Genomic DNA, 66,685 nt, shown 5'->3' on the forward strand with positions numbered 1-66,685 from the left:
GCTTCCTTTGGCTTGTGAAACAAGATGGGATGACAAGCCAAGTGTCCCCCTGGGCTTTTGGAACAGAATGACAAAGTCCGGAAGGATCTGGGGTTTTATTAATGCCTTTTGCTTCTTTTGTGATTATTCTCTGATTTCTTGAATGGACCAAGCTTGACTGAAATCTCCTCATTGGCATGGAAAGAGCACCACGGACTATTGGTCTCATTAGGAAGGGGATTTATTCAGCTCCTCTTGGAGATCAAGATTGGTTCTTAGGAACTAAGGGCTCTCTCAGTGAAAACTGGGCTCTGCATTTTTAAGAACTAATCAAATGTCTCACTGAGGGCAACCAAGGAGAGGATTCTGCACCTGTGTGTAAACACAGCTGCACAGTTCTGGTAGCATTAGAGTACAAGGAATAGAAATCCTTCAGAAAAAAAATCAATAAAAAGGGGTCATACTTGTGGAACTAATAACTACTTAACGGGTCATTCTCGTAGGACTCTTGAGCCACAATCGGAAGGGAATGGATGACATCTCCCACCATACATACAACTTTTGGTAATTTATTGCTTTCAGCAGATCAGGTTTTTGTTTCATTTTGTTTTTTTATTACTGAGTCAATGGGCAAGGACATGATCAATGGCTTGTGAGAGGGCAGAATGCTAAATCAAAAGGAGATGGAAAAAGGGAGAGCAGAAAATGAGACAGCAATGGACCTGGCTTGACCTCTGATTGACACTATCATTTAGATAAAGCATCTGGCCAGACAAATTTTTATCAACTACAGTGTGCCAGAGACTCATGTCCTGCCAGCAACCTAGAATTCTTTCCATGTAAGTTTCAATATATTCTTCTAAAGATAGAATGAAGTATCCACTGTATCACGAAGCCCAATGTCTGGTTTCCATATTCTGTTTGTCAACTCACAGACCCTACAGTAGCCCAGTTTAACCCTGTATCCCTTACTCCCAGAACTTAGTCCCCGTGTCTAAGATGCTGAGGTATGCTGTCCCATGTCCTCCTTGCTTCTGTGACCTGCTCTACAGGCCCTTTCTCTTGTTTACAACTCAATATCTATTTTCTGGCTGATATAGCTCCCTTTTTTCAAATCTTGGGACTATCCCGAAGTCCTCATCTTAGGGTCTTTAATAGACCCAGGGAAAAAAAGAAAAGAAACATTACAACTTTTTCTTGGTTACTTTACAGGTAGAGCTGAGAGAAGAGGCAGACTGATCAGCCTTTCCAATTTTCTAGTTATGTACCTTGCTTTTTTTCCCCCCTCGATGTTGGCACTGTGGGATAGAAAGAAACATTCCTCTTCCCTTTAAAGTTCTTTCAGCTGGTCTAATAATTAAATCTATATAAAACACATTAACAAAGAGAATGATCAAATGTAATTATGTATATATGCATGGGAACCCCACATACATGAGCGTCAGAGACCTCCATGTACATGAGAGACTCAGAGATAGAAAAGGAAATGAGGTGTAAATGACATTCTGAGCTAAGAATGAGGTAGGTGCCTTAGGGCTTCAGAGGCAGGAAGGTCATTGCAGGACAATAAGAACAGAGGTTTAATAATTAGTAGTTTGCCCTTCCCTGTAGGTAGGTCATAAAAAGTTATTTCTGGTGATAACTTTTATTATGGGCAAGGCCCCTACTTTAAATTCTGTAAGGATGAGGTAAAAGATGTTGGGGAGCCTGCAGGAACTCCACTGCTTTCAGCTCAAAATAATTCACATGCCAAAATGGCTCATTTTGGTGAGGCCTGTTCTCAGCCCCTATACCACTCAAGATTGTGCGAGGAGAGCCTTACAATAATGATGAAATTAACAGTCTGCCTTTGGTGATACTGCAGTAATGGTGAGATTAAAATAAAACAAATAAACCATCAATGGTAAATGGTACATAGAATCTTTTGGTTCAGGTGTAATTGAAAGAATGCTCTATCAAATGGTTGACAATTCACAGTTCAACATTAAGTACTGACGACAAAAAGAAGTAAACCACACTAGTTATGTGACTTGAAAGAAGGGACACCATCAAGAATTCAAACCTTACCTTCTTAAAATTTGACAATATTTATAACTCAAGGAAAATTGATTATGGCATATTATAATGTCTACTACTATGTGCAGGGACTTCTGCTAATGTCTGCCCCTAAAAGAAAATTTTATATTGGAAAGAGGTCATGCATCTCTGGAAGGAGCTGGGAATTGTGCCTCAGCTTTATCTCTTACAGATGGCTGGTGGAAGGGAGCAGAATTTTCCACCCCAAAATATGTCTCTTTGGCATAAGGATTATTTTAAGCTGATTATTTTTATGAAATTGCCATATAGAAAAGCTTCAAAACCGAGAAGTTATTATTTTGTAAAAGACATCTACATGTCTAAGGGCAATCCCCATTTGTAAGGATCTATCCTTAGCTATACCAAAAAGAGAAGGATGGCCTTACCTCTAGAAACTCTTATCTAATACAGAAGGCAATAACTTAAATCTGCATAACAGCCTTATCCTTGTTTACTGAGCTTTTCCTGTAAACTGCCATAACTAGCTCCTCACCCCCAACATCTTCTTTTGTCTTTAGTTGAAGATGGTATTTTAGGTGGTGTCTTCAGCCTATTTTGGGGAGTTACTCAGTTTTCCTAGGTCTTACCTATGTATACATATTAAAATTTTGTGTGTTTATCTCCTATTAATCTGTTTTATATGAATTTAATTATTAGGCCAACCACAGAACCTAAAAGGGTAATAGAAGTTTCTTCCTCCATTACAGTAATCTAGTCTTCCTTCACAGTTTGGGACTGGGATGGGGGGCAGGGGTGTAGAGCATGGTGTTGCATGAAGGCCACAGGTCAGGTGACCATATCATTCGTATGCCAAATTGGGGTACCTGTGAGAGTGAAAATGCATGCTAGCCATGAGGACACCAGGACAACAGGTCTATTAGGACATGGTTATCAGTTCATACAAAAAATGGGACTGGGATCAGAACTCACACAATAAGAAGAAATAGGAAGATGTCTTTGGGTGACAAGGTTATCTAACAGCCTACTAACTCCTCAGGGTGCTGGGAGAAATCTGTCAGGCACTTTTTGAGGCTGTGAAAGAGACTGTGATGATAACTCCAATACCTATCCCTTATTCTTGTACGGTAATGGAACTTTCAATTAGACCCATGTCAGTCCAGCTGAAGTTTGCGTTTTTCATTTGTTTGTTTTCCCTACCAGCTCTCTTGTAGCTCTCTTTGGCTAAATGACTAGGTTTTGCCCAAAGAGAAGTTAGTGAAATTTATGTGTGTGTCTGAGCCCAGGGAAGGCTGCCCCAAGATATCCCGCAGTGGGGTATTGATTATTTTAAATTAAAATCACTTGAGAAACAGCAGGAGTGGAAGGAGCTCTCTGACTCTGCTCCGTGCACCTAAAAGCTGGGGATACATCTCCCAAGTGATAGGTGTCCTCTCTGCTCCCAGGGGCTGAAAGACAACCTTCTCACAAGATTCATAAAATCCAGTGTTGAAAAAGCCTGTGTGAACAAACCTTGTAATGGCTTTCCTAGTTTACTGCCTAAGTCCAAACCTTATTTAGATTCCTTTCTCATGAGCACTAACTTTCTTTGTCCTGTCAATTCTCACAAATTTATTGTTTGTCCATAAAGTATAAAAAGGTGCCTAGTGAGATCATTTCACTGAGCCCCATTTTATGATCTGAGCATCATAATGTGATTCCCCCATGCACACGTATTAAATTGTTTTTTCTCCTATTAATCTAGCACTGTATCCATTTTATTATTTTATTATTAGTCCAGTTGTAACAACTAAAGCAGGGTAGAGGGGGGAATTATCCCCCTCCCCGACATATGCTACATCTGGTTGGTGTACTTAAAATAAATGAAATATACTCTCCCTTTTCTCTTGCTCTGTTCCATCAGAATGGAATGAAGGCAAATTGACATAAGCTGAAGCAGTCATCTTCAACCACGACAAGATGGTATAAGCCTGGATCCTCAGCACCACACAGATCAGCCTGGGACACTTATTCTCAGACTACTCAGACTGTTCATTGATAGAGAAATAAAATTCTATTTTGTTGAAGACACTGATATGTGAACTTTGTCCAGCAGCTGAAGGTGTATCCTAATACAGGGTGGTTTCCCTCTGGTCCTCTTGTCAGAGATGGGCAGAACTGTGACCTAGCTGCTTCCTTTCCATACTTATTGGACTAAGTGAGAAGCATACTTCGTTAGAGACTGTTACATTCTGATCATTTTCTGAATTGTACTCTAGGCTTTTATAATCCAAAATAATAATAATAATAATAAAGAGTCATTTGTGGCCATTAAATTCAAGTTCAAATAATTTAAGAACTATTTCCTCAATGACTTTGAGATTTAATTTACATCTCAGGGCTGAGTTTGAAGTGGGAAAACCACATAACTGTCACAACTCGAACATTGTCACCGAGAACTAAGGTTCCGTCACATCAAAGACTAGCACCTCCAGTACTTTTCTTGTTCTCAGAGTCCCAAGCAGAGAAGGGATCATGATGAATTTGTCCACTCTCACTTTTCCTTGACAAATAATGGTGCTTTAACAAGAAAATTCTTTTAAACCTGTCGCTCTTTATTATAGTAATATGCCTGAGGTAAATGCCTGAGGTAAAAAAGGGGCAGGATGCTGAGAGCTTTTTCAGTGAAGCCATGGGATCATGGAAAGACTACTGGGACAGGAGTCAGATAACCAACAATTGTTTCTACTTTCATGTTCACGTCTTACTCACCGTGTGACCCTGCACACATGGGGTTGCTTAACCCAAAGAATATTTAAGGAGAAGCTAGTTACCTGAAATATTTGAAGCGTTCCTTACAGATGACACATACATGCTATTGGGTGAATTAGGATGTCCAAAATATTTACAAAACATGAAAATTACTGGAAAGCAGTTTTAGTTATATGTACGGTAAAGGACATTTCTCACAATTAGACTTAACGAATTGTTCTACTTCAGAAGCTTTAAGGTTCCTGACATAAGAAGCGTCCAAAACAGAGGATCTTCCTGGTATTCTTCTCAGAGTGTACTTATCTAAATAGAATCTAGTTATAAAAATACTTAGGTAATTTATCTAAATGGGCTCATTGTGAATACCTAGCTTTCAGTATGCATTGGAATGCTCTTTGCAATTTTCAGACAATAGTACACTAATAGACAAGAAACAAGAATGCCTGAATTCCATCAAAGATACTGAAATGCCTCCCTCCTGTGAGATTGTCAAAAGAGATACACATGGAGGCAACAGCAAAGACAAGAAAAGCACTTGCTGGTTCTCAAACCAAACTTTCTTCTGGAGGAAAAAGCAGAACCAAGGTCAGGTGGCCCGTAACAATCGCTCTGTCCCTAGCTCTCCAGTAGAGCCTGTCTCCCTACACAGGCTTACATTATTCCCTCAACAAAAGCGTCTATTTATCCGTTTAATGTCTTCCCACAAGGTAATGTAAGCTTGAGTAGAAAAAGGCAGTGGTAACAAGCATTCAGCTGTCCTCTCGCCTCTTGACAGGACGCTTAGAGGATACTGTCATGCGAAAGTCCATAAGCTCCAAGGGGCCAGATAAAGCTTCACACAGATGTACTGCATCAGACCTGCTCTGTGTAGCCCTCTGACTTCCAATAAGTCCTGACCCAATTCATGGGCCTCATATCGAGTGCCTGTGTTTGGAATCTCTCCACTAATCTGTTCTCTCAGTCTATGATGCCATAGGTTTCCTTAGCAATTAAGAAGGATGCCATACCCCCCCAATACAGATTCATTTTGGAAAGGATGTTAGAAGTTAGTGAAAGAGTGTGCTGTTAGAGAGAAACCTGAGAAACTGAGAGCTGTTTCTGAAGGAATTTACCAACCTATCAGCAAAATTTGACCACTGCTCACCTATCTCCCCACCTTCATAAATGAGAAAGGCCAAGCCAAGAGAAGGGAGACCAAGCATGATTCCTTGACTTCTAATTTTGTTAGCACAGTGAGGATTGGGGAACCTGATGTTCTCTAAAGGGATTTGAAAAGGGAAGGTCTAAGGTTTGGCCGAGGCCTGAATATCTCAAATGACGCAATGGATATTGCAGTATAGATACCTATATACAGAGGGTGCCAAAAAAATGTATACACATTTTAAGAAAGGAAGAAAACTATTAAATTTGTAATACTCAATATATACCAATAACAAAAGATGAATACAAGTCATGTTTGACTTCTGCATATACAAAAGGTGCTCAAAGTGGTTACCATCAGCATCCAGATACTTCTGATTATGGTGAACTACTGCTTGAGTGACGTTGACCAAAGTGTCCACATGTATGCATTTTTGGCATCCCCAGTAGATGTTTATATCTGTATCTATATCTTCATATCTATCTATCTATCTATCTATCTATCTATCTATCTATCTATCCATTCATCTATCTATCATCTACATTTCTAAAGTACTGAAATTATATAATGTAGTATGAAGGCTTTTGGCATTGGGAAATAAACAGGACAGGTGATAGAGTCAAGGTGTTCAAGCTCTTAGGCTAAACTCTGCACAGCGACAGCCCAGACACAACCAAACTAAAAGAAGATATTCACGAGTTGGATTAAGCATCAGCTACAACCCACAGAAATAGAAATTGTACTGTTGAGTCCTAGAATGAAAAGGAAACCTGAGTCCGAGGAGGGTTAGCAGGTTGTAGGACCAGATGAGAAATATTTTCAAATGCTTTGTCCCTAGTTAAGGAGAGGAGCTGATCATTGCCCTAACACAGACCTCATCAGCATGTGTCATAATCCATGTGCAATGCTGTCTGTCAGGAGTTGAACCTTGCAGAATATTGAGACCACAAAATAACCCTTCTTAATATTTTTAAATAAAGTTTGAAACTACTTGGATAATTCTTCTTATTATTATTGGTTTTATATTATGTCATTCTTAATTAGATTTTAAAATGTTGTGCTGTTACAATACAACACAAACAAATACCAACATTTACCTAATTGTCTATAATGGAGTGAAATATTCAGCCTAACTAGCCAGAAAGGCAATGTGTGATTGACACTCATGCCGATGAAAATATTTAAAGGACTATTTTCAACAAAACTCTCAAAGCATGTATTTGACTATTTCATCAAATTCATTGTTTTGGCCTAACCATGTGGTATTTACTGTGGTATTTTAAGTTGCTTCTGTTTGTGGATTTTTTTTTTTTAAGCTTTAAGGGAGGTTAAAATTTATTTTCATTTTTAAGCAATTAGTATTTAAGTGATCATAAGGGGAGAAGATCACCTGGACCTACACAATGGGACATTTCCTGAAATGCTTGAGTAGATATAAAACAATAAAAAAAGGAAATAAATGAATAAGTAAATGAATAAACACTCTTAAGTTGGGGACAGGAGGACCAGTATAAACATATGGCTTGATATGTACTTGACAGTATGTAACTTGATATGTCAAAGAGAGCAAACAAAGAGGAAATTCTCTCGCATATTAAACCAAGATAAAAAGAAATAGAATTAAATTGGAAATAAATTAGAAGTTTTGTTAAACCGGCTCTTTCCAGCCCTTTTGGAGAAAAAGAAAATTTCATCTTGGGGATAGCTAATACACCCTGCTTCACTTTACTTTACCCTGAATACTCATGCAAAACATTAAAAATGTGTCTGTACAGGCATCTCAACAGCAAATATGTAGCTCCAAAATTTCTGTCATTAAGACAATTCCCCATTAAAAGAATTCAGTCTCCTTGCAAGACGGCTACTTCTATTTTCGGGGCAGGGGAAATCAATATAACCCAGAAATTTATTTTTTAAATTTTTGTCCCCAAAACTAAAAGCTTTTTTCAGAGTTATTTCTGGGAACTTAAAAAGAAAAAAAGAAGTACGGGCTCGGGGAATATTAGGTTGCTAATTGCCAGAGTGTATTAAGACACACACATACACATGCACACAGACATAAACACTCAATAGCAATAATTACAGTTATTCAAATTTAAATCCTCAAGGTATACAAATGTCTGGAAACCCATAAAGGTTTTCAAAACAGATAGATATAAAGTATGCTGAAAAACATTTATGCCTGCTAATGTTAATAAGTTGATGCTGTCTCTAATTGCATGAGCCATTAAGGGGTAGATTATAAGGGAAAATAAATTTAAACTGTGGTTCTCAGACCAAAGTCAGTATGAGACTTTCTTAGGTAAAGGGTATAAAATCAATGATGCTTTGAGAGAGGGGATAGTTGAAGCAAGCCAGTTATGTGAGATAATGTAAATTCCCTTCATTGTTTCCAACACTGACTAAGAGTATGCCCCTCACAAAAAAGGTTAAAAAAGTCAGAATTGGGGTGGAATTTGAAATAAAGATCTTATTCTGAGATGTGATATTAAGAAAGCTGAATCTGATTTATGAAACAAAAAATCCTGACGTTTGTAAACATATCTTTAAATGACAATGCATTGATGTTTAGTGTATTTTCTTCCAATATTCATCTATCTCTATTTTAAAATACAGTGTCTAGCAAGAAATTGGAATCTTCTTTAGGTCTGGTAGTACCCCACCTTTGAGGGGCAAGGTAGACTCTCCATAGATGCTCACAACTGCTTCTCTTTGTATAGCCACTAACATATATAAAATTCCATATACTTAACCAAATAAATTGGGAACTTATAATGAATGAATGGGGGTTTGAGTTTGTGTGGGTGTTTTATTTCTTCTTATCCATATATTAGTCCATCTGCAATTCAGTGCTTTCATACAGTGGGCTAAAATACAATGTTAAGGCCTAACAAAGAGATATCTTCCTTTTCTTACTGGTCTACAGAGACTGAAGGTGTAAGAATGTGTCCAAACAGGAAAATCAGTACATTAGTTAAACTGCCTTCCAAAAAATGGTGGACACTTAGTCCATTTATAACTCCAGAGATGTGGAATGAGACAAAGAGGAACATACATGTGGGAAGAAAACAAGTCAGCTATGTCTTCTGACCTCAGCACCTTCCTTGCACCTCTAGCCTCACTGAAAAAGGGTGCAGAAGGGAGCTCCACCCTCAAACGGAATCATTTTCCTAAACCACTAGAACATGTGACCAAATTAATGTCCTATGTCAGATTAGTAATTCCTCTTATTTGAGAGGGGTAGTGGAAAAAAAGAAAAAGAAAAAGAAAAAGACAAAGGGAGGGGAGAGAGAGAAACTAGAGAAGATTTATCAGGGCTGGGAAATAAACAGAACCTTACCTCTCTATCTCCTACTCCCAAACACACACACACACACACACACACACACACACACACACACACTCATCCCCATAGTTCTCCACTTTGTTTTCCTTCCTTTTGATTCTTGGACATAGTAGCTAGGAGAAGTATCCTGGGAAAAGATCAGCAGAACTCAGAGGCCAATTATCATTTCTACCAAGTTACTTTATTGGTCTATTCTGTATTTCTACATATCCACTTAGAATCTCTATTGAGATCTTTCAAATCTTTATTAAGATATTGTTTTCAGAATTTCCCAAATTTTTTTCAGGGTCAATATGTAATTAAGTCAATGTGAAGTTCTCCCTATGTGAGTAATCACCTTCCTGTCTATTTTCCCTATTGATGTATGAGGTCAGACAATTAAGTTCATGGACTCATCCTAGAAAAAGTGCTACATAGCACATTGCTGAATGTCACTACAGTTACCTTTGAAGTCTCCCCTTGAGAAGCTATGCACCGACACCAGCTCCTACTCCACGCTTCGAAGCAATTTTGGAACTCTTTTTCTGGAATGGCCATCAGAGCAGTCATTGTATCACCCTTGATGTCCTGAATGTCATCAAAATGTCTTCCTTTCAGCATTTCCTTTATCTTCGTGTAAAGAAAAAAGTCATTGGGGGCCAGATCAGGTAAGTAGGGAGGGTGTTCTAATACTGTTATTTGTTTACTGGCTAAAAACTCCCTCACAGATGGTGCCTTGTGAGCTGGTGCATTGTCGTGATGCAAGAGCCATGGATTGTTGGTGAAAAATTCAGGTCATCTTAACTTTTTCACACAGCCTTTTCAGTAGTTCCAAATAGTAAACTTGGTTAACTGTCCAATTGGTACAAATTCATAATGAACGATCCATCTGATATCAAAAAAGGTTAGCAACATTGTTGCAACAAGTTTGCAAACTTATTTGTCAGAACTTTTCTGCATGTTTCTCACTGTGTTAGCCTAAAGGATCACAGAAAAGTCAGTGCCACACGTAAAAGGTGTAGTACCTACCGTACTGTAGTACCTACCATAGTAAAAATGCCTGAAATTTGGAAGCTATTAACCACCTGTTACCATGTTTTTATGGATGTAGTTAGTATATTAATATCACCTTACCATTAGGAAATTAATGTACTTAACATAAATTTTCTCAATTTAGACTCCAAATAGCTGGAGCCAAGACCTTTAAAACTAGGCTTACATCTTTCTAAAGCGAAAGACTAGAGTCAGAGTTTTTTCTTTTTTTATCAGCAGCTTCATTTAGGGCCATTTTCTAGTATAATTTTTGTAGTTTTTTCATCATCTGGAACTAATCAAACCATAAATTCTTTTATTTTATTTTATTTTATTAAATTTATTGGGGTGACAATTGTTAGTAAAATTACGTAGATTTCAGGTGTACAATTCTGTATTACATCATCTATAAATCCCATTGTGTGTTCATCACCCAGAGTCAGTTCTCCTTCCATCACCATATATTCGATCTCCCTTACCCTCATCTCCCACCCCCCACCCCCCACCCCCTTACCCTCTGGCAACCACTAAACTATTATCTGTGTCTATAAGTTTCTGTTTCTCATTTGTTTGTCTTGTTCTTTTGTTGTTTTTGGTTTATATACCACATATCAGTGAAATCACATGGTTCTCTGCTTTTTCTGTCTGACTTATTTCGCTCAGCATTACTCTCTCAAGATCCATCCATGTTGTCACAAATGTTCCTATATCATCTTTTCTTACCGCCGAATAGTATTCCATTGTGTATATGTACCACAACTTCTTTATCCATTCATCTATCGAAGGACATTTTGGTTGTTTCCATGTCTTGGCCACCGTAAACAAAGCTGCAATGAACATTGGAGCACACGTGTCTTTATCTCTAAATGTTTTCAGAGTTTTTGGGTAGATACCCAGGAGAGGGATTGCTGGGTCATATGGCAATTCTATTCGTACAAACCATATATTCTTGATAGCCACTAATCTAAAATTGTAAATATAAATGATTATAGTGCCTGCCTCAATTAATCTAATTTAGGGGGACAATAAGATACCCAGCCACTATGGTAGATTATGATTTAAGAACTGTGACCTTTATCTGAGTAGGAATAACCCTAAACTCCATTTCATATTTTAGTACAAATCAATAGGAAAGAATTAGACAGAGAATGACAAAAACAAAAATTTGAACAAAAAATTAAATTGATTTTTATAAACTTGACACTTTAAAAAAGTTATTGTGTAGAATGTCCTTCTTTGAGGTCTGTCTAATGTCTTTATATGATTAAACTATAGTAGACATGATTAGACTTTTTTGGAGGAAGATAACAAAGATAAACACATATCGAAGGCCAATTGATATCAACATAACTGCCATGGGTAATATTAACCTTGATCACTTGGTTAAAGTGACATATTGTATGTATGTCTGTGTATTATCCACACATATGCATGCATGTGGACATGTATATATCACACATGCATATTGATAAACACGTATATACATGTATATGTGTATAGGTATGTATGAGTGTATAGTGGTATATGCTGGATGTCTCTACTGTAAAGTTTGTATTTTCCATACCATCTGCCTCCTTGAAAAAGTATCTACATATAGTATTTTGGGTTTCCTATAAGGAAGGTTTTTTCTTTCCCTCTCATTTATTTATTTATCTAATCATTCATTTATACCATTACTAGTTCTTAGATATTTATTTAGTTTTTTGGGTTATGATGTAGCTCATTATTTATTTTGAAAAAATACATTTTTATAATTGGTTTGTCTAACTTAGAATCCAAATCAGGTATATCCTTTGTATTCGGTTATATCTAAATCTCTTATGTGTATGTGTGTGTGTGTGTGTGTGTGTGTGTGTATACATACATACATATATATATATATAAGAGATTTATATATATGAGATTTATATATATATATATATATATGTATTTGGTTATATCTAAATCTCATACATATATGAGATTTATATATAGCTGAGATTTAAATATACATATATGTGTGTGTGTGTATATATATATATATATATATATATATATATATATTATCTAGAACGACTCCTCCCCTTTTAAAGTGAGGTGAACTTTTGAAGAAATTGGGTAAATTGTCCTGTGGAATATCCTATATTCTGGATTTTATTGTTTGCCTGTGGTGGTCTTTAACAAGTTCATCTATGCCCCAGATTTCCTGTAGACTGGAATTTAATTCTAAAATCTTGTTTTAGACTCAGGTTAATTTTATTTTGCAAGAATACTTTTGTGTTTCACTGAGTGCTTCATATTGCATAATATCAGAAGGTAAATAATGTCTGGGATGTCTCAGGTTTATTTTTTTTTCCAATTTATTTATCAAACCTTGGTATGAATAAAATGCTGAATATCATACTTGGATTCAAATAAGTCCAAACAGTTAAGCTTTTAATAAGGTTGAGAAACATTTCATAAAATTTAACTTAATGTGCCCAACACATCTATGAGGTAGTTAAGCAAACAGTACTATCCATTTTAATACATAGTAAACAGAAGCATGGGTAAATAACATACTTGTACTTTAAACAATAGGAACTGGAATTAACTATAGAGGCCTGGGTCCTTCATTGTAACCAAAGGAAATAAAACAACTTTTAAATCTTTCTTTTTTTAAAAAAATTACATCATTTAAGATTTCCTCTCTCTCTCTGTCTCTCTCACTCTGTCTCTCTGTCTCTCTCTGTCTCTCTCTGTCTCTCTCTGTCTCTCTCTCTCTCTTTCTCTCGTTTAATTTCCTATTATGAGATGCAATACAAATCTTCCAAAGCTGGCACCCTTTTATTCAATATGGTAAACTGGGTACAATGCTTAATTCAAGCTAGGATTCTGCTTCTACTTGAATTAGTACAAAATTAAGAATTCTTGTGAGAACTAAAATTATATTTGATGTTTTTATTTTAGGCTGCAAAAACAAAAATAAACAACAAAATACTTGAAACAGGCTTGTCAAATGATGAGAATTCATCCTTTCCTGGGAAGCAGAAGGTAAGCCATCCTGCTGTGTGCATTCTGCTGGATTTTGATTCTGCTTTGAGTCATTGGCTGGATCATTTTCCTCATTTTCTCCTTCCCTTTCCTCATCCACTTTTTCACCTTCATCATCGTCATCATCACCATCATCTTCAACAGCTTCTCCAGTAAAATATAACACTGATCTTGGGACAATATGCTCACATAAAAAGTGACCTATTTCAAAGTCTGCAGCAAGGATGGCTTCAGCATCAGCAGATCTCCACTTGCTGGACATTTAGGAGGGGCAAAAAAATTAAAGAAAGAATCATTGGAACCTGTTTTGGTCACAGTATGAACTGTCCCATGTCTCTTGTGTTTCTGCTTCTTTTTAATAGGTTTCAAAGTTAAATTCTTCCCTTTTTTCCCCCAATCTATCTGGCATGCTGAACAACCCATACTGTCGCCTCCCGTGTGACGAGGGTTGTGGGGAGCTAGGAGGGCGGCACAGGGTTAAAAAATACAGTAGCCATGAATAGAGTGCAAGGGGAGCCAAGGGACTCCAGCCTCAAGGACTGAGCCCTGAATCATGCCTATGCATGGCTTTTATTAGTTAGGTGGGGAAGTAAAGGAGATAAAGCTTGTCAATCTCAAGATCTGTGAATCCCATACATTATAATAGGAAACTGATTCAAGCCAATCACCCTTGCCTGCAGGCAGTTGAACAGTAAGTCTCAGGATGTATGTACTTCCCCAAGGGACAAAACCTTTATGCATATTAATAGATGGAGTGCACATCACTGAGTTACTTACCCTGCAGGTTGTGGGAAGGAATGCAGCCACAGAAGCAGAGGCTCTCCTTAGAAAGGGGAATATGGGGGACTGTACCCACCTCTATGAACCCCGTGGATTCTCCTGTTGGTCCCCACGCGGCTCCACCTGGTTTAGGTTGCCCCCCACGGGGGGAGTCGTACCTGTCTTTGGCTGACCATCCATCTTTTTGGGGCCAAGCAGGAAGACATAAGGTGTAAGCACAAAGGTGAAGCAAAGTCCCTGAAAGGATCCGTCTCACAGACTCTCCTTGCTTTAGGGGCAGGTACGAGGAGACAGACGGGTAGGATGCTAGCATGCGTGGCAACACCATACATTCAGGTTCATTGAAAGAAAAGGGATCAGAATCATCTGGTCCTGACTCATCCTACATGTCTTTGTCAGCACCTCATTTGTGAAATATTCATTGGGTTCAAAGTGAAATTTTAAAACAAAACTCACAGGCTGGCCAGCATCTGAGAACTTCACTTTAATATCTTCACCGTGCTTCAGAATAGGTTCATCATGTTGCTGAACTGTATCACTGAGCAAGTCAACATTCTTAAAAACAGTCAACCAAAATTCAGGAATTCCCTTGGGGTCTTCTTTTTCTTCATCCTCTTTCTCATCTCCAATCTTGGCCTTTTCTTTCAGCGCCTGCGAAATTTCATCTTCCTCATCTGGTTTCCATCTTCTTCTGTAGGTGTATACATTGCATTAATGATCTCAAATCGCTCATCAAATACAGGCTGGTAGAGAAGAGCACACTTTCTTTGAAGATAACGAACTTCCTCATAGAACTTGGCTTCGATCTGTGCACATTTAACTTCAAGGTTTTTGTGAGCATTCACTCATCTTTTAACTACCCTAGGCAAGCTTTCAGTGTATCCTGTTGGTGTTTCCACCAGACCATCAGGTCTTTCTTGGGAGGGCTGCAAGAATCTGAGGATTTTGCATCATCGGAACAGTCAGCTGAGGTGCGTTGATTGTTGTTTCTTCACCAGTTTCTTTTTCTTCTCCTTCATCAACCTCATCCAAATCTTGCTCAAGTGAACCATTTTTAGTTGTCGATGACTGCCATATTGTAAGAATGCCAAGTATCAGTGGCTAGCACGGGGAGCCAGCGGCCAGACTCAGGGAAACTGCTGGAGGAGCAGGAGGGGGCGCCACAAGCAGATGTTGCTAAATAAGAGGGACTCTCAGCTTTAACAATGCTAAATATGACCCATGGGTTCAGGTGATGGCAGTTTGATCCTTTCTTTACCTATAAAGAAAGACACCTGTTAATCTTTTAGTAATGATTTTGCCTTCCCTGATTGCCACTGTCATGACATATTTTTCATTAGCAGGTATGAAATGTTGGTTTTCCATCATTTTTATTCCATTGATCAGCTGAATTCTTCATAATATAAGACTTTCCCATCAAGTGCCAGGTCTATTTTGGTTACCCTTAAATACAATGTCAATGGGAAAAAGAAGATAAAAGGTTAATTCATGTCTCTTTAGTTATCAAATTTCAGAGTACTGGGTACTCTAGCAACTTCAACCAGTGATTCAGTTTTGTGGGTTTTGTTTGTTTGTTTGTTTGTTTTTCCCTGCTCCTTAATAAAATTAGTGCATACTGTTTTTTAAAATATATTTATGATTTTTAATAATTTGAAGATATCATTTTTTGAAGCAAAAATTTCATCATCATTAATTAGCGAGTAGGAGTACCTCAAGTTTATTCTTTATGTCTCTTTAGCATGACCCCACAAGAGCTTTTTTGCTTCCTGGTTCAAGAAGACATTCCACACTTATTTTGCACATTACCTGCTCCTTACCTGGGATCAGCTATTCTCCAAGGAATCCTTATCCCTTTTAGTGGCAAAAAATATTTAGAAAGTATATCTGGACACTAGAGGTGATTATTTCTACTAGACTGTCATGGCTTCTAGGCCTTTTAAACAGAGCTAGAAAATACATATTTTTGTTAAAAGTGAAGATCAGTGAACTCACAGTGATATTTACAAGTCATATTTAAGATTGCAAAGTTTTTATTTAATGTATTTCATTTTATATTTGTAACTTTTTTTTGGCGCAAATATTGGTGGCAGCAATCATGATATAATCACACATTTTCTTTAACTTACAACATACTGTAAAATGGGCTCAAAATAACCAGACTGTCACTCTTTGCAGTTTCCTTATGCCCTCATCTTCCAGATTTAAAATACTGTATATTCTATAGCTTGTCAAAAATTCTTTTAAATTGTTGTTTAGAGATAAAGGAAATATTCTGGATCTGATTTAGATAGTTCAGGAATTAGTTCAGCTGTCTTTTCCCTTGAGTTGAAAGTGTTTTATTGAATATACAGCTTCATCTACTCAGTGAGAACTTCTGACCATCCTATTGAAGATCTGCTGCCTACGTTACCTTATTTTTGCAACATCTCTCTTGTGGTAGGCAACATAATGGATGCCCAAACAGGTCCATATCCTAATTCCTAGGACTTTCGAATATGTTACTTTAGCAAAAGGGACTTCACAGATATAATGAAGGCTCTTGAGATAGGGAGAATACGCTATATTATCCAGGTGGGCTTACATAATCATGAAGGTCTTTAAAAGGGGAAGAGAAAGTCAGGAGAGTCAGAGTCACAGAAGTACAGAAATAGATGTGATAACAGAAACAGTGGTCAGAGGGACAAGAGGCTGTAAGACAAAAAATGTGGACAGCTACTAGAAATTTGAAATGGCAAGAGAAAGAATTCCCCCTTGTGCCTCCAGAAGGAACACAGCCCAGCTAACACCTTGATTTCAGCACAGTGACACCCATTTCAGACTTCTGACCTCCAAAAGTGTAAAATAATAAATTTTTGTTGTTAAGTGACTAAATTTGTGGTAATTTGTTACAGAAGCCATACCAAACCAATTCACCCTGCCATTTTTGTGTGAATTAAGGTTACTACAACCTAACATTGTATTGAGTTGTCTTAGCACCCGTTGAATTTATGAGAACAAAATAGTCCAGGACTTCTTTTCTACCCAAAAGCTATTGCCAAACCCGTTTATCTAGCAGTGGAGCAATTGATTACATACATTATTTGCTGACCTTGTGCAGATTTTAATTCTGTAACACCAATAAGTAACTCACATGTCTGTATTCCCAGGTAGTCGGTAAAAATATTTAAGGACAAGGACAATAACTTAATTTGTTTTGAATCCCTAGATCTTAATGCAGTGCTTGACATTAATTAGACACCTTATAAATACGTATATACTGAATGAAAATAAGTGGGGGAACATATTATGATTAAACTCAATAATTCATATTTATCTTTCCTATCTTTATATTCATGGTTTAAGTTTTAATTTTAAATAAATTTCCCTATATTATCATACATTTTTCTAAATTATTTTTCATTCACAGATTTGCTATGTTTGACATTTACTCTTCTTTTACCTTAAAACATTTGTATCTTACAATATATACTGATTACCCTCTAGACAGCAATCATTGTTATAGAGGTTGTGGACATAGAAACCAGAGAGACCATAAAGGTCTCTCTTTTCTGGGCTCACATTTTGTAGTAGAGATAGATAATAATAAAAAACAAAACCAACAAACAACAACAACAAAAAAAAAACACAGAAAACATCAGTTAGTGATAACCTTCCTTGTCTTCTAGGACTTTGCACAATGCTCAAGACAGAAATGGCTTTGATACTAGAGAGAGCTGGCCCAGGGATGAGAACAACTGGGTTCTCACTCAAGCTCATCTCATCTATCTGGCATGTATGCAGGCTCATTATTATTCATCAGATGAAGTTGCTATTACTTGCCTGCCCTGTCTAGCTCACAGGTGGTTGCAAGGATGCGGTGTTAAAAAAGTATAAAAGGAAACATATGGGACAGCACCTGCTTTCGGGGCTGTGTAAAATAACAACACTAATCTAACTCTGACAATCAGTATAACCTATTAAACTCTTACTATGTGCCAGGCACTTGCCACATAATCTACACCCTGTTTCTGAGAGACAGCCTGGCGTAATGAAGAACCAGATTCTGTTGCCAGATAACCTAAGTTTGATTTTTGTTCTGCCATTTACTTGCTGTATGACCTACCGTAAATTGTTTAACCTTTCTGTGCCTCAGTTTTCTCATCTATAGAATGGACTCAAAATCACCCATAGGATCATAATTTATATTAAATTAATAAATAATTTAAATGTGCATGCACATAGCACTATATAAATATGTATTAAGTAAACTTTGTCATTTAATCTGTGCAATAATCAGAATATTATTATCCCCATTGTATAATTAAAGCAACTGAGGCTAAGACACAACTTGTGAGGGAGCAGGGACTTTACCCACTATAACTCAAAATCTAGAGAGGCTCATTGTAAAGTGAGGATGGGTGGCGGGGGGAATCATTTTGTAATATCTGGAAACATTTTTCATTGTCACAATTCAGGGAGTGTTACTGGCACCCAGTGGGAAGAAGTGAGCCATGCTGCTGAACACACAATACACAGGACAGCCCCTACAACAAAGTACTATTTGGCCTAAAATATTAATAGTTTTGCCAGATAAAACACTGGACATCAATAAATTTAAATGACATAATCTTTTAAGCATAAGTAAGTCCGAAATATTTAGATAAATATGCCCCATGAAATAATGAAGACATATTTAATTGGGAGTCATGTCTTTTTATTTGCTAAATCTTGCTAGCTATAAAATATCTCATCAGCTCTTCATGAAAACCTCCACGAATTAGTGGTACATGAAATACCCCTATTCGTAGTAAACAAAATGAGACTCAGATTAAATTACTTGTTCATGGCCATCGAACTAGAAAGTGGAAAAACAAGGGTTAGGATACAGGGATATCATAATTCACTGGCCAATGACCTTTTACTACACTTTTGCAGTCCTTAATATATTGATTCAGAAATTCGACATAAAAACATGAGCTGTGATTAAAGAGAAACCAGTGACTAATAAACAGACAGACAAATTATTAAACTTGATCTCGTGTTACAAGTGGCCTTTGAAGCCATCAAACCAATTAGAGGAAACTATACGAGTAACAGGCATTCCCTGTCCTCTAGGCTGCTGGGTACCAGGCCAGTCTAAAGAACTCATCTTATTGTTGCTTTCATAATTGTTTTCATGTTATACTGCTGAAATAAAGACTGAGGACAAGGACAAATATTATTTTAGAGGCTTTTTATACTCCTTTCCATTAAAGTTGCCAATGGAGTTAAAGGACATCATAGAACTTATTTCATATAATAAAAAGGACATGTGTATGAGTTGAGAAGATAAATAAATAAATAAACAGAAACTGTTTCACGAGCTCCCATGTGATACAATTTGTTAAAATTGGCTAGAAAAGTCACTTAAGTCTGTCTTCTTCTACGGTGGAAAGGAGCCTCTGGAGCAGACGGTGCCTTAGTTTTAGTGGGGCAGGGAGCAGAAAGCCTGTTTGCACATGTTGCTTGGAATCTGCACTCTGTCTGTGGTGGCCAGTTAACCAGCAGACCAAAGCTCAGAGGTGCCCATGGACTTGGGAGCTTGCAAGAAATTTCATTGATTTAATTTTCAGTTTAGCAGTCTCCCAGGTCAATGCTTAATTCTGCTACTTCATTCTTTTCCTCCCAGCTTTATTGAGATATAATTGACATAGAACACTGTGTAAGTTTAGGATGTGCACGTAATGATTTGATGTAAGTATATGTTGTGAAGTATTTACCACAATAAAGTTAGTTAACGTATCCATCACCTCACATAATTATCTTTATTTTTAGGTAGGAACATTTAAGATGAACTCCTTAGAAACTTTCAAGTATCTAGTACAGTACTGTTAACTGTAGTCACCATGCTGTACATTAAATCCCCAGAACTTATTCATCTTATAGGTTTGTACCATTTGACCAACATCTCATTTCACTCATCTCCTAAACCCTGGCAACCGACAATTGACTGTCTTTCTATGAGTTCAGTTTTTTTTAGATTTTACATATAAGTGAGATCATATAGTATTGTCTTTCTCTGTCTGATTTATTTTACTTAGAATAATGCCCTCAAGTTTCATCCATATTGTTACAAATGGTATAATTTCCTTCCTTTTCTTGGCTGAATAACATTCTAATATATGAATATATATCACATTTTCTTTATCCATTGAACCATCCGTGGATACTTAGGTTGTTTCCACTTCTTGGCTATTGTAAATAATACTGCAATGAACATGATGGTGGAGACATCTTTTTAAGATAGTGATTTCATTTCCTTCAGATATATACCTCGAAATGGGATTGTTGGGCCATGTAATGGTACTAGTTTTAATTTTTTGAGAAACCTCCATATTGTTTTCTATAATGGCTGTACCAAATTACATTCCCCTTAGTAGTGTGCATGGGTTCCCTTTCTCCACATGCTGGCCAATACTTGTTATCTCTTGTCATTTTGATAGTAGCCATTGTAATAAGGTGTGAAGTGATATCTCATTGTGGTTTTGATTTGCATTTCCCTGATTAGTGTTAAGTACCTTTTCATGTACCTGTTGGCCCTTTATATGACATCTTTGGAAAAACTGTTTATTCAGGTCCTTTAACAATTTGTAAATCATATTATTTGTGTTGTTGCTACTGAGTTGTATGTATTTCTTATATATTTTGTGTATTAACCCTGTTAATTCATATGGAACAACAAAAGATCCAAAGCAGCCAAAGTAATTTTGAGAAAGGACAAAGGTCAGACTTCCTTTGACCTTTGATCAGACTTCCTTATTTCAAACTATATTTCAAAGCTATAGTAATCAAAACTGTATGGCACTGGCATAAAAACAGATATAGATCAATGGGACAGAATCAAGAGCCCCAAAATAAACCTACTCGTGTTTGATCAACTAATATTTGAAAAGAGAGTCAAGAATATTCAATGGGATAGGATAGTCTCTTCAATAAATGGTATTGGAGAAACTAGATATTCACATGGAAAAGAATGAAATTGGACTCCTATCTTACACCACTTACAAAAATTAATTTAAAATGGATTATACTTATATGTAAGACCTGATACCATAAAACTCCTAGAAGACAACATAGGGAAACAGCTAATTGACATTGACCTTGGCAGTAACTTTCTTGATACGACACTGTGGGGGAGGGGGAGAATTCCTCCCCTTTACCCCCCTTTAGTTCTTATGACTAGATTAATAAAATTGACACTAGATTAAAAGACTAGATTAACAGGAGGAAACAGAAAAAACAAATATGGGTACATGTGTGAATCACAATATGATGCTCAGATAATAAAATGGGGCTCAAAGGAATGATAGAGCTAGGCACCATTTTATATTAATACTTTTTACACAAAGAATCAATAAATTTGTGAGAAATTGACAGGAAAGTTGGTGCTCATGAGAAAAAAATCTCAGCAAGGATTGGGTTTAGGTAGTAAATTAGTAAAATTGTTGCAAAGTTTGTTTATACAGGCCTTTTCGATTTTGAATTTTGTAACTCTTGCGATAAAGTTGTCTCTTGGTCCTCAGAAGCAGGGAAGCACCTATCACATGGAGAGTTATTTCCTATATTTAGAGAGACAGATGAGTTAGAGATCTCACCCCCCACTCCCCGACCCCCAATGCTTCTCAATTGATTTTAATTCAAAATTATTGATGACATTGTAAGATAGCGTGCGGTGGCCCCAACAACACCCTGGACCCCAAGAACACCCAAAGTACAAGCAACAAAGGCAAAAATAATTACATGGGACTAAAACAAACTAAAAAGCTTCTGAACAGCAAAGGAAAGAATCACAAAAAATAAAAAAGCAACCTACAGAATGCTACCTCATTCTTTCATAAGAAGAAATCCTGAGAGAGGAAAACAGTCTTATTAAAAATAAAAACAAATGCATGCATATTCATAGCCATCCACTTATGCAATGAAGTAGTTATTTTGCAAGATGTGAACATGCCTTGCCCAACAGGAAAATCCTGACTGCTCTGAGTATTCTTTTTATTTTTTCTTTGCTTTTGTCCTGCCTCATAAGAGAGCCACAGAAGCCATGGCTGGTAAGGTTTTGTTTTGTCTTCTTTTATAAGGTTGTTTCGTTAGGAGATATATTGGGGGGATAAAATTAACTCAAAATTTTTGAACTGTATTCTGTATAGTTTGTGTGAGCAACACTTAACTAGAAAAGAAGGATGGGACCTTCATCCTTGATCTATATTTTTTCAGGTTGTGAGGTATGGGGATCCATAAACCAGGTAGTCATCTGGGTTTTCCTGGTGTTTCAGAGGGAAAAGTAAGTGCCAGGAAAGTGTGTGACCTCATTTTCTGAGGTAACTTTGTGGATATTTCCTAAAGGCTTAAGTGTCCAAACATGACTGAAGTTCAGAATCAGTCAGGATCTGAACTTCAGTCGTGACAGGATCACCATGGGCTATTGTCCCTAAATAAGAAAAATGAAAATGACATGAAAGTGACCATTATTGATTCTGATTTCCACAGACATATTTATAAAAGCAATAATAGCACAGGTGAAGCGCCTTGGGCCCCTACCAAAGCAGATAAAGGAGAACAGTTTGGATAAGTACAGCCTTGTTTTGACTTACCTAGGTTAGAATTCTGTGAGTTGGCATCCATGGACTTAGAAAGAATGCAAGAGACCTTGGATGGAGTAAATAATCCATTCCTTAGGATACTTAATGAATAAAGAGGGGATACAGATAAAAGAGTACCCTGGTTATTAAGGTGACACAGTGATATTTCTTCAGTTGTTTTAAGTCTCAACATTTCTGTGTTTTCAACAGATAAGAGACTAAATGAAAAAAGGATAATATTTGTTAACTCAGTGTCTGAAGGCACACTGAATAACTTGCTGGATGACGTCTTAAGCAAAAAGGTGCTGAACCAAGAGGAGATCGAAATAATCAAAAAGAGAAATGTTACAACTATAGCCAAGGCCCGTGACTTGATTGACTTTGTGACTCGCAAAGGATCCCATGCCAGCAAATTATTTATTGACTATATTTGCAAGAGAAATTCCACGCTTGCATACAAGTTGGGATTTTCTTCAGGTGAGATTCCTTGATTCTGTTTAAGTTGATGTCTCAGCTTGCCCTTGTACCTTGGCACCTACTATTTGCTTTCTTTTTCACTTACCAGATAATAGATTACTCATCAGCTCTTAAACTTATATCTTCTCACCTTTACGCTCCTATTTGTTTGCCACAGATAAGGCTTACCTACTTCCTCTGTTCACCTTTGCTTTGTTCCTGCAAAATTATCCCTGTTCTCTGCTTCATGTTTAGACCTTACTCTTTGTTTGAAGTATCTTTCTACTACAGGATAGTATTTCATTCCTACAGAAATAATTTGGAGAATTTTGCTCTAATGTCCCCAGGTAAATAAAAGAAAAACCTTTACTTTAGTCACTGACAGTAGTCTCTTGTGGTTCATGAAGGCTCTTGAAGAGAAATTAAAAGCACTTTCCTTCTCCCCACCTCTCTACTTACTTGATTTAGATATATTTTTAAGCCATTTCTCTGGTCATATGCTTCACTCCTCCATTTAAAACATATAACTCAAGTTTTTCAATAATAATAGAACCAACATGCCATCTCTTTTACATAAGCAAAGTGTCATTGTTGTCCCTGACTTTTTTCTTCCTTTCTTCCTTCCTTCCTTCCTTTCCCTCCCCCCTCCCTCTTCCCTCCCTCTCCCTCCCTTTCTCTCTCTCTCTCTCTCTCTCGCTCTCTCTCTCTCTTTCTCTCTTTCTTTCTTATAATTAGAACTCTTGGTAATGTTTCTCATAGATTTCACTGTGCCAAATCCAAATAATTTTACTTCAGGAAAAACTCGCGTGGATTTAAGACTCTATTGGGGAGGGGTTGTCAATTAGAAGTGAAAAATAAATAACAAGTTTGCAAATATTGATAAGAGCAATAAAGAAAAACGAAAAGATGATAATGGGATAGGTTAGGATAGAAAGTGACTAAAACACAACCTGGGTTAGGTGGTCAGCTAAAGTCATGCTAATGATATGAATGACAAATGCCAGTCTTACATAGTTCTAGGGCCAGAAAACCACAAATAGAAAGGACAATAAGTGCAAAGTTCTCAAGGCAGCAACAGGCATAGAGTGTCTGAGAAACAGAAAAAATGTATATGTTGCTGAGCAAGAATGGAACGAGTTAAAGTTTAGGCAGGGTCTTAGTCATACAGGTCCTGAAATGGCATGTTAAAGCCACATGGATATTATTTTAACTGTGATGAGAAGTCACTGGAGTGACTCATTCAGTGCAAAAATAATTTCCCAGAAGGCAAAGTTCATTGTGAGGACAGAGAAATCTCTGACATCTCAAGTGTCTCCTCAGAGAAGGGGTTGTAAAGTTGTCTGATGGATATCTATGAGTATGTATATGATTTATTATTCTTGAGAATATTTACACTGATATTTTTTGCTCTCAAAGACATTGAATTGAGGGCAGAAAGCACAATGAATGAACTTAAGAACTGAAGGAAGAGGAAATCTTACGTACCTTTTAAACAGCCATTGTGGTCACTATTAAGGTGATGAAATGTAGTAGGATAAGAGTAGATGTACAGATAGACGTATTCAGGCTATTTGAGTGATCCATATGCGAGAATATTGATGCTGGGAATGGGAGGACATCGATGGGAACTGATATATAGGATACATTTTAGGTTTAGTTAACAGGATATGCTGATAAAATGGATCTGGGCTTCTAGGTTTTCAGCTGAGGCACTATTAAGACGCAGAACGATGAGAGAAAATCAATTAGGAGAATCTCTGTCCTACTCTTCCCTAGAAAGTCACACGCATGCATTTCTGCATCTTGAGTAGATCTCACAATCAGACAACCTTCCCCACAAAGGAGTTGTCTCTTTTGCCTGACCTCAATTCATCTCTATTAAGAAATTGTTGGACAAAATTATAACTTTTACAAGCTAAGATGTCTTCTTATAAAGTTTTATTTTATCTTTTAAGAGAATGATGGTTCTCTATAATGGTTTCTAGGGTGAGATGGATAGGGGGCCCAATAAGAGAGCCGGTAAACCAGATATCACAATTCTAATTACGCAATGTGTTTTAAAACTCTTGCAGAAACTTCTGTTGGCGGAAAAGCGCAAACATCCACAGAACCCATAGGCAAATTCAAGCTTTGCCCTCGTGAAAAATTCCTGGAATTATGCAAAAATGAGGCTGGAAGGGTGAGATAATCAATGGATGGAATGTGGCTTAAAATGAAGTGGAAAGTTTCACTAGATAATCTTTTTTAGTGATGTCCTAAGGCACTATAAGTGTTAATAATTATAAGTACATAATTTCATTTTATGGAGAAAATTAGATATGCAATAATGAAACAATAATGCTGCAATGCATTGCATACAGACACTAAAACGTGTATTTATACATAGATGCTATCAAAACAATGCCTGTGTAAGGGGCAGGAAAGTTTTGTTATGATCAACATAGACTGATGTAGGTGGTGTAATCTTTAGTGTTCCAAAAATCTGAGATGGATCTTAAATATTAGATAAGTTTTGGTTAAATGGAAGGGAGGAGAGAAGGAAAGAGAGAAAATATTCTAGTGCATTCCATAAAACCATTGAATCAAAAGTCCACATCAGTTCCTGTTCAACATTCTGGGGTTTTGCTTTTTTAATCATACCTTGGGTTAGAGTCCTTTGACCATTCTCTCTATCTCCCATCCATTAGTGGTAAAGAGTAAAGAAATAGTTCTGGCAAAACTTAAAAGACAAACTGTTGGGGAGATCCAAGATGGCAGAGTAGATAAACACTGTGACTACTACCTTATGTGAACACATTAAAATTACAACTAAATTATAGAGCGATCAACCTGCAGAACCACCTGAAATCTAGCTGAACAGAAGTTTTATAACTAGGGATATAGAGAAGCCACATTGAGAGTAGTAGGAGGGGCAGAGATGGGATATAGGCTGGCCAAAAACTTCCATGTTGTGGTTGAGAATCAGGAGGGATATCTTGGCTGTGGAGATTCTGCCCTGGATAAGTGAGGGACCCCAGATCCACACGAGGCTCCCCAGTCTGGAGTACTCGTGCTGGGAAGAACCCCCACAACATCTGCCTGAGAGAAATAGTGGGGATTTGACCACCCGGGTGGGACAGAAGGCTGCGAGAAACCCAGATATCCTCTTAAAGGGGATGTGCACAGACTCACTACTCACAGGCACTCACCTGGGCTCCAGTGGAGGGATGGTGAGTAGGTGGGGGCTCACAGGTATGCGGGGGTAGACTAAGGTGTGTGGCTGTGGGGTGAGGGCTGGAGGAGAGTCTTCATTTTCCCTGTGTGGGGTTTTTCTCCCATGCAGCTGGCAGGTAGGTGCCATCTTCCCTATGTTGAGCTCTTCCCCCCGCTCATGGCCAAATCTGAATTTTTTTTTTTTTGGGGGGGAGGTGGGGATGCAGAATGTATTTTTATCCTTGCAGTTTTATACTATAAAGTCAACAATTAATAACTCGTTGTTCACAATTGATTTCTATAAAAAAAAGTTTTAAATTGTACACCAATATCCTATGGCTCTAAATTTTATTTATCACTCTCTTTCAAGTCTGAAAAAAATGATTAATTTATTAAGTTTCACAGACAGCACAGTCCCACTGACATAATACTTAGTCTTAAGTCCTATGTTCATATGAGAATTAAGAGTAGCCAGTATCAAACTGGCCTGAAACTTGATTGTGTTCCTGGCTCAGGATACCTGTTAAAAAAATTGTAAATCCACACTAAGACACAAAAATAAACTAAGATGTGTACGTTATATAAAACTTCACAGTAGAGTCAAATTTAACATTAAAGTGTTACTAAATTTCAGCCGTTATGGTGTCTTATTCAATTATCCAATTTAAAAATGCCTGATTAATAGTGAATCAAATGCAAATAGTTTCATGTAAGATTTTTAAAAAAAGTTTGCCCAACATTTCAAAATGATTATAGAATTAATGTAAGATGTAAAATGTCAAAATATTCTATACATATTGCACTTTTCTGCTAGTCTGGGCTAGTATTTTCCAAGGCAAGATACTAAGACTATTGAATAAAATACACTTTTAAATCAATAGATACTTGATTGATTTTCCTGAAATTTTCAACATCATTACCAAAATCTTCCAGGATTTCCTAAGATTTGATTTCTTAAATACAGTTTTAAAGTTTAACTTAAGGAGGGGGAAAAAACACATATATTTGACTTTTTATGTCCTTTCTTGGTCTTTCAATGATGAAAGAGAATTTTAAACAAATTATGCTTCATATTTCATGGCTTTATAAAAGGGTACAAATTCTATTATACAAATTTTAAAAAAATTATACTAATCAAAAGCTATTAATTTTGAAATGTCTGTCTTTAGGTCCCCTTAGAACATTTCCAAACATGTATAACAAAGATCCTGTAATTGATTATATACTAGAATCAAATTAGGTAAGGAAAAACTTATTGTTTAAAACTAAAATCGCTTCCCAATATGCTTGACAGAAACAAGCTATTTCTTTTCATTTGTGTTCCATTGAAGACATTACTGAAATTTGTCCAGTGGTTTATTTCCAACTGGTCCATTACAGAATTCTTCAGAATGTTTTAAGATTGGCTGTAGTTAGATTTCTGACTTCCATCTGGACCCTGCTCTCCTTTATTGTTTGGAGGAGGTTTTGGTTTTGGCATCTTACTAAATATTGCCATCTCTTTTCTCTTATCAGAATTTTTTGCTACTCATATTATTTTAAAGTAACCATGATTATTTCCAAAATCTTCTCCATATCCACAGAAAGCTCAGCAAACTACCATCTGGCCATACAACACACCATCTTTCTGCTGTACAACACAGGTGACAAATAGGCAAGCTAAAACTATCATGAAAAGAGGATACAATAGGCAATGATCCATTCTATAGATATCATTCACTATTCTCCATGCAAGGGAAAGCAACATGTCTTCTTGGCTCATGTCCTGCACTAGAGCAAAGGTCTATAAGGATGATATACTGTGAAGCAACAATCCATTAGTTCTAAAAGATAGAATTCACATTCTAATATATGGTTCATTCTATAAGGAAGTTCCTTTGGAAAGGCATATGAAAATGTAGTTTTTAACACAGAAGTAGCCTCAGAAATCAACCTTGTATTTCAGACTACTCTAAATTTCTCAACTTTGGATGCCAAAAACACACATATAGGAGCCATTAATACAGGATCTATATTTTTATTTTTTTAATTTTTATTTATTTATTTATTTTTTTAATTAGTTTCAGGTGCACAAGACAAAGCAAAACTTAGACGTTTATCATTTATATCCCTCACACTGTGTGAACCCCCCTCCCCCATCCACTATCCCTCTGTACGTTCCCAAAACCTCTCACCTTCCCCTTATCCCCACCCACGTGGCCCTCTAGCAACCCTCTGTTTTTCCTCCATGTTTCCAAAACTGTTTCTGATTAGTTCATTCACTTATTCTTTTCTTTAGATTCCGCATATAAGTGAGATCATATGGTATTTGTCTTTCTCTTTCTGACTTATTTCACTTAACATAATGTTCTCTAGGTCCATCCATGTTGTTGCAAATGGTAAGATTTCTTTCTTCTTTATGGCTGCGTAATACTCCATTGTATAAATGTACCACAGTTTCTTAATCCAGTCATCTACTGATGGGCATTTCGGTTGTTTCCAGGTCTTGGCTATTGTATATAGTGCTGCAATAAACATAGGAGTGCATAAAGATTTTTGAATTGGAGTTTTGGATTTCTCCGGATAGATACCTAGGAGTGGGATTGCTGGATCATAAGGTAGTTCCATTTTCAGATTTTTGAGATATCTCCAAACTGTTTTCCATAGTGGCTGCACCAATCTGCATTCCCACCAACAGTGCACCAGCGTTCCCTTTTCTCCGCATCCACGCCAGCACTTGTTGTTTGTTGATTTATTGATGATAGCCATCCTGACTGGGGTGAGGTGGTATCTCATTGTGGTTTTTATTTGCATTTCTCTAATGGTTAGTGAGGTTGAACATTTCTTCATATGTCTGTTTGCCATCTGTGTGTCCTTTTTAGAAAAATGTCTCTTCATGTCCTCTGCCCATTTTTTAATTGGGTTGTTTGTTTTTTTGGAGTTGAGTTGAGTGAGTTTTTTATAAATTTGTGATATTAACCCCTTATCAGATATATCATTGGCAAATATCTTTTCCCAATCAGTAGGATCCCTTTTTGTTTTATTGATGGTTTCCTTTGCTGTGAAAAAGCTTTTTAGTTTGATGTAATCCCACATGTTTATTTTTCCTCTTACTTCCCTCGCGCGAGGGGATATATCAGTAAAAATCTTACTCCGGGTAATGTCTGTGAAGTTTCTTCCTATATTTTCTTCTAGGAATTTTATGGTTTCAGATCTTACATTTAAATCTTTAAGCCATTTTGAATTTATTTTTGTATGTGGTGTAAGGAGGTGATCCAGCTTCATCTTTTTGCATGTGTCTGTCCAAGTTTCCCAGCACCATTTATTGAATAGACTGTCTTTACCCCACCGTACATTCTTGCTTCCATTGTCATAGATTAAATGGCCATATAGGCATGGATTTATTTCTGGACTCTCTATTCTGTTCCATTGATCTATGGGTCTGTTTTTATGCCAGTACCATGCTGTTTTGATTACTGTAGCCTTGTAGTATAATTTGAAGTCAGGTATTGTTATACCTCCCACTTTGTTCTTATTTCTCAAGATTGTTGAAGATATCCGGGGTCTTTTGTTATCCCATATAAATTTTAGGATTATATGTTCTATTTCTGTGAAAAATGTCGTTGGTAGTTTGATAGGAATTGCGTTGAATATATATATTGCCTTAGGCAGTATGGACATTTTAACTATATTAATTCTTCCTATCCATGAACATGGTATGTGTTTCCATCTATTTGTATCTTCTTTCATTTCTTTCTTCAGTGTCTTATAATTTTCTGAGTACAGATCTTTTACTTCTTTGGTTAAATTTATTCCCAGGTATTTTATAGTCTTTGGAGCAATTGTAAATGGAATTGCTTTTTAATTTCTCCTTCTGATGTTTTATTATTGGTATATACAAATGCAACTGATTTCTGAATATTAATTTTGTATCCTGCTACTTTACTAAATTCATCTATCAGCTCTAATAGTTTCTTGGTGGAGTCTTTAGGGTTCTCTAAATATAGTATCATATCATCTGCATATAATGACAGTTTTACTTCCTCCTTACCGATTTGGATGCCTTTTATTTCTTTTTCTTGTCTGATTGCTGTGGCTAGAACTTCCAGCACTATGTTGAATAGAAGTGGAGAAAGTGGGCAGCCTTGCCTTGTTCCTGATTTTAAGGGGAATGGTTTTAGTTTTTCCCCATTGAGTATGATGTTAGCTGTGGGTCTATCATATATGGCCTTTATTATGTTGAGATATGATCCTCTATTCCCACTTTCTTAAGGGTTTTTATCATGAATGGCTGCTGAATTTTATCAAATGCTTTTCTCGTCAATTGATATGATCATATGATTTTTATTTTTCATTTTGTTAATGTGGTGTATCACATTAATTGATTTATGGATGTTGAACCACCCTTGCATACCAGGGATGAATCCCACTTGATCATGGTGTATAATCTTTTTAATATATTGCTGAATTCTGTTTGCTAGTATTTTGTTGAGGATTTTTGCATCTATGTTCATTAGCGATATCGGCCTGTAGTTTTCTTTTTTGTGGTGTCTTTGTCTGATTTTGGGATCAGGGTGATAGTGGCTTCATAAAAGTGTTTGGGAGTCTTCCTCCTCTGGATTTTTGGAAGAGTTTGAGGAGAATAGGTGACAATTCTTTTTGAACGTTCTGTAAAATTCACCTGTAAAGCCATCTGGTCCAGGGCTTTTGTTTGTTGGGAGATTGTTGATTACTGATTCAATTTCCTTGGTGGTAATCAGTCTATTCAGGTTTTCTGTCTCCTCTTGAGTTAGCCTTGGGAGGTTGTATGCATCTAGGAAATTGTCCATTTCTTCCAGGTTGTCAAATTTGTTGGCATACAGTTGCTCATAGTAATTTCTTAGGATTTTTGTATCTCTGCGGTGTCTGTTGTCACTTCTCCTCTTTCATTACTGATTTTATTAATTTGGGTCCTCTCTCTCTTTTTTTAATGAGTCTGGCTAAAGGTTTGTCAATTTTGTTTATCTTCTCTAAGAACCAACTCTTGGATTCATTGATCTTTTGTATTGTTTTTCTGGTTTCTATTTCATTTATTTCCGCTCTGATCTTTATTATCTCCTTCCTTGTACTCCCTTTGGGCTTATTTTGTTGTTCTTTTCCAGATCCCTTAAGTGTGAAGATAAACTGTTGATTAGTGATGTTTCTTGTTTCTTTAGGTAGGCCTGCAGTGCTATGAACTTCCCTCTTAGGACTGCTTTCATGCATCCCATAGATTTTGGGTCGTTGTATTTTCATTTTCGTTTGTCTCGAGATATCTTTTGATTTCTTCCTTGATCTCCTGTTTGACCCATTCATTGTTTAGTAACATATTATTCAGCCTCCATGAATTTGTGTGTCTTCCAGTCTTTTTCCTGTAGTTCATTTCTAATTTCATAGCACTGTGGTCAGAGAAGACAATTGGTATGATTTCAATTTTCTTAAATTTATCCAGACTTGCTTTGTGGCCTAACATATGGTCTATCTTGGAGAATGTTCCATGTGCGCTTGAGAAGAACGTGTATTCTGCAGCATTGGGGTGGAATGCTCTGAAAATATCGGTTAAATCCAAGTGGTCCAATGTGTCATTTAAGGCTGTTGTTTCCGTATTGATTTTCTGTCTGGAAGACCTGTCCCTTGTTGTCAGAGGTGTGTTGAAGTCCCCTACTATGATAGTGTTACTGTTGATCTCCATCTTTATGTCAGTCAATATCTGTTTTATATATTTAGGTGCTCCTATGTTGGGTGCATAGATGTTTACTAGGGTTATATCCTCTTGTCGAATTGATCCCTTTATTATTATATAGTGTCCATCTTTGTCTTTTAATATTTTCTTCATTTTAAAGTCTATTTTGTCAGAGATAAGTATTGCAACTCCAGCTTTTTCTCATTTCCATTTGCATGGAATATCTTACTCCAACCCTTCACTTTTAGCCTGTGTGTGTCTTTTGATCTGAGGTGAGTCTCTTGTATACAGCATATACAAGGGTCTTGCTTTCTTATCCATTCAGCCACCCTATGTCTCTTGATTGGAGCATTTAAACCATTTACATTTAAAGTGATTATTGATAAGTACATAGTTATTGCCATTTTTAAATTTGTGGATAGATTGTTTTCGTCTTTCTTCTATTTACAGAAGTCCTTTTAGTATTTCTTGCAATGCTGGCCTGGTGGTAATGAATTCCTTTAGCTTATTCTTTTCTGGGAAGCTCTTTATCTCCCCGTCAATTTTAAATGATAGCCTTGCTGGATAAAGCAACCTAGGTTGTAGGCCTTTGTTTTCCATCACTTTGAGTATCTCCTGCCACTCCCTCCTGGCCTTCAATGTTTCTGCAGAAAAGTCATTTGATAGTCTTATGGGAGTTCCTTGTATGTAACCCTCTGTCTTTCTCTTGCTGCTTTTAGGATTCTCTCTTTGTCTTTAATCTTTGCCATTTTAACTATAATGTGTCTTGGAGTGGACCTGTTTGGGTTTATCCTGGTTGGAACTCTCTGCACTTCCTGGACTTGTATGTTGGTTTCCTTCATCAGGTTAGGGAAATTTTCAGACATTATTACTTCAAATATGTTCTCAATCCCTTGTTTCTTCTCTTCACCTTCTGGTATTCCTATGATGCACATGTTGTTGCGCTTGATGTTATCCCATAGGTCTCTTAAACCATCTTCATTGTTTTTTATTCTTTTTCTTTCTGTTGTTCTGTTTGGGTGATCTCTGCTAACTTGTCTTCTAAGTCGCTGATTCGATCCTCTGCTTCATCTAACCTGCTGTTAATTCCTTCAAGTGAGTTCTTTATTTCGGTAACTGTGTTCTTTAGTTCTAACTGGTTGTTCGTTATGATTTCTACATCCTTCTTGATGTCCTCTCTAAGTTCCTTAAACATTCTTATCATCAGTATTCTGAACTCTGTCTCTGACAGTTTGGTTACCTCTGCTTCATTTAGTTCCATTTCTGAAGGTTTCTTCTGTTCTTTTATTTGGGATATGTTTCTTTGTTTCCTCATTCTGGCTGACTCTGTGTTTGCTTTGATGTATTAGGTAGATGCCCTGGAGTTCTTAGTTCTTGCTGGATTAGTATATAATAAATGTCCTTTATATTTGACTTGCACTACTGTTCTTCTCCCTCGTGTGCTCTAAAAGTGACTCTTGTGTTGTGTATATTGTCCTGTTAAAGAAGATCCTTAATTGCTTTTCGCTTGTGAGTAGGTGGAGTTAACTCCTAGGCTGACTAGTTGTGAGACTTGGCTTTGCCCACGCAGGGTATTCTGCTGCGTGAGGGTTGACCGCTTAGATGTGGTTTGCCCTTTGGCCTCTATGTGCCTGTAGAGAATCCCCTCTGAGTGTGTCACTTGTAGGTCAAACCCGGTAGTACTCTGGCTTGGTCTGGAGTTGGCCGCTGGGTATGTTGAATCTTGTGCCTCTTAAGCTGGGCACTGGTAGGGCAATTACAGAACAAAGCAAATCACCAAGCACAACAATAACAACAAGGAAAAAGTCAAATACATTCACATGTAAAAAAACAATCGACAACCCCCACTCGACACAAGCAAAGATGTCAGAAATATAAAGACAAATCAAAACAGAACAAAAACAAACAAACAAACAAAAAATAGCTCCAGTTGTAGCTTAAGCCCACCAAGTAATCTCCAGGTTGTTCTCTGCTATAGCACAGAGTCCCCACTCGACACAGGCAAAGATGTCAGAAATATAAAGACAAATCAAAACAGAACAAAAAAAAAACAGCGCCAGTTGTGGCTTAAGCCCACCAAGTAATCTCCAGGTTGTTCTCTGCTATAGCACAGAGTCCCCACTCGACACAGGCAAAGATGTCAAAAATATAAAGACAAATCAAAACAGAACAAAAACAATCAAACAAAAACAAACAAACAAAAAACAAACAAACAAACAAAAACCACAGCGCCAGTTGTGGCTTAAGCCCACCAAGTAATCTCCAGGTTGTTCTCTGCTATAGCACAGAGTCCCCACTCGACACAGGCAAAGATGTCAAAAATATAAAGACAAATCAAAACAGAACAAAAACAAACAAACAACAAACAAACAAACAAACAAAAAAACAACAACACAGTGCCAGTTGTGGCTTAAGCCCACCAAGTAATCTCCAGGTTGTTCTCTGCTGTAGCACAGAGTCCTCACTCGACAGAGGCAAAGATGTCAAAAATATAAAGACAAATCAACACAGAACAAAAAAAAAAAACAGCGCCAGTTGTGGCTTAAGCCCACCAAATAATCTCCAGGTTGTTCTCTGCTATAGCACAGAGTCCCCACTCGACACAGGCAAAGATGTCAAAAATATAAAGACAAATCAAAACAGAACAAAAACAAACAAACAAACAAAAAAAAAACAAGCAAAAAACAAACAAACAAACAAAACAAAAAAACACAGCGCCAGTTGTGGCTTAAGCCCACCAAGTAATCTCCAGGTTGTTCTCTGCTGTAGTACAGAGTCCTCACTCGACACAGGCAAAGATGTCAAAAATATAAAGACAAATCAAAACAGAAAAAAAAAAAAAAAAAAAAGACAGCGCCAATTGTGGCTTAAGCCCACCAAGTAATCCCCTGCGTATTGTGCAGGTAGAGCCGGTCACCTGATGCCCAGAGTGACTCTGAGGCTGCAGCTTTAGATGCGTGGGACTGAGGGGTCTGGACAGTAGGTTTTACAAAGTCAGTGCAGTTTCTGCCCTTGCCGGCACATATGCACACCGAGAATAGCACCACCAGCCCTGTGTCCAGCTCTCCTGAGTCTTAGGGCACCTCTTCCCTGTGTGTGTGTGTGTGTGGCCAGCAGGGAATTCCTCAGCTGCTGAAAGCTGAGTGCTGTATCTGCCACTTACTGCTGATCCCTGGGAGTGCCTCCGCCGATGTAATTGCCCCGCCCTAGGCAGGCCAGAAAGGGTGGGGGCTGGGGATGGAAAGAGGGGTCTTCTCTTTCCCAGCCCAGCTGTGTCACACCCCACCCACAGGCCAGAAACGGTGGTATCTGGGGGTGGATGAGTCTTCTGTCTCCTACTCCAGGGCAAACCGCACTCTTCTCAGCCTCTTCCCTGGGCCAGAGCCAGCGGCCAGTCTTCCCTTAGCCCAAACCCCAAGGCTCCTCTGTAATCTGACACTGCTCTTCAGATCAGGAGCCAGTTCAAGTCTCTGGAAGGGTGGGGTAGGATTGGAAGAGCGGGGAGGGGCCCAGGTATGGAGTTTAATAGCCTCAAATGCTAGATATCCTCCCTCTGCGGGGGAGAGGTCTGCTGTGGGACGCAAAGTAGAGTCCGCCACCTGGCTTTTGTGTTCTCTCTTTGTCCTGGGAACCCCTGCGTCTCTGCAGCTGGGGATGTGTTTGCCCGCTCTAGGCTGGCTAGAAAGGGTGGGGGCTGGGGATGGAAGGAGGGGTCTTCTCTTTCCCAGCCCTGCTGTCTTAACCCTCTTCCCGCAGGCCAGAAAAGGTGGTGGCTGGGGGCGGAAGATTCCCAGCTCCTAGCCTCCTCCCTGGGCCCGCCTGTCTCCCCGGAGCCGGGGCTCCAAGGCGCCTCTGTAATCTGCCGCTGCTCCTTAGTGCAGGGGCTAGATCAAGTCTCTAGGAAGGCGGGGGTAGGGTCGGAAGAGCGGGGGAAGGTGCCCAGGCACGGAGTCTGTGTTCCTTGTCCGGCCCAAGGACCAACTGAGGTTATTAGCTGAAGTTAATGCTGGATATGCTGCCCCTGCAGCGGGAGGGGTCCGCTGTGGGACGCAGGGCAAAACGCCCACCTCCTGGCTTCCGGGCTCTCCTCCGTCCTGGGATATCCTGCGTATCTGTAGCCGTGGGTGTGGGCTGGAATTTCACAGGCACAGGTGCGGAGCAGATTTCCACAACCCAAGGGTGGGGGCCGAATTTCTACCGCCACAGGTGTGGACCGCGATTCCAACCCGCGTCCCCACCGCCGCCGCAGGTGCGGTGTGTCTCCGCTCCGCTCCCTTCCTTCTTCCAGGATCTATATTTTTCTGAGAATATCTGGCATAGAAACTCCTGAAATAAACTGTAGCAGTGGCAGTAATGTGTTGTCTTAATTTAAGATGTTTACCTAATGCTGGGATACGTTTGTAAAAAATATTTGTAATTTCCAGTATTATTCTTCTGAGACAAACTTGAAGTCCTTTTGGCATTCCTTCAACATATCTTGTTTATCCAAAATTCTTTGCAAATAATAGCAGCTCTGCCAAAAATTCCCTGTCATGGAACAGTGGAGTGGCCTACACAGTGACTATAGACCCAGCCCACCTGGTAACCACACTCCTCAGTGTCCAAATCTGAATCTTAACTGGTCTGGTGAGCTTTGCTGCTCCACCCTGCTGACTCCCTGGGGCCCCATCCTACCCAACTCGCCCAACATTGGAGGTACTTTCTCAAAGAGCAGCCAGAACCATCCACACTGCACTCTGTCTTGGAAAAGTATCAGAGTCTGTGGGCTCCAAGTGGGGAGGCAAATGACCTCAGTGTGCTCTGAGACTTTTGCTGAGTAGCTCCAGGCTCAGCACTGAAACAAAACGAGAATCTACATTAACCTGGTGAACACTACTCTTCCCACTTTACTAACTCCCTGAAACACTGCCTCACCCAACTAGCATACCTCACAAGCCTGTGTCAGTGGGTGAACCTTAAGGGAGCCAGCAGATGGTAGCAGGCCTCTGAGTGTCCTGGTTTTTGAGAAGCTATTCCTATCCCAGTACTGGTGGCAGCCATCATTTCACAGTGTGGCTTCTCCCATGTACCTCCAGATTTAGCACAGGCTGTAAATCCTCCACACAGCAGCCTATAAATGGTGGATGTGGCCCCACCTCATACCAATCTACCAGAGAGCCAATCCAATTCACTGATTAATCAATAGCAATCAAGGCTCAACTATTACATGAGGGCACACACAACACACACAAGGGACACTTATGGAGCACCCAAGCAGGTGGCCAGAGAGACTGTTCCAGTGCCCCAGAGGACACCTACAACATAAGGCCACCTGGCCGAGACTGGGAGACATAGCAGGTCTCCCTACTACATAGGAGCAAACACAAAGAAGCAGACAAAATGAGGGAAAAAAAGATATGCATCCCAAATGAAAGAATGGGAGAAAACTCCAGAAAAAGATCTAAGCACAATGGAGGCAAGCAAGCTACCAGATACACAGTTCAACACAATGGTTATAATTATGCTCAAGGAACTTAATGAGAGCTTCACCAAAGAGATAGCAAGCATAATAAAATTGAAACCATAGAAACAATAAAAAAGAACCAGTCAGAAGTGAAAAATACAATAACTGAAATGAAGAATGCACTAGAAGAAATCAATAGTAGACTAGATAAAGCAGAGGATTCAAATCAGCAATTTGAAAGACATGGTAGCAGAAAACACCCAAGCAAAACAGAAAAAAGGAAAAGGAATTAAAAAAAATAATAATTTGAGAGACTTTGGGACAACATCAACCATAACAACATTTGCATCATAGGGGTACTGGACAAAGAAGAGAGAAAGCAAGGGATTGAGAACCTATTTGAATAAATAATGACTGAAAACTTTCTTAACCTGGTGAAGGCAATAGACATATAAGTCCAGGAAGCACAGAAAATCCAAAACAAGATGAACCCAAACAGGCCTACACCAAGACACATTATAATTAAAATGACAAAGTTTAAAGACAAAGAGAGAATCCTAAAAGTAGCAAGAGAAAGGCAACTAGCAACTTATAAGGGAGCTCCCATTCCACTGTCAGCTGATTTCTGGACAGAAATTTTGCAGGCCACAAAGGATTGCCACAAAATATTCAATATGATGAAAAGTCAGGACCTACAACCAAGGGTACTCTACCCAGCAAGGCTGCCATTTAAAATCAAAGGACAGATAAAGAGCTTCCCAGACAATAAAAAGCTAAAGGAGTTCATCACTACCAAACCAGTATTACAAGGAACATTAGAAGGATTTCTTCACAATGGAAAAAAACAACAAAATTATGAATAATAAAATGGCAATAGCTACAAATCTATCAACAGTTACTTTCAATGTAAATGGATTCCATGCTCCAATCAGAAGGCATAGGAGGGTTGAATAGATAAGGAAATAAAATGCTGCCCACAAGAGACTCACTTTAGATTAAAAGACACACACATATAGAAAGTAAAGGGAAGAAAATGTTATTTCCTGAAAATTAAAAATAATAATAATAATAATAGCTGGGTAGCAATAATTATACCAGACAAAATAGACTTTAAAACAAAAGTTATGACAAGAGACAAGAAAAGGACCCAGTATTCCCAATCCTTGGTATTTATCTGAAGAAACCCCAAATGCTACTTTGAGGCAGCATGTGTATCCATATGTTCATTGCAGCATTGTTTACAATGGCCAAGGTGTGGAGGCAGCGTGGGTGTCCATCAGTGGAAGAATAGATAAAGAGGAAGTGGTACATATATACAATGGAACATTGTTTGGCCATGGAAGGGAAGGGGTTATTGCCATCTTTGGTGGCATAGATGGACCTGGAGAGTTTGTGCTGAGTGGAGACATCAGACAAAGACAGATGCAATGTAATTTTGCTTATGTGTGGAATCTAAAGGACAAAATAAACATACAAAACAGAAAAATCTCATAGATACAGACAACATTTTGATGGTTGCCACAAGGGAGGGGGTTTGGGGGTGTGAGTGAAAAAGGGGAAGGGATTAAGAAGTACAAATTGGTTGTTACAAGTAGTTATGGGGATGTAGGTTATAGTATAAATTTATAATCGATATTATAACTATGTATGATGTCAGATGGGTACTAGATTTACTGGTATGATAGATGGGAGGGTGTTGGTGGACAGTGTAAAAAGATGAAGAGATTAAGAAGTACAAATTGGTAGTTACAAAATAGTCATGGGGATGTAAAGTAAAGCATAGGGAATATAGTCAATGATGTGGTAATAACTATGTATAATGCCAGGTGGGTACTAAAATAATTGGGGGATTACTTTTTAAATTATATAAATGTCTAACTACTATGCTATATACCTGAAATTAATATAAAATAATACTAAATGTCAACTGTAATTGAAATATCAAAAAGGGGGGGACATAAAGGAAAATAAGAGGTCCAAATTTCGAGGTATAAAATTTTAAAAAGTCATGGGGATGTAATGTATGGCATAGAGAATATAAGATGGTTGCTGGACTTACCATGGTGATCACTTCTTTAAGTATATAAACGTTGAATAACTATGGTGTACCCCTGAAACTATATAATATTGTACATTAACTGTATTTTAATAAAAATCTTAAAAAAGAAACTTAGAAGGTAAACAAATACCTGTCAGGTCCTTGAGGCTGTAAATCTGACTATGCTGGGGATATGTGAGAAAAAATGCGGTGCATCTAACTTGTCTTTGTTCTGTAGATTTATCCAATAAGAGAGAAGGGGGACCGCACTCGTCTAGCCCTCATCATCTGTAACACACAATTTGACCACCTCCCAAGACGTAATGGGTCCAACCATGACATCAGAGGAATGAAGGAGCTGCTTGAGGACCTGGATTATTGTGTGCAGGTGGAAGAGAATCTCACAGCTAGCGTAAGAATCTTTCCCCTGTGCGGGACATATAAACTGCATGCCAACATACCTCTAATAACTAACTAGCTTTCTACATTGGAACCATTCATTTAACTTCTCTGGAACTTGCTTTCTTAAACTTTAAAATGAAAGAAATTTAAAGGTGGTATATATAATTATTTTTACCGCCTTTGAGTGGTAGATAGATAGATAGATAGATAGATAGATAGATAGATAGATAGATAGATAGATAGGTATGTGTTTCTACATGTGCATATATATTTCAGCCACAATGTTGTTACTATTATTGTGAATAATTTATTGTTATTAAATCAAACACTGCTCACTTTATGTAGAAATTACACACACACACACACACACACACACACACACACTCTTCCAAAATGTGGTGATGTGACAGCTGGAGAAGTGGATCACCCAGAATGCTTGACTTGCAACCACAAAGGACACAACCACTGATAGAACTGTGGTAACACGGGGCATGTGGGTATGTGGAGGGCTAGAATATCCTAACCCCTCTCTTCTACTGCTCTCCAGTTTCTTCATATCTTCTGCTAGTGCCTCCTTTGGCCAAACAATTGGAAGCTTGTTGACAAGAGAGCTCAACAGGTATGATCCAGAGAGCCACAAAACAGGAAAGATAAGAGTAGAAAATGGATCCAGAGATTGCCAAGTGAAAACTAACTAGCATAGAAGAGTGACATCAGGAAAGACAGAAGAGTAGGAAGTGCCAGGAAGCCATCTCTTTCTCCTGGAAAACAATTGCATTGACAGAAACAGTCTGAAGAAACTATTTTGGAACTCTGGACTTTATTTGAACATTTGCAGCTCCAGAGAATGTGTTGGCTGATAAATTACCATTCATTTCAGTCAATTTTAGCTGTGGATATAGTGACAACTACCCATCCCTAACCCTTCAGACCTGTGGCAGGCAGCTTGGGGACAACAACCTGCATTTATGGTGCCACCCAATGGATCTGGTATGTGCAATAAGGAAGGACTTTGTCTTCCAAATATCAGGATTCTGTGTTCAGACTGTTTTACTGCTTCAGATTGCTAAGGGGTGGGCACAGAAACTGGTTGCCATTGTTTCAATCCCCACAGATTAAAGTGGCTTCCAGGAGATTTAAAGGAAGCACACCTTTGTTGTTGTTTGTTTGTTGTTGACATTCAAAAACAATTGTGTTTATAGGCGAATTTAAAAAGTTGCCATTTGTGCCCAGGTTTAGAAAATACTTGACAAGACCAAGCTTTCATTCTAGCTAACCTCTGGAATAGAGATACACTAAAATAACAACAACAGTGAACCTGTGGTAAAGGGAGAGACTGACTTCCAGAGTTATAACACTACAAAAGTCAAATATCCAGTTTTTAACAAAAAAGTGAACTTCAAAGTAATAAAATGAACGGAAAGAAGCCATACCTGGGGAAACCCAGATGACAGACTTATTATTAAAGACTTTAAATAATTGTCTTAAATGTGTTACAAAAACAAACAAACAAACAAACAAACAAAAACAAAAAAAACCTACAGGAATAAAATATCTGTTTTATTCTGTTTAATATCTGTATGAACAAAATGAGAATATCAATAGAGATAGAAATGATAAAAAGAAACCCCCCCAACCCCAAAATTCTGGAGCTTAAAAGTATGATAACTAATTAGAATAGAGAAACAAGAGAGAATATCATTCAAACTAATACTTGGTTCTTTGAAAAAAATTAACAAAATTGACAAACCTTTAGCTAAACTTACAAAAATAAATATTCAAATAAATGAAATCAGAAATGAAAGTAAGGCCATTACTTCTGTCTTTACAAAGATAAAAAGGATTATAAGACAGTACTATGAATTATTGTAACCCTAAAAGATTAGATAACTTAGATGAAATAGGCAAATTCTTAGAGACACACAGCGTAATAGTACCAAATTAAGAAGATATAGAAATTCAGAAATAACCCACACAAGTAAGGAGATTAAAGTACTAACCAAAAACCTCACAACAAAGAAAAGTCTTGGACCGTATATCTTCACTGGTGAATTCTACCAGACACTTAAAGAAGAATTAACACAAGTCTTTCTCAAACTAGTCGAAAAAATTGAAGAGGAAGGAACAGTTCCTAACATGTTCTATAAAGCCAAAACTACTAATACTAAAACTAGATAAAGACATCACAAGAAAAAATAGAATAATATACATTGTGAATATAGATGTAAAAAATTCTCGATAAAATATTAAATGGAATGCAACAGCATGTTAAAAGGATATTCACCCTGACCAAGTAGGATTTTTCCCAAGAATGCAAGGGTCATTCAACATTAAAATTAAAAAAATAAATCAGTGTAGTACATTAGATTAGTAGAATGAAGGGGAAAAACACATGATAATCTCTATGGAGATTATCATGTGTTCTGTCATATGACAAATCTAACATGTTTACATAATAAAAATTCTCAGAAAGTTAGGAATAAAGAAAAAAATTTCTCAGCATGACAAAGGGTACTTATGTAAAAAACCACTAACATCATAGTCAACGGTGAAAGGCTGAAATCTTTCCTACTGAGATGAAGAAAAATTCAAGGATAATTGCTTTCACTGCTGCTGTTCCACATTGTAACAGAAGTTCTAGCCAGAGCTATTAAACAAGAAAAATAAATATTAAAAACCATCCAAATTATAAATGAATAAATTTATAAATTACAAAATATCTCCATTTACAGATGACATACTCTACCTATTGAAAACTCTCAAAGAATTCACAAGAAATCTCTTATAACTAATAAACAAATTCAGCAAATTTGCAGTGTACAAGATCAACACACTCACACACACACACACACACACACACACACACACACAAACTTAGTGTTCTATACACCAGCAATGAACATTGGAAAGGAAGATTAGAAAAGCAATTTCATTTACAATAGCACCTAAAATAATTATATAATTAAGAATAAATCTAACAAAGGAGATGAAACGCTTATACATAGAAAACTACAAAACATCAATGAAAGAAATTAAGGAAGTTATAAAGAAGTGGAAATATAACTCATTTTTATATCTTAATATTGTTAAAACCACTATACTACCCAAAGTGATCTATAGATGCAACATAATCCCTATTAGATTCCAACAGCCTTTTTGTTTTGCAGAATTAGAAAAGCCAATCCTCAAATTCATATGGAATTATAAGATTGCCAAAGCAACCTTGAAAAACAATAAGGTTGGAGCACTAATACTTCTCAACTTTGAAATGTACTAAAAAGCTACAGTAATTAAAATAATACGGTACTGGTATAAGGACAGAGAATAAATCAATGGAATATAAGAGAGCAGCCAGAAATAAACCCTCATATATATGGTTGATTGATTTTTGATAAGGGTGCCAAAACTATCGGAAGGGGCAAGGACAATCTTTCAACAAATGGTGCTGGGAAAACTAGATATATACATAAAAAAAAAAAAAAAAAAGTTGGACCCTTACCTTACACCATATATAAAATTAATTCAGAATGAATCAAAGATCTAAATATAAGAGTAAAACTGTAAGACACTTAGTAGAAAACATTGAAGAAAGACTTCATGACATTAGATTTGGAAACAACTTTATGGACTGTCACCAAAATCACAGGCAATAAAAGAAATAAATAGATAAACTAGACTTTATCACAATTAAGAACTTTTGTGCCTTGAAGAATACAATCAACAGTGAAAAGACAATCTACAGAATGGGACAAAATGGTCACATAATTTTATATCTGATAAGGATCTAACATTCAGAATAAAGAACTTCTAAAATTCAACAAGAAAATTACAAACAACCCAAGTCAAAAGTGGGCAAAGGACTTAAATAGTTATTTGTCCAAAGAAGATGTACAAATGGCCAATAAGGACATGAAAAGACGCTCATCATTATTAGTTATTAAGGAAGTTCATGTCAAAAGAACAATGTAACACCACTGCATACCTACTGGTTAGGCTATTAGAAACACACACACATGGAAAATGACAGGTATCAGCAAGCATGTGGTGAAATTAGAACCCTGTGCATTGCTGGTAGACATGTAAAATCGGGCAGCCAGTGTGGAAAACAGTTTGGCAGTTTTTCAAAATGTTATACTACTATACAATGCATCAATGTATACCCCTAGGTATATATCCAAAATAATTGAAAACAGGGATTTGAACAGTTATTTGTACACCATTGTTTACAGCAGTATTAATTACTATAGCTAAAAGGTGGAAACAATCCAAGTGTTCATCAACAAATGAATGGATATACTAAACGCAGTGTAAAATGGAATATTATTTAGTCATAAAAAGGAATGAAACTTTGGTAAACTATAACATGAACTGGCTTTAAAAAAATTATGTTTATTGAAATAAGTAAGACACAGAAGGACAACTATTATGATTCCACTTTCCTGATGTACCTAGAATATGCAGATTCATAGAGAAAGAAAGTAGAATATAGGGGATGGGAGAACTAGGGGATGGGAGTTGGGAATAATAGGGAGTTAGTGTTTAATGGGTAGACAGATTTTGTTGGGGATGATGAAAAAACTTTTGGTATAGACAATGGTGATGTTTATAGAACATGGTAAATACGGTCATATTTAATGCCACTGAATTGCATATTTATAAATAGTTAAAATGATGCATATGATATTATGTATATTGTGAAATATTTGCCAGTAACTATGACATTAACAGCAACAACAGCACAATAACAATAACAACGACCACTTCTGAGCTACTTCTATATATCAGTCACTGTAAAGTGCCAGGCAGTTGTCATTTATTCTTTCTATGCCTCAAAGCATCAGTAGTAGAAAAGGCAGGTATTATGATCCGATGTTTAAAAGTTTACTCTCTTTCAGGACATGGAGTTGGTGCTAAAGACATTTGCTGCCCGCCCAGAGCACAGGTCCTCGGATAGTACATTCTTGGTGTTCATGTCTCATGGTCTCCTGGATAGAATCTGTGGGACTCTGCACAGTGAAGACAAATCAGACGTGCTAGCTTATGACACCATATTCCAGATTTTCAACAATCGACACTGCTGCCACCTTAAGGATAAACCCAAGGTCATCATCATCCAGGCCTGCAGAGGTGGTGAGTTCTGATGGGGTCCAGAGGTCAGGGACATTCATGCAGGTTCTTACTGGGTGTTTTATATCTTGTGAAAATAACCCTGTGCTTCACTTTAGTGCAATTATACCAAATATATTTCTTCAATAAGAATATTTAGCAAAATTTGGTATACAGATAAATATAAATGCCATCCATTCATAGTGAACCATATCAAGTGATATTGATGTTAACTTTAAATTAATTGTATGTAGAATTATTAAAATTGTGGTATGAAATTGTCTTTAATTTCAACATTTGCTATTTAAAATTTTATGATCTCTGATATGAGAAGTATTTCACATGATAGAGAAGAATCAAAATTTAACACAATGCTAAGTAAGTGAAAGAAGCCAGACTCCGAAGTCTACAGATTATATAATTCTATTTCTATGGCATAGGAAAAAGTCAAATGCATAGAGACAAACTGAGGCAAAGGATTGTTAGGAGTGTAATATGGAAGAGTTATTCTATATCTTGATTGAAGCAATAGTTACAAGACTCTAGATTTATCAAAAATAGTTAAACTGTATGCGTAAAAGAAATTTCATTGTATATAAATTATACCTCAGTAAATCAAAAGCAAATTATTATGACATTGCTTTACCACACAAATATTCTACTTCAAACTTTAATATAATGATATCGCTTGATGAGTGGCTTAGAAGGAAAAACCAGCAATGGGAAAGGAAAGGGAAAAATTGTTTTAGAATCTTGTGTCTGTTATTAAACAAAGTAGATGTTCCCTTCCTTGACTTTGCATTGCCATTTTACTATCACTAAACCCCAAATTGGTCACTTTACTTAGGAATAGTCAACAGTACTTTTTAACACCATTATTCCCCCTGATCAATGGGCACGTTCCAGGTCCAGATGGTAGTTGTCATTCATTGACATCCTCTTAGATGTGAGTAGAGATACTGTTGTGTTAGGTCTATACTGGTGTGTGTGTGTGTAGGCATGTGCAATTAATTGGAAGACCTTCATTAAGGGCATTCTATTTATTCAGTTGTCAAAAGATGGCTAAAATGGGTTTAACAGTGAATAACATAACATTATGGTGTCCTCTTAGGAAACCAAGGAGAGGTGTGGGTCAGTGACTCTCCAGTGGCCTCAGCAGACAGCGCTACACAGTACCCAGACGACCTGCAGGATGATGGTGTCCACAAGACCCACGTGGAGAAGGATTTTGTTGCTTTCTGCTCCTCCACCCCACGTATGTGTCTTTCATGTGTAGGCGAGGATTTGGGGGGATGAGGCCTGCCTGCCTACATGATTTGGTCCAATATCCCAGGAAAGAAAACAGGCTAAAAGTCTTTGGAAAGCATTTACAAAGAGATGAAGAGCCCATCCAAGTTTCTGCAGCCTTCTTTTACAGCTTCTTTATGGTCGCCTCATCTCCTTCTGGTTGTACACCCACCCAATGCCAGTCTTGCATATCCTATAAGTGATCAGTCAGTAGGCACATAGTAGTATTGCTTTAGAGAGTCTACTATGTGTAATAGCATTCTTTTTACTGCTGAAGAGATTTTTTAAAAGAAAAAGAGGATGTGAGTTCCTTTGCAGAAAGTATATTTTCAAGTTTGGAAAATGAGAAATCTAGGCATAAAATACTGTTAAATGATCATCAAATAATTAGTAACACCTGATTAAAGTGAGATTACAACCTAGGGTTAGTAAAGTTTTAGAAGTTCAATTCCAAAAACCATCATACTTAAGGTGATATAATTTGAAAAAGAAGAGAGTATAGTAGAGAGAAGAGAATTCCCAGCCCTGGACAGAGGCAGACAGAGTTTCTAAAATGCTCAAGCAAAAGCTTATTCTTACTTCACATACACACACACACACACACACACACACACACACACACACACGAGGTCTGACAATTACGTTCGAGAACTTATTGCAACCTTTTTTGCTGAACTTTTTTTATATCAGTGGGATTATTCATGATGAATTTGTACCAACTAGACAAGCAGTTAACCAACTTTACTATTTGGAAGTGCTAGAAAGGTTGCATAAAAAAGTTAGACGACCTGAACTTGTTGCCAACAATTCATGGCTCTCGCATCACGACAATGCACCACCTCACACCACACTGTCTGTGAGGGAGCTTTTAAGCAGCAAACAAGTAACTGTATTGGAACACCCTCCTTACTCACCTGATCTGGCCCCCAGTGACCTCTTTCTTTACCTGAAGATAAAGGAAATATTGAAAGGAAGACATTCTGATGACATTAAGGAGATCAAGGGTAATATAATGACATCTCTGATGGCCATTCGAGTAAAAGAGTTCCAAAATTGCTTTGAAGGGTGGACTAGGCGCTGGCATTGGTGCATAGCTTCCCAAGGGGAGTACTTCGAAGGTGACCATAGTGATATTCAGCAATGAGGTATGTAGCATTTTTTCTATGATTAGTTCACGAACTTAATTGCCTGACCTCTGTTTGTATGTATATGTGTGTATATACATATAAACATATATATATAATTACATATTTTACATAAATAATAATATATTTATATTACATATTATATATAATACGTATTATATATGTATAACATATATGTGTATAATTATATATATAAAATACATTATATATACATATATATGTATATGTGTGTATCTATATATATGCATGTATATATATATATATATATATATATATATATATATATAGTCTCATTCACACAGATAAGGAAACTAAACCTCACAAAAATCACATAAATTGCCTGACTAAACACTGGTGATATTCAGATATGAATCCATGTCAGTTTGAGAGTGCAGCTTGGTCTATTTCAGCTAAACCAACAAAAACAATAGAGAAGGTATATTATTTAGACCTTTGGACCATTCCAAAGTCTGAAACATGTACACTTTTGTACCCAGGAATGGGTTACTGAAAAACCAGAACCTAGCATCTTAGCAAAAGCAGTCTGTATCCATGACTGATCTAGGAATTAGACCAACCAGTGTAAAGTAGGAGAGAGCGCCCCTAGAGTTATCTGGTGGCTGGCCTGATATCTGAAGAGGGCATGAATGCAAGCATTTTCTGAGCTAGACAGATGTGGTTTCAATAACTACTCCATCAATTTGTAGCCGTTCGACCTTGAAAACATTTTCAAGATTGAGAAATATTTGCTAGAAAATATGACCTATAGTATCAATTTAAACATATCAGTTTTACATTTTGAACCATAGAACAATGTTTCTAGAACTCTATTCCCTCATCTGAGATGCTATAACCCTTATGTGATATTTTCTATATCCAATCTAAGTCCACCATGTTACTTTGCATATAAAGCCAAACACAGAAATCTGAGCCTTTATTTTTCCTACATGCTTAAGTCCATCTACAAATATTTGCAATCTATGAGGGTTTTTTTTAAAGGATAAAAGCTGTAACTCAAAATTTATTATTCCCTTTATTCATAGACAATCTTTCTTGGAGAAAAGAAAATGGTTCTCTCTTCATCACAGAACTCATAAGTTACGTTAAAAAATATTCTTGGTACTGTCACCTGATAGAAATATTTGTGATGGTAAGTATCATATTTATTATCTGTTACAGTATTTATTCTATTTTTTTTCAGTTACAGTGGACATTAACTATTACTTAATGTTAGTTTCAGGTGTATAGCATAGTGGTTAGACATTTATATAATTTATGCAATGATACCCTTGATTAGTACCCACATGGCACTATACATACTTATTGCAACATTATTGACATATTTCCTATGCTGCACTTTACATCCCTGTGACTATTTTATAACTATCAATTTGTACTTCTTAACCTCTTTACTTTTTTCACCGAGTTCCCCAACCCTCCTCCCCTCTGGCAACCATCAGTTTGTTCTCTGTATCTATGAGTCTCTTTCTTTTCTTTTCTTTTTTTCTTTTTCTTTAGATTTCACACATAAGTGAGATCATTTGGTATTTGTCTTTCTCAGTCTGACTTATTTCACTTAGCGTAATACCCTCTAGGTCTAACCATGTTGTTGCAAATGGTAAGATTTCATTATTTTTTATGACAGAGTAATATTCCATTGTATGTATGTACCACTTCATCTTTATTCAATGGTCTATTGATAGGCTCTTGGGTTTCTTCCATATCTTGGCTACTGTATATAGTGCTGCAATGAACATATGGATACATATATTTTTCCAAATCAGTGCTTTGAATTTCTTTGGATAAATGCCCAGAAGTGGAACTGCTGAGTCATAAGGTAGTTATATTTCATTTTCTTGAGTAACTTCCATACTGTTTTCCATATTGGCTGCACCGATTTGCAATCCCACAACAGTGCACAAGGGTTCCACATCTTTGCCAACACTTGGTGTTTGTTGATTTATGAATGATGGCCATTTAGACAAGTGTGAGGTGATAGCTCATTGTGGTTTTTATTTGCATTTCTCTGATCATCAGTGATGTTGAGCATCTTTTCTTATGTGTGCCATCTGTTTGTGCTCTTTAGAGAAATGTCTATTCATGTCCTCCGCCGATTTTTAAATTGAATTGTTTGCTTTTTTGGTGTTAAGTTATATGAATTTTTAAATAAATTTTGGATAATAACCCCTTATCATATTTATCATTAGTAAATATCTTCTCCCATTCAGTGGGATGTCTTTTTGTTTTGTTGATGGTTTCCATTCCTGTGGGAGGAAGAAAAAAACTTTTCAGTTTGATGTAGTCCCATTTGTTTATTTTTTGTTTTGTTTCCCTTGATCGAGGAAATATATCAATAAAAATATCACTAAGGGTAATGTCTGAGAATTTACTTCCTATATTTTCCTCTAGAAGTTTTATGGTTTCCGGTTTTACCTTTAAGTCTTTCATCCATTTTGAGTTTATTTTTGTATAGGGCATAAGAAGGTGGTCCAGTTTTATTCCTTTGCGTGTATCTGCCAAGTTTTCCCAGCACCATTTATTGAATAGATTGCGTTTACTTCAATGTGTGCTCCTGCCTCCTTTATCATAGAATCAATGACCATATAGACATGGGTTTATTTCTGGGATCTCTATATTACATTGATGTTTATGTCTGTTTTTATGCCAGTACCATGATGTTTTGATTAACATGGGCTTGTAGTATAGTTTGATATCAAACAGCATGTTACCTCCAATTTTGTTCTTTCTCAAGTTTGCTGTGGCTATTTGGGATTTTTTTTTGGTTCCATATAAAATTTAGGATTGGTCATTCTAGTTCTGTGAAAAATGCCATTGGTATTTTGATAGGGATTGCATTGAATCTATAAATTACTTGGGTAGTGTGTACATTTTAACAATGTTAATTATTCCTATCCATGAACATGGTATATGCCTCCATTTATTTGTTTCTTCAATTTCTTTCTCTAGTGTCTTCTAGTTTTCCAAGTACAGGTCCTTTATCTCCTTGGTTAAATTTATTGTTAGTTTTTTGTTTTTGTTTTTTTTTAATGCAATTATAAATGGGATTATTTTCTTAATTTTTCTTTCTTGACCATTCATTGTTGGTGTATAAAAATACAACCAATTTATGATTGTTAATTATGTATCCTGCTACTTTACTGAATTTATTTACCAGTTCTAATAGTTTTTTGGTGGAATCTTTTGGGTTCTCTCTATATAGTTTTACGTCATCTGTAAATAATGACTGTTTTACTTCTTTCTTTCCAATTTGGATGTCTTTTAGTTCTTTTTGTTGTGTGACTGCTGTGGCTAGGACTTCCAAAACTATGTTGAATAAAAGTGGTAAGAGTGGGCATCCTTGTCTTGTTCCTGATCTTAAGGAGAATCCTTTTAATTTTTTTTTTTCCACATTGAGTATGATGTTAGCTGTGGGTTTATTGTATATGGCCTTCATTACGTTGAGATATATTTCCTCTATTCCCACTTTGCTGAGAGTTTTTATAATAAATGGGTGCTATATTTTGCCACATGCTTTTTCTGCATCTATTGATATGATCATATGATTTGTAGCTTTCATTTTGTTTAGGTTGTGTATCACATTAATTGATTTGAACCTCATTGAAACAAACTGGCATCCTAGGAATAAATCCCACTTGATCATAGTATATGATCATTTTAATATATTGCTGACTTCAGTTTACTAATATTTTGTTGATGATTTTTGCATCTATGTTAATTAGGGATATCAGCCTATAATTTTCTTTTGTTGTAATGTCTCTGTCTGGTTTTGGAATATATAATGATGATCTTGTAGAATGAGCTTGGGGTCTTTCCTTCTTGAATTTTTTGTAATAGTTTGAGATGGATAGGTATTAAATCTTTGAATGTTTGGTAAAATTCACCTGGGAAGCCATCCAGTCCAGGAGTTTTGTTTTTTGGGAGTTTTTTAATTTACTAACTCGATTTCATTAGTAGTAATTTGTCAGTTCAGATTTTCTGTTTCTTCTTGATTTAGCCTTGGAAAAGTGTATATTTCTAGGAATTTTCCATTTCTCTCAGATTGTCTAATTTGTTGGCATGTAATTATTCATAATATTTTCTCATAATCCTTTGTATTTCTGTGGTGTCCATTGTCACTTCTCTTTTAGTTCTGATTTTATTTATTTGGGTTCTCTTTTTGTTCTTAATGAATCTGGCTAAATTTTTGTTTGTTTGTTTGTTTGTTTTCTTTTTTGTTTATCTTTTTAAAGAACCAGCTCTTGGTTTCATTGATTTATTTTATTTTATTTTTTGGAGTCGATTTCATTAATTTCCAGTCTGAACTTAATTATTTCCCTGCTTGTACTCATTTGGGCTTTGTTTGCTGCCTTTCTCTAGTTCCTTTAAGAGTAAGGTTAGAGTGCTTATTTGAGAATTTTCTCATTTCATGAGGGAGGCCTGTAGTGCTAAGAATTTCCCCTTAGGACTGCTTTCACTTTGTCCCACAGATTTTAGGTCATCATGTTTACATTTCATTTGTCTCAAGGTACTTTTTGGTGTCTTTCTTGATCTCATTATTGACTCATTCATTATTCAGTAGCATGTTATTTAGCCCCCATGTGTTTGTGTGTTTTTCTGTTGTTGTTTTTTTCCTTGTAATTGATTTCTAGTTGCATATCATTATGGTCAGAGGAGATGCTTGATATGATTTCAATTTTCTTAAATTTATTGAGACTTGTTTTGTGGCCTAACATGTTATCTATCTTGGAAAATGTTCCATGTGCACTTGAAAACAATGTATATTCTGCTGCTTTGGGTGAAATGCCCTAAAAATATCAGTTAAATCCATCTGGTCTAGTGTTATTTAAGGACATTGTTTCCTTGTTGATTCTCTTTCTGGAAGGTATGTCCCTTGGTGTCAATGAAGTATTAAAATTCCCTACTGTGATTGTATTACTGTGGGTTTCTCCCTTCATGCAGTCAGTATTTGCTTTATATATTTAGATGCTCCTATGTTGAGTGCATAAATGTTTACAAGGGTTGATCCTCTTATCATTATGTAATGTCCTTCTTTGTCTCTTATTACAGTCTTTGTTTAAAATCTATTTTGTTTGATATAAGCATTGCTACTTTGGCTTATCTTTTTGTTTCTGTTCACATGAAATATCTTTTCCATCCCTGTACTTTCAGTCTATGTGTGTCTTTCAATCTGAAGTGGGTCTCTTGTAGACAATATATATGTAAGTCTTGTTTTCTAATCCATTCAGCCTTCCTATGTGTTTTGATTGGAACATTTAATTGATTTACGGTTAAAGTCATTATCAATATATACATAGTTATTGCCATTTTATTATTCATCTTTATATTTTTTATTCCCTCCACCCCCCTTTTCTTTTTCTTAAAGAAATTCCTTTAACAAGTCTTGTAATAATGGTTTAGTTGTGATGAATTCCTTTAGCTTTTTCTTGTCTGGAAATCTCTTTATCTCTCCTTCAATTTCAAATGATAGCTTTCCTGGGTAGATTAGTCTTGGTTGTAGGTCCTTGCTTTTCTTCAATTTGAATATTGTGTGCCAAGTCCTATTTTCTTGAAAAGTTTCTGTTGAGAAATCAGCTGACAATCTCATAGGAACTCCTTTGTAAGTAAGTAGTTGCTTTTCTCTTGCTGCTTTTAGGATTCTCTTTTTCTTTAAACTTTACCATTTTAATTATAATATGTCCTGGTGTGGGACTCTTTGGGTTCATATTGTTTGAAACACTGTGCTTTCTGGGCTTGTATGTTTATTTCCTTCACCAGATTAAAAAGTTTTCGATCACTATTCCTTCAAAGAGTTTCTCAACACCTTTCTTTCTCTCTTCTCCTTCTTGTACTTGTACAAGTGCAAGTACATTTTTTTTTAATCTTGCTGTTATGATTGGGTGTTTCCTGCTACTTTGTCCTTCAAATCATTGATTCAATCCTCAGCTTCATCTAGTCTCCTTGTGATTCCTTCTAATGCATTCTTCATTTCAGCTATTATAGTCTTAGTCTTGATTTAGAATTAACAGTGTCATTCACAGTGTAAAAATAATTTATGAGACTCTACAAGAGTAAGCAAGGATTGAAAGTCAAAGAGACAGTTCTGGCAAAGGGAATTTTTGCCAGGACAGAACCCAATAGGGACAGCTATAGCAAAGAGAGACAGTTGTGGCAAGGGGAAGTTTTGTCTGAGAGGGAGAGCTGTGGAGACAGAGGGGTAAGAGAGATACTGGCAGAAGTTTGCCAGGTCAGTCTGATGGAGACAGCTGCCAAAATAGAGGGGTAAGAGAGAGAGACTTGCAAATGGAGTTTAGCCAAGACAGAGTCTGATGGGAAACAGCTGCAGCAAAGAGAAGGAGTACTGGGGTTTTATATTTTTTTCTAAGCAGGATGTAGGGTGCTTGTCAGTTTGCAAGGGGGGGTTGCCATTATAATTTTCTTATCATGGGAACTGTTCTGGTCAGCTTGCTGGGCGTCGCTATTATGATTGGGAACTGTGCTGTTCCCATCCATGATGGGTGTTTGTTAGTTTGTAGGGGGTTGCCATTGCACTTGGGAACTGTTCTGTTCCTACCTATGATGACTGTAAGGTGCTCGTCAGCTTGCACGTGCAATGTTAGCCAGGGGAGTTAGAGCCAAGGAGTTAATGTTTAAGCTTACTCCTGCCAGCTTACAAGCTTGCTCTTGCTAACTCCTTGCCTATCCCATCTTGCCAGCTCATAAGCTACTCCTGTTAAGTTGTTACTCGTCTCATTATTCTTCCCTTCTGATTGGTTCTTTTTTATGGTTCCTATTTACTTTTTTAATGCTTGCTATCTCTTTGTTGAAGTTCCCACTAGTTCCTTGAGCAACCTTATAACCATTGTTTTGAACTGTGTATCTGGCAGGTTGCTTGCCTCCATTTCACTTAGTTCTTTTTCTGGCATTTGCTTCTGTTCTTTCATTTGGGACATATTTCTTTGTTCTGTCATTTTGGCTGCCTCTCTGTGTTTGTTTCTATGTATTAGGCATATCTTCTATGTCTCCCTGACTTGGCTGGGTGGTCTAATATAGTAAGTGCCCTGTCAGACCCAGTGTCACAATCTCCCTGCTCACTTGTTCTGGGAGCTTCACGCATGACCCCTGTGTGTGTTGTGTGTACCCCCCTGCCATAGTTGAGACTTGTTTGTTATTGACACATCAGTGGGTGAGATTGACCCTTTGGCTGACTGACTGGGGTTTGACCACATTCACAGCTTACTGGCTGCTTTGTGGGGGCTTATCCTGCAGAGCAGCATTTACCTCACTGGGTTCTGGTGCCTGTTAAGACTGCCCTTTGTGTGTGCCACTTGTGAGGTTAACTCAGTAGTGCTGTGCTGTGATCTGAATCTGACCTCCAGATTTGGAGGCCTCTTGAGAGGGCTCCAGTGGAGGCCCCGGTCAGCCACTGCCTGTGGCCATCCAGGGACTACCTGGTAGGAGCGACAAAACAATCCATGGTTGATTGCTGCCTGTGCTGGACCTAGAGGCACATAGGAGAGGCCACCCTGCAAACTGAGGATGGCTGTCACCCGTACTGAGTCTGGGGTAGCTCCACAGAAAGCCCAGGAGACTCCGAGGCTTGCTGCTACCTGCCAGCTCTTATATGGCACAGCTCCTGAGAGAGCTTTTTGTAGTACGTGAGTTTGGTGAGGTGGGGGGTCTCAGGGAGTCACCAGGGTGGGACGAGTGGTGTTCACCAGGTTAATGTAGATTAAAGTTTCGTGGTAGTGCTGAGACTTGAACTACTCAACAAAAGTCTCAGAGCACACCAAGGCCAGCAGCTGCCCATGTGGGGCCAGCAGATACCCTGAAGTAGTCTGAGAGAGTACAATGTGTGTGGGGCTGGCTGATCTCCAACAAGTTGCCTCAGGCATTGCATGAGTTGGATTGGACAAAGTCCCAGGAAGTCACCAAGGTAGAGTGAGTGGCTGAAGAAAAGAGTGGGTTCACCAGGCCAATGCAGATTCATATTTGGTTATGTGGGAGAGGGCTCAACACAGGAAGGATGGTGCCCACCTTCCAGCTGCACAGGAGAAGGGTTCTATGCAGGAAAATGGCAATTGTCCCTCTAGTCCTTGTCCTGAAGCCACTCTACACCGTCTGTTTCTGTATGTCTCTGACACCTCCCGAGTCACTGTCCCTCCACCAGAACCCAGGGTGACTGCCTGCTATCAAGTGAGTCTGTGCCCCAGCCCTTTAAGAGGATGTTTGTGTTTTCCAGAGCCTTCTCTCTGACTCAGACTACAGAATCCCCACTGTTTTTCACAAACAGATGTGTGGGGATTCCCTTTCCCAACATTGATACTCTGGACTGGAGCTGTGACCCCCTTGCTCCTGGCCTGGGGGTGGAAGGATATCTGTGGTTGAGATATCCCTTCCAATTCTGAATCACTGCAAGTGTGGGACAGGCCTATTTCATGTCTCCATCCCCCTTACTATTCTCGACATTGCTTGTGTTTATATCCTTAGTTATAAAACTTCTGTTCAGCTAGAATTGAGATAGTCTCCAGGTTGATTGTTCTATAATTTAGTTGCTATTTTAATGTGCTCATGGGAGGAGGCAAACATAGTGTTTATCTACACCATAATCGTGGATCACTCTCTCCTATTTATTTATCTATTTATTTATTTATCTATTTATTTATTTATTTATTCTTACAAGCCAAAACAAATGTATATGATAATCTACCTGCATATTTTACACAAATGACAGGATATTAATCAAACTGTGGCACATCTAGTGTTCTAATTATTTCCAAAATTCTAAGCTTTAGTAAGCAAAGAAAGTTAATACTTGCTAAACTTCTGAATTCAAAATATTAAAAATTGGGGATTTAAGGAGGAGAAGAATACTGAATACAGAACACTATAGATAAATTATGACCTATGAAGATAACAAGTAGTATGGAATGATAGTTCCTTAAATATTCAGATTATGGAATACATTTTGGCATACAATGTATTTTTGTTAAGTATTTATTGGTTTCCTTTACAAATAACTGTGGCTGACTCATGCTTATAAAATAGTTTTTAAAAAAGAACTGACACAGTCCCTGCATTCATAGCTAACATTCTAGTAGGAAATATAATGGTGAAGATCACATAATCAAAATATGTTATTTATAATTTCTAGGGGAAAACAAGTTAACAAGGTTCTATGAGAGAGAATAAGGGAAAAGTTCTAAGTTAGATATGGTCATCTTATCTATAAAGTAAAAATTTGGTGGAATAGGAGAATTTGTATTTGTTTTTGACTGGCATAAAATATATTTACTTGTCAATGGAAGAGAGATGGCAGGCAGTGGAAGAAGATGTGGAACATATATACTATGGACTATTACTCAGCCATAAAAAAAATGAAATCTAGACATTTGCAACAGCATAGATAAACTTACAGGGTATTATACTAAGTGAAATAAGTCAGACAGAGAAAGACAGATATTGTATGATTTCATTTATATGTGGAATCTAAAAGACAAAATAAACAAACAAAACAAAACAGAAACAAATTCATGGATGCAGAGAACAAACTGAAGTTTGCCAGATGGTAGGGTGGTAAGGGTATACACAGAAAAGGTAAAGGCAATTGGAAGTACTGTCAGTTATAAAATTAGTCATGAGAATGTAAAGTAGAGTATAAGGGACATAGTCAATAATATTGTAAAATTCTGTATGGTGCCAGATGGGTACAAGACTTATTGTGATGATCGCTTCATAAGGCATATAAATATCTAATCACTATGTGGTACACCTGAAACTAATATAATATTGTATGTCATTTATAATTAAGAAATAAATTTAAAAATAGAATTTGGGATAGGAATTTCAGAGGACCAAGATGATCAGGTCTTGATGAGGACCGAAGGAGAAAATCGCCAAAGTTAAAGTCTTCAGTCCATAAACTCTGGAGGTGAAAATTTGTAGTTAAAATCAAAAGGGTCAGAAACTCCTGTTTTCAGCCAAGATGACCTAACAGAGACTAGATTTAGACTCTTGTCTGAAACAAACAAACACCAAAATAAAATATATGAAGCAACAGTTTCCAATACACTGGAAATCAGATAATAAAGAACACTGATCCCTGAGAAATGGGAAACAAACAAGAATGAGCCTTAAAATTATGTCAACTTACTCTCTTGAGAGAGTTTCCAGGCCACAGCATGGGTAGACAGAAACAAGGCAGATCCTGATGGACTCCCAAAGTTGAGGGGTCAGAGCTGAGATTCCAGAGAGGTTAAGGGTTCACATAACAAAATACCAAAGAGGATAGAGATTCACACAGAGAGAGCTCTGGAGATCTTCAGAGGGTCCCCATTAAGTTTTTAGCAGAGTATGTTCAGTATGTATGAGAGGAAACTACTGAGTCAGGATAAATAACTACCTTAAGGGATTACAGGGAAAAATACCACAGTTCTCATACAAGCCATGAATAGTGCCAATACCCCCAGCCAGACTGTTAAAATATCATAATTTGCCTGCAGACTACTCAGAAGTGTCTTACCAAGTAGTAGGAAATAACCCTAAAATAAACAATTCTTTCATCCTTCTTAAGAGATATAAAAGGAAGACCTCAAAGGACCAAACGGTTCCCAAGTAACAGAATACATCCAAGAATAAAGCACAAGAATATATACAAAAATATTCAGAACTTGATAATATAAAATTCAAAATGTATGACTTCCAATAAAAATTACCTGGGATGCAAAGAATCAGGAAAATAAAACTCGCTGTTAATGGAATAATCAGAACTGATCCATAACTGGCACAGATACTATGACTAACAGAAAAGGACAATAAACTGTAATCCATATGTTCCAATATTAAGTAGGATCATAAAAGATATTCAAAGATCTAAATTGTATTTTGAGATTAAAAACATAGAATGTATGACCTGAAAAATATACTGGATGAGATTAACAGTAGATTAAATATTGTATGAAAGAAAAAATAATGGACTTGAAAAAACTATACAAGATGAAGCACAAGAAACAAGAATAAAAAAAAAATAAAAAAATAAACAAATGATAAAAAATAAACAATAAAAAAATAAACAGTGAGCTATGAGACAAATTTAAAAAGCCTAAGATATATGTAAGTTGTGCCCTAAAGGAAAAGGAAGAAAACAATATTTAAAGAAAAGAGTCAATTTTTTCCAGATGTAATGAAAATCATAAACCTATAGAATTAAGAAGGGCAACAAACATAAAGTATTAAAAAAGTGGAAAAATTACAGCAAGTCTCATCTTAGTCTAAATTCACTAAATGCTTGACAAAAAGATAATCCTAAAAGTAAAGAGAAAGACACATGCTACATACAGAGAAACAAAGTAAAGAATGCAGCAGATTATTGGAAACAATTCATGGTAGAAAAACAGTAGTGAAACTGAAAAAAAGTCATCCTAAACTTTAAGTCCAGAAAAAAATAAAAATACTTTTCATAATAAAAAGTACAAAGACATTTCAGTCATACCAAAGATGAAATATTCCTTTACCGGCAGACCTGCATTACAAGAAATGTTAATGGAAGACAATCAGGAGAAGAAAAATGATACCGTATGGAAATATAGATTTACAAAAAGGAATGAAAGTACTATAAATGGTAACTGTGTGGACAAATATACATATATTTTCTTTTTAAAAACACTCTTCTTTTTTATTTTCAGGTTCAGCGATCATTTGAAGAACCAAATGTCAAAGCCCAAATGCCCACACTTGAAAGACAAACTATGACGAGATATTTTTATCTCTTTCCAGGCAATTAAAATTAATAAGTACCCACAGCTGATGTTAGCAAATCAGGATATTGACTAAAGTAGGTAACAGAGTGGTGACAGGTTATGCACAAATTAATTAAACAATATTTTGTATTTATTGTTTTATTCATGCCTTCTAATATTTATCAAAAAGAAAACTTTGTCTTTCGGCCATGGAACAGCAACTGGTATTAGTATTGTCTTTCTGTCATAAGTAATTTAAAAAAGAGGTGAAAAATTTGAAACAGCTATTTTCAGATATTGGCAATGGGAAGTACAGGACTGCTTTTACTAGGAGAAGGAAAAAAAAAAAAACAAGGTAAACCACAAAACTATGCCTACACCATACACAGTTTTCTGCCAGCACAAAATTTCTGTTATATAGTGAAGGAAGGGATAACAAGTGAAATGTGATTGTTTCAATGAGTTGAGAAAATGGAGATGACATTCCAGGTATGTTGAGACAGCTGAAATGTGAAAACATCCAGACATGAAGGAGATATGAAGAAAAAGATTTCTAAATATTAATAACTACAGAGTGTTCTTCTTGAGTATTTGAATGAATATCAACATTCACTATTATATTATATTCACTATTCACTATTATAGGATAACTATTATCAACATCCACTATTATAGGAGCCCAGGAAAAAAACACTGCTCAGGCAGTAATGTCAATACCTCACACAGTTCACACAGTATTGGTAAATATTTGAATTCTAACCATGCCAAATGGACAGGGCTCAGTGAACACTCAGAACAATAAGTAGAAATTCCATAGGGGTCATGCCTTTATAGTTAGACTGAAAAATCCCAGACTAAAGCTACACTAGACCTTCCCTAGTAACACTTTAAAAAAAAAGTCTGGAAATGATAAAAGTGATCCACAAATAAACTTAAGTTCCTGCCAAAATAAGTGTTAATAGTAAATAAAATTCTTTAGATCCAAACATACGAATCATCTATTTTCAACGTTTATCTGGCAGCATATCAAAAATTACTACACATTTAAAGAATCATCAGAGTTACTTGATACCAGAAAAAAAGTTATTAAATACAAATTGACCAAAAATGATGAAATTAGCAAAGATTTTTTAAAAATATTAAAAGTTGGCTTAGTGATGTTAAGAAAACCATGACCATAAAGAGATAGAGTGAAATTTTTTAAAAATCCAAATTGAATTTAAAGAGCTTAAAAAATATATATATGAAGTGAAAAATTCATTGGAGGTAGTTAAAAACTGTAGGAAAAAAGACTGAACTTGAAGTCTTGGCAATAGACACTATTCAAATTAAAGCATGGTGGGGGGCAGATACAGAGCCTCAGTAACCTGTGGGATATAACAAGTGATCTAACAAATGTCTATGTAATTGGATCCCTAAAAAGATAGGCAGAGGGATACAAAGAATATTTTTTAAAAAATGGACAACATATTTTCAAAATTGGTAAAAATTATGAACTCACAAAACAAAAAAGCTCAAGGAATCCTAATCCAAATATCCCATAAGTTTTTTATAAACCACAGGAAAAGGACAAATTACATGTACAGGAACAAAAATAATAAATGACTACAAACTTACATCAGAAATATTGCAACACAGAATACAATGAAATGACATTTTTTTAAATGCTAAATAAAAACAAAATGACAGCTAAGCAACTATTTCCAGCTAAAATATTATTTCAAAATGAAGGTGAAATAAACTTACAAAGCCAAACAAAAGTAGAGAACAAATAAACCACAGCCACAGTAAGTAACTTAAAAGAAAATGAAAACACAGGCCATGGGTGACCTGAGCTTGCACCAGAGCTTGCACAAGAGGTACCAGAACAAACATATTTGGAGGTTGGCTGTAGGCCACAGCAGAGCACCACCGAATTAGCCCCACAAGCACATACACAAAGGGCAGTCTCAATAGGCACCAGAGCCACTGGGGAGAATTCCACTCAATGAGGTAACACCCACCCTCCTCCCAGCAGCCCATAAATTGTAGATATGGTCAAACCCCACTGCCACTTAGCCTGAGGTTCAATCCCCTCACTGATGTGCCAATAGCAATCAAGTCTCAACTACATAACAGGAGGGCACACACAACCCAACACAACCCACACAAGGGACACTCCTGGAGCACCTGGTGCACATTACCAGAGAGATTGTGCCAGTGGTTCCCAGAGGGCACTACTATATAAGAACACCAGTCCAAGACAGGGAGAGCAACAGATCTACATAATACATAGAAATAAACACAGAGAGGCAGCCAAAATGAGGAAACAAAGAAATATGTCCCAAATGAAAGAACAGGAGAAAATTCCAGAAAAAGAACAAAGCAAAATGGAGGCAAGTGACCTACTAGTTACACAGTTGAAAACAATGATTATAACAATGCTTAAGGAACTTAATGAAAACTTCAACAAAGACATAGCAAGCATAAAAACTGAAACCATAGAAATAATAGAAAGCATAAAAACAAACCAGTTAGAAGTGAGGAATACAATAACCTGTAAACTAGATGAAGCATGGGATCAAATCAGCGATTTGGAAGACAAGGTAGCAGAAAACACCCAAGTAGAACAGGGAAAAGAAAAAAGAATCCAAAAAAATGAGGATTTTTTTGAGACATCTGGGAAAACATCAAGTGTACCAACATTCACATCGTATGGGTATAAGAAGGAGAAGGGAGAAAACAAGGGATTGAGAACCTATTTGAAGAAATGACAGAAAAGTTTGTTAACCTGGTGAAAGGAATAGACATACAAGCCAAGGAAGGGCAGAGAGTCCCTAACAAGATGAATTCATACAAGCCCACACCAAGACACATCATAATTAAAATGTTAAAAGACAGAGAGAATCCTAAAAGCAGCAAGAGAAAGGCAACTAGTAACTTAAAAGGGAGCCCCCATAAGATTGTCAGCAGATTTCTCAACAGAAACTCTGCAGGCCAGAAGGAACTGGCACAAAATATTCAATGTGATGAAATAAAAAGGACCTACAACCAAGGTTATTCTACCTAGCAAGCCTATCATTTAAAATCGAAGGGGAGTTAAAGGACTTCCCAGACCAAAAAAAAAAAAAAAAAAAAAAAAAAAGCTAAAGGAGTTCATTGCCACCAAACCAGTGTTACAAGGAATGTTAGAGGGATTTCTTTAAGATGGGGGTGGGGGGGTGGGGGGGTGGGGATGAATAATAAAATGGCAATAGCTACATATCTATCAATAATCACTTTCAATGTAAATGGATTAAACACTTCAATCAAAAGACATAGGAGGGCTGAATGGACAGGAAAAGATTACTCTTACATATGCTGTTTACAAGAGACTCGCTTCAGATTGAAAGATACACACAGACAGAAAGTAAATGGATAGGAAAAGATATTTAATGAAAATGGAAACAAACCAAAAAAACTGGAGTAGCAATAATTATACCAGACAAAAAAGGTTTTAAAACAAAGGCTGTAACAACAGATAAAGCAGGACCCAGTAATCCCACTTCTGGATAGTTATATGAAGAAACCCATAACACTACTTTGAAGGGATGTGTGCACCCATATGTTTATTGCAGCATTATTTACAATAGCCGAGATCTAGAGGCTGCCGGGGTGTCTGTCAATGGAAGAATAAATAAAGAGGAGGTGGTACATACAAACAAATAAATATTGCTCAGCCATGGAAGGGAATGAGTTCTTGCCATCTACTGTGGCATAGATGGACCTGGAGGGTGTTATGCAGTGTGAAGAATATCAGACAGAGAAAGACAAATGCAATGTGGTTTTGCTTATATGTAAAATCTAAAGAAGAAAAACAAACAAAAAAGAAACTCATGTATATAGAGAACATTTTGATGGTTGCCAGATGGAAGGGGGTTTGGGAGTGTGGGTAAAAAATGGGAAGGGATTAAGAAGTACAAAATGGTTGTTACAAAGTAGTTATGAGGTGTAGAGTATAGGATAAAGAATATAATCAATAATATTGCAATAGCTATGTATGATGTCTGTTGGGTACTATATCGAGGTGATAGATGGGATGGGGATTGGGGAGCAGGATGAAAAAGGGGAAGGGATTAAGAAATACAAATTGGTAGTTATAAAATAATCACGGGAATGTAAAGCATAGAGAATATAGTCAATGGTATGGTAATAACTATGTATAGTGCCAGGTACTAGACTTGTCGGGGGATCACTTTTAAACTATACAAATGTCTAACCACTATGCTGTACACCTGAAAGTAATATAATACTGAATGTCAACTGTAATTGAAAAATTTTAAAAGGGGGGAAGGTGAAAGGGAATAAGAGGTCAACATTTCCAGAAATAAAATAACTAAGTCATGGGACGTAATGTACAGCATAGACAGTATAGTCAATAATATTGTGATAATGTGAAGTGGTTGGTGGACTTATCATGGTGATCACTTCTTTACTTATATAAATGTTGAATACGTATGGTGTACCCCTGAAACTAATGTTATATTGTATGTTAGCTATATTTTTAATAAAAATCTTTAAAAAAAGGAAATTGAAAACAAAGGAAGTTCTTCAGGTGCAAGAAAAATGGCTTCAGAAGGAGATTTAAATCTACAGAATGACAAATCCCATATTTTTTAATGATGAGAAAACAAACTTTAAAAGCACAAATGCCAACAGATCTGCGACACATGACTCAGCATAGAGGTCATTAGATGCTTAATACACCTTTAAAATCCCCAAATGCTACTGGGTTCCCAGGAAATGGCCTCAGGCCCTTGGGCACAATTCAGATTCCTGGGCTTATTCTACAGGACAACTGCTCAGGTTGACATTTGGCTGCCATATTGGCTTTGCTGTGGTGATTGTTGACTGTCACACATGTGCAGCTCTTGGCATTCCTAAAATGGACACACTGACGGGAAGTTTACAGAGAAGTTTGGTAAAGGACTGAATCTCATAGTAAGATTTAGTCCTTTATTGAACTGTTTGCATATTGGTGCAGTAAGATTTAGTCATTTACCAAACTCATCTGTAGTCTTCCCTGTTAGACAAAATAAAAAAGTAAAAGAATTGTAGACAATTCTATGCTATCTACAATGAACATACTATAGATGTAAAGATGTAAGTATGCTAAAGGACAGAAAAATGAGATAATTCAAACCCATAGCACAGAACATAAAAATCACAGACCACATAAATAAATTAAAAAAAAAAGATAAGTTGAACTTTGTAAAACTAAAATCTTCCACTCTTCAAGATACCATTCAGAAAATTAGCAAGCAAGAAATAGCTTGGAAAAAATATTCATAATACATATATCTGACAAAGGTCTTGTATCAAGACTATTTAAAGAATACTTACAACTCAGTAAAACAACAAATTCCTCAATATAAAATGGACAAGTAATTTGAACACTGAAAAAAAGATACACACATGGCCAAGAGGTACATGAAGTGATGTTCAACAACTTTAATCATCAGGAATATGTAAATTGAAGCTCCAATAAGATATTACTATGGTAGCAAAACCTGCAAGTTACCCAAGTAGCCACCACATCAATGGACAACAAATTGTTACATATTCATATAGCATAATGTTTCTCGGCAGTAAGAAGATACTAACTGCTTCTACATACATCAAAATAGAAAACTATTCAGAATATTTTATCCAGCAAAAGAAAATTTACATAAATGGCACATACATATTGTCCCATTTATATATTTAAAAAAAAAATTGACAAAGTAATCCATGGTGATAGAAATCAGATCAGTGATTTCCTTGAGCTTGGGGTTGGTACAATTGATTTCAATTTGACTTGTTAGGATAACGGAAATTTCTTTAAGTCGACTGGTAGTATGGCAAATCACACTGAACTTTACACCTATAATGGATAAATTTTACTTGAGTGCAAATAATACCACAATGAAGTTAATTAAAAATGAACAAGCCAAAGAATATTTTCTATAATGCAAGAGGCAAAGGTTTAACTATGGATTATATATCAACTTTAAATAAGTATTAATTCACACATATTAACCCAAGAAAATACACGCATTTGGTATCCATATTAGGGATAACCCTAATTTAGAAGATTGGATTAACTATAGTGAAACCAGCTGTTTGGTTGACAGAGTGTGCAGATATCAATATCCAGGATTGATCTGCTACTAGCATGAGGCACAGTAGCATACAGAATTTACTTGTGTTGACATTGCTTTCATTGTACCACATTCAAATATTATCACAATGCAGCTCACAGGCTATTAAACTGCATGCATAGAATTTTGGATGAGTCACTCTTGCAAGTACTTAAGCTAACACATGGGGTTTTCTCTGGTCAAAACCCTTTTAAATATATGCCGTAAGTATAAATTAGAAAATAAATTTTTTATGTCAATAAATAAGTTTGTTATATTGAGAAATAGAGATATTTTAGTTTGTTTAAATGTAACAACATACTTTAAATTTTTATTCTAAAACAAGTTTCAATTATTACATCAATTAGTAACCCACAGAAATTATTCCTCCTCATAACTATTCTATCAGTTATCTTAAAATAGATTCGATCAATCCAGCATGATAAACTTCACTTTTCCTGTCAAAATGTGTAGACCTTCCAATCTCCGAGTTGTGTAAGTCCATGGTTGGGCTTGGAAACCACTGCAAACATCTCCTTGCAGTCTTTATTTTTTTGGACTAATAGATACACATTTGGGACTAATAGAAACATAGCTGAGACATAATTATGTTGAAACTATTCATTGTTACAGTAATTATCTCTGAGCAACTATTGTCACACCTACTCATCCCTATTTCTCTCTGTCTTTTACAGGAAATCACAGGAGTCCAATCCTTGTACAAGTAAATCTACTTCCTCAAGGAAATTTGCCAGTTCAACATGATTTTAAAAATCATTTTGTATTTCAATAAAAGGAAAAAAAAATCTATATATCTATATCTAGGTATCTATTGTGTTACTTATTGTGAAAAACAGTTTCCCATAGGAATAGAGTTAGAGTAATCTGGAGAATACAGGACAGGAGGAGTTGCTGAATGAATTTAATTGAATAAGTTGCATTTCTGCTGAAGCCACTACAGTATTTCATATGGTCCAAAGTTCGTGACTCTGGAGTTCCATTAAGACATGTTAGTAGAGAAGTAATTCATTTCCTTGCTCAAACTTTAAACTTCTGTTGGTTGCTTTCTTATTGTTTTAATCTCATGGTATTTTGGAGATTAGTCATGACATGGATCATCCACTGGGCATTCCCAGTCTAGCAGCCACACCACATTCTCAACACTGATCACTGAGAACAACACGAGTTTTTAAGGATAAACTGAAGATTATTATCCAACCAGATGATGGAATACAAAGTTTAGTGTTGTCTTAGTGTAGGGAGTACAAAATAATCTGCAAGTTTATCTTTACATAGTGTTTTGTAATGACCTGGTCCCTCTGCCGTGGGGGAGATAACTCGTGGGACCTTCCCTTTGTGTTATGCTCTCTCTTTTTCCTATGACTATTCAAGGTGGAGATATTACTCTCATAT

At 36.8% G+C, this 66,685-nt stretch overlaps 1 protein-coding gene and 2 pseudogenes across 1 annotated transcript; 1 reads left to right on the forward strand and 2 right to left on the reverse strand.

Annotated features, from left to right (window-relative positions):
* Positions 1–13,107: 13,107 nt before the first annotated feature.
* LOC109438841 (nucleosome assembly protein 1-like 1) lies at positions 13,108–18,136 on the reverse strand (annotated as a pseudogene).
* A 3,901-nt stretch (positions 18,137–22,037) lies between these two features.
* Positions 22,038–60,090, forward strand: LOC109438842 (caspase-1). Its single transcript, XM_019718958.2, has 8 exons — positions 22,038–22,120; positions 22,862–23,128; positions 25,180–25,286; positions 39,699–39,872; positions 44,758–44,992; positions 46,080–46,223; positions 48,444–48,550; positions 59,082–60,090. Exons 1-8 carry the CDS (start codon positions 22,114–22,116, stop codon positions 59,178–59,180), a joined length of 1,140 nt encoding a protein of 379 aa, XP_019574517.2. The 5' UTR covers positions 22,038–22,113; the 3' UTR covers positions 59,181–60,090.
* LOC109438843 (cyclin-C) lies at positions 27,696–36,513 on the reverse strand (annotated as a pseudogene).
* Positions 60,091–66,685: the final 6,595 nt, after the last annotated feature.

This window comes from Rhinolophus sinicus, linkage group LG06 (genome assembly GCF_036562045.2).
Source record: "Rhinolophus sinicus isolate RSC01 linkage group LG06, ASM3656204v1, whole genome shotgun sequence".
In the NCBI taxonomy this organism is placed as follows: domain Eukaryota; kingdom Metazoa; phylum Chordata; class Mammalia; order Chiroptera; family Rhinolophidae; genus Rhinolophus; species Rhinolophus sinicus.

Bases quoted from the DNA above. Each gene is read 5' to 3' on its own strand.
- LOC109438842 (XM_019718958.2), top strand. The intron at 39,873-44,757 runs GTAAGAATCTTT...ACTCTCTTTCAG, and splicing joins AAGAGAATCTCACAGCTAGC to GACATGGAGTTGGTGCTAAA. The intron at 48,551-59,081 runs GTAAGTATCATA...TTTTATTTTCAG, and splicing joins TGATAGAAATATTTGTGATG to GTTCAGCGATCATTTGAAGA.